Source organism: Miscanthus floridulus, chromosome 1 (genome assembly GCF_019320115.1).
Source record: "Miscanthus floridulus cultivar M001 chromosome 1, ASM1932011v1, whole genome shotgun sequence".
Lineage (NCBI taxonomy): Eukaryota > Viridiplantae > Streptophyta > Magnoliopsida > Poales > Poaceae > Miscanthus > Miscanthus floridulus.
The window spans coordinates 153181433-153251591 of record NC_089580.1 but is presented as its reverse complement, the minus strand read 5'-3'; the positions used below and the strand labels follow the sequence as shown (position 1 = coordinate 153251591).

The following is a 70159-nucleotide window of genomic DNA, read 5'->3' as shown; positions in this document are numbered from 1 at the left end:
ACTTATAGGATATCACTTGTGAGTTGATCTAGACATCACTTGTGAATTCTTGATGAAATACTTAGGTCTAGATACTATTTGAAACAAACGAACTAGATATCCATTTGCATTGTTGTCTTGTGCTTGTACTCTTATCACTATTATGAGCTTCTATGATTAACTTGAACTAAATTGATTTTCCTAAGCTTTCAAGTCCAGTTTGAACCAATGACAAGCTTCTTCACACCTCTTGCAAGGGTTATCTTGCCAATGTTGTACTTGTCACTTGTTAGCAATCCAAATTAGACCAAGTACTTGGGATCACTAGCTCATGTACAAATTCATATACTAACCACTAGATCAAGTAATAATTCAAGCAATAGTGGTAGGTTATGAATTTAAACATTTCATTTGTTATGCATGATCCTATGAAGCATGTACTATATGCAACAACCGCATGCTAGTAAGGGATGAAATGATCATGCACATTACAATGATACCTTTGCTATATTGGAGTAGAGGATAGTCACATAGATTCCAATTCATTACTCCAATAGCAATGTGAAGTCCAATTATAAGCTTGGTGAAGACCAATAGATACCATGTTGAATTCCATTCTTCACCCATATGAAATGAGTACCACTTGTGATCAAGTGCACTTTATTGTTGTGGTTGGCTTGCTTCATCTTTTGATCAATGCTTGTATGAGAGCATCAACGTGAGAATACCATTTGAAATATTATGACTAGCTCTCTTTTGGGTGTTGCTTGCTTTTCTTGATCAACCCTTTTGATTGCTTCAACTAAGCATCTCAAATGTTCCTCGGATCACCACTTCCATGTTAGCCTTCCAAGTACCACACTTGGTTCACCTACACATAGGCGGCAAGCCCCGACACTAGGGAGAAGTGACCTCTCTCCAAAAACCATCCTAGACACTCACTTGAAATAACTTGATTGATTGATCTAAGTGATGGACTTAACTTGATGAGTAACCTTGATTCCTTCTTTAAGTCCTTTTTTCTACCAAATGATCTCCAATCATATCTAGAACTTAAATTCCATCTTCAACTTGAGTTTGATCTTGATCTTCATCTTGAGTACCAAAAGTGTGCTAAGTACACTCCACAATAAAATGGCCTTGTAATCTTTGCTTGTCATGCTTCTAGATCTTCTCAAAACTAAACTTATATGCCTCAATTACTTATAAACATGTTTTCAATTTGAGGACCTTTCAATCAAAGTGACTCTAGATCAATCCAATATTTGTCACTTTTCTGGCAGATTCTGTACCCTTTAAAGAAATAAGCATATCTCCCAAAGTACAAATCCAGATATCACAAAATTTGGTGGAGATGTGCTTTACTAAGTTATCTAGCAGATGTAAAATCTTGAGCTTCATTTGACTCCTAGATTGCTACCAGATTTCAATTCTTCCACCACTGCTACATGCTAAAAACTACTGCACTATAGCTAACAAGATCCACTTCAAAACTGGAGCATTTCTTATCCAATTCTCATGAAAATTTTACAGCATCTTATACCATAAGTCTAGAGCATGTACACCAATTTTTATGTCAATCCAATAAGTTTGGTTACTCAAACATGGCAAGATCACAACTCGCATAGATTTTCAATATAGGACAGATTTCAATCACTTGAGCTATACTTCATCAAATATGAATCAAACTTGAAACTAACTCGTTTGAATACTTTCACAAGACATAAATCCATTCAATCCACTTACTAAATATCATCTTATGAACTTATCCAACACAAATCAATCCAAACTTGACTACTAATCAATTATCCATTCAATCATCTCATAGCAAGCAACATTGTATATTTATCCAATTCAATCAACTCATATGCACCCAAACGAAATGATCAACACGAGATATACCTTGGTTAGCTCATGATCATCCAACTAGCAAGCTTCAACTCAATTATTTGCAAGTCATCAAATATATCCAATGAATCACCAACAACTTGAATTATAGCACTTGGACTTTACTCAGTTAATCATGGCATTGGGATAGTGATCATCACTTATCAATACTTGGCTCAACTACATAATCAACAAGATGAATACCATTTGAACCAAGCCTCCAATGCCAATGGTACCTACAAACAAACATCCACTTTTTGATGGTACCCAAACTAGTTTGGGTCCTCTCAAGTTAGGAGCAACATACTTAGGCATAGCCTTAGTATGAATAGCGGGATATTTTGCAATAGCAACCATAGAGGTACCATTGCCATCCTTCATAAGCATAGAATCATCATCAATTGAAATAGCCTTAGGAGTGTTACCTAGGGGACATGAATATGCCATGTGTCCCCTTTTCCGGCATGAGTAGCACTTTCTTTTTGATTGAGCCTTCTCTTCCTTGCTCATGTGGTGCTTCTCATTGCCTTGTCTCTCGTGGATTGCTTGAGCCTTCTTCTCAAGCTTGGTAGGACACTTAGAGACAAAGTGTCCCATACTTCCACACCTGAAGCACTTGATGTGAGCATAATCTTTCTTCTCATCTTCATTCTTGCTCATCATCTTGGCATCTTGAGTTTGCATTGGATGCCTTGCCTTTTTACTCCTTGTTTTCTTCTTCTTTATCATCAAATCACCACCATCTTCATGGTTGATCTTGATTTGCTCTTGGGGTGTCTTCTCTTGCTCAACTTGTGGCTTTGGTTGAGGCTCTTTTAGTTGCTTCACCAATTGCTTGGTTGGGCACATTGAGATAAGGTAACCCCAAGTACGGCACTTGAAGCACTTCACATGCCTTAGCCTCTCTTCTTCTCTCTTCAACTTGAGCTTTTCTTCATTGGGGCAACCATTTGCAAGATGTCTCACTTCATGGCACTTGAAGCACATGAAATGAGAGAGCTTCTCTTGTTCTTGCTTCTTCATCTCTCTTTCATATCTTCTCTTGCCCCATCTTTTGCCCTTGATCTTGCTCTTGTTGAAGCCAATGCCACTTATGTCATTGTGGCTTTCTTGATGATTGACTTTGCTAGTCTTGAAGCCGACTCCACTCTTGTCACCAAAGTTTCTTTGAGTCTTCAATATATGCTCAAAGGTGACTTGAGAGTTATAGCACCTCTCTAACTTGTTGCTCAATTTCTTCACTTGTTCATTGAGCTCATTGTTCTCCTTCAAAAGGTTAGTCTCACAAGATATAGAAGTAGAACAAGTATCTATATGCGAAGAATATGGCATAGCTAATAAATCATCACAAGAGGTGGATACATGCTTCTTGCCTACATCACAAGGGTTAGCAACAATATGTGATTGATCAATTGACCCATGTGATGAGCTCTCACTATTTTTAAGTTTCTTTGTTAACACTTTAATTAGAGAAGCATGTTGTTCTAATAATTCATCATAAGATGCAAGTAGTGTCTCATGATTCAATTTTAGCTCATCATGTGAAGATTTGAAAGCATTAAGTAATTTCTTATGTTCTTCAAAGAGTTGTTTAGAAATGAGTTTTTGTTTTCCAATTTCAATGTTTTAGCTTTCTCATTTTCTAAAGACATGGTCATGCTAGCAAGTCTACTAACAAGCTCATCATATGAATCAACATGATCAACCACATTATCATTTGATACCTTGCTGTCACCTTGTGACATGAGACAATGTGGTGTAGTTAGAGAGATTGTAGTAGCATCATCATCATGGCTTGAGCATGAACCAACATCACCATCAAGTGTGCATGGGGTAGCATCATCATTTGCAACACTTGTGGCATCATCATCAACCTTGTTAAGTGAACTTGTAGTGAATCGAACATCATCATCATCACTTGACCATGAGGTGGAGCAATCTTTCTCAATCACCAAATTGTGATCATGCTCGACACACTCATGCGCCTCCTTCTTAGGCTCATCCTCCTTCTTGAATTTGCCATCATACCATGTGGAGGAATCACCGAAGGTGTCCTTGATGGACTCCCATATCTCATGAGCGGTTCTCGTGTAGTTTACTTGTTTCATCAAATCAAAACTCAATGCATCCATTAGAAAACAACAAGCATGTGCATCAAGTTTATAGAGAACTCTTTGAGCTTTGGGGAGATTTCTATGGTTCAAGACATGAGTGAGACCACTAGTGACAATCCACCAAAACTTAGGTCCCTTTGCATGAAAATGATCAAGCATGTGATTTTTCCAAAGTGCAAAGTTTGTGCCATCAAAAATGTGTGTCTCACAAACATCTAGCCCACTAGACGCCATCCTCTTAGGTCGGTGAAGACCACAAATGAGAGACCTAGCTTTGATACCACTTGTGAGGTCGAGATGGCGGACTAGAGGGGGTGAATAGTCTTTTCTAAAATTAATCACGATGGCTAACCGAAATAAGTATGGAATTAAAACTATTGGTCTAGCCAAGACTACACCAGTTTATCTATGTTCTCTAGCACCTTGCAAAGATCCTAATTAAGCAACAAAAGGTGTCGGGCTAACTAGAGCTCACCTAACTAATTCTAGGAGCAAGGTCACACAAACCTATGCCACTAGTACTTCAAGCAACAAGGGAGCTCATACACAAGCTAGTAAGCAAAAGCACAAAGCCACCTAAGCTTACTAGCAATGTTCAATAACAAGGCAACCAATGCCAAATTAGAGAGCACAATTACTTAGCTACACAAACTAAGTAATGTGACTAACAAGGTTATACAAACCAAATTAGCCACGCAAGGGAGCTACTTCTATGCTACACAAGCAAGAAGGTAATTAGTAAGCTATACAAGCTAACTAATTACAAGAGCAACTACACAAGCACAATGTATATGAAATATAAATACAAGCTTATGAAAGGGGATTGCAAACCAACGGGAAGAACAAGGTTGACATGGTGATTTTTCTCCCGAGGTTCACATGCTTGCCAACACGCTAGTTCCCGTTGTGTCGACCGCTCACTTGGTGGTTTGGTGGATAACTGGCATCACCCGCCAAGCCCACACATTGGGCACCACAAGAACCTACCCCGAAAGTGATGGTAGCTCAATGACATGCTTTACTAGAGTTGCTCTTCGTGGCTCCCATGGGGCAAGCACAATGCCCCTCACAAAGCTCTTCTCTAGAGCACTGTGCAAGCTTCTTGCGGGCTTCGATGGAGACCACCACCAAGCCATATAGAAGGTGGCAACCTCCAAGAGTAACAAGTACCACCAGCTTGCAACTCGATCACCTAGTGCCACTCAATGCAACCTCACGATGCAATTGCACTAGAATTGCTCTCTCACACAATCGGATGATCACTATCAAGCATATGTTAGATGGAGGGCTCCCAAGCACTCTCAAGCATGGACACAAAGTCCCTCGAGGTGCTCAGCACCAGCCATGGCCAAGACCCCCTTCTATTTATAGCCCCATGGGCTCAACTAGCCGTTACCCCTTCAGTGGGCAATTTTTGGGATGACCGAACGCTCTAGTCGTATCGACCGGACGCTCCAGTCGTATCGACCGGACGCTCCGGTCGTATCGACTAGACATAGGACCATAGCGTCCGGTCGCCCGATACCTACCACATGTCACCGGCTTCTAACGTTGTTTACCTAATCTCAACAGTCAAGAGATGACCAGACATAGCAACCCCAGCGTCTGGTCATTTCTAGTAAGGTACCAGTCACGATCGGACACATCCGGTTGGTCATGATCGGATGTAGCATCAGCATTTGGTCCTCCAACTTTTCTGTGTCACCTACATCACTGTACATCAGCCTAACCAGACACACACTGTCAACATCCAATCACTTCCAACGCTAGCGTCCGGTCAAAGACCAATGCCTGCACGCTCTCTACAGCCACTGACCGAGTGTAGGACCCCAGCGTCCGGTCACCATGTGACCAGCGTCCGGTCCACTCTGTGAGACCCTATCTTTTCTGTATAGGGTGTCGGTGGCACGTTGGACTATTTGCACTCTACGAGTAGACACTCCACCGGTGGAGTTCGAACCCTTGCCTCTGTTCCTTCACCGAGTTGATCCACATCAACTCCAACTTCATCTCCTTTGTAAATGTGCCAACACCAAATGTACGCCACCATGTGTATGTGTGTTAGCATTTTCGCAAACCTTTTTTCCAAAGGATTAGCCACTCAACTTGCCATGCCACTCAATCCTAGCAACAATGCAAAGTTAGATCACTCGAGTGGCACTTAGATGACCGATATGCAAACTAGTTTGCCCCTCTTGATAGTATGGCCATCTATCCTAAACCCGGTCATCAACTTCTCTACACACCTATGATCGGTGAAATGAAATGCCCTAGGTTATACCTAAAGATGGCAACAGGGCCCCGATACCCGACAGGTATTTGATCCATTAGGGGACGAGGATGGGATCATATCTTTACCCACGGGCATCTAAATGGGCAAGAATCCATCCCCAATGGGTATAGCGAGTACGGGAACGTTCCATGTTTACCCATCCCCATTACCCGTTGGGGAACCTGACTATTTGAGCTGTCATGCGAGTATTAGGCCCAAAGAAGCTCAACATAGGTATTTTAGCCCAAATCTGAACAATCATATATATAGTTTGTGTGCTCTAGGAACCTTAGCTCAATTTTTCCTCACCATCTCCGCTAGCAGCACAAGCACACCTGCCTCATGAGCGCTCATGCCCCTCACTTCCTCAGTTTGGTCTCTCTGACACCTTTGCTCGTCCTCCTTGCAACCTCGATCCTTCTCCTCGACATCTTCAAGACTCCAACACTTATACCCGGGTGAAGAAGAAACGTCTCCAATTGCAAAGATGTGACCCTAAGTGTCCTTGTTTATCGGGTATGCAATACCCATTGGGTACCTTTACCCGACCGATGCCTGATGGGTACGGGGATGGGCAAGAATCTATACCCAAGATAGTTAATGGGGATGGGATGAATTCTCCATAGTGGGGAAGAGAACGTTCTGACAATATCCAACGGGTATATCCCCGTTGCCATCCTTAGTTATACCTTTGCCTTATGCATTCCATTCTATCTCCTCCAATGTTGATGCAACACATGCACCAACATGATCAACAATGATATGATCCACGTCATTTCATCACATGATTATATTAGTTCATCGATCTTGACTTCACTTGCTTTTCACCGTTGCCTTCATCCATCGGCGCCAAGTCTTGCTCAAGCTTCACTGCCATGTGGTCCATCGCTCCAAAGCCTCCGACTTGCCCTTCACACTTGGAACCGGTCCATCAAGCCAAGTCTTGTCTTGATCTTCTCCACCATGATCATATGACTCAATGTCATGTCTCATGTGCAATGAGCTCCTTCATCATCACATGCGTGAGCTTTGCAACATCTCCAAGCCATTTTCACCTTCATGGCATATGTTGCTCACACATATGTACCTGTGGACTAATCACATGTGTATCTCACATAAACACAATTAGTCCACCTAGGTTGTCACTCAATTACCAAAACCACACAAGGACCTTTCAAGCAGTGGCCGCGTGGTAGTGGCGGTTGAAGCGTAGCACGACCAGAGATGCAGCACGACACGACACCGAGCATCAGCAGCACCACGCGATAGTAGCCTAGACTAGCCAAACCATAGGCCAGCCGAGGATGGCCACACATGCACGGTCCTAGATAGGCAAGCACGAGGTGATAGAGTGGCCAGGCGGACACGACGGCGGTGGCAGAGCGGCTAGGCTCGTCGGGCGCGGTGTGCGCGTGTGTGCATGCTTGGCGTGTCAGGGCACGGCAACGGCGGTGCGGCCTGCAATGCAGAGCCAGCAGGAGGACTGACCAGCACAGTAGCACGCATGCGGCCATGCATGTCAGCCAACCGGTGTGGCAACACCAAGTGCCGGGCATGATGACCACGCCTAGACGTTGCAACCGTCTGGAACGCGTCATGCACGCTTTTTAAAGCGTCCCAAAAATCCATCTCAATGATCCAATTGCTAAACCACCTATTTTACGCTCGAGATGATATATCAAGCTACTAAAACCAACCATAAAATTATACTACTTAATCCAATTCGCCTATAAAAATTCCCAAACTTAGCCTCGTCAACCCATTTTCTAACTTAAGAAATTTGACTACATCTTGATTGGTTTTGAGTCGAATGCGATTTCCAAACTATTAAGTAAGCTAGCTAGCAAATCCTGTTCTTGGCCATAAGTATTTCACCGCCACCTACGAAGCTTACACTACCAACTTTATTAAAGTGTTAGATATGTGTTCTATAGCATTTTCGTTCAATAATAATTCATTTAGAACTCTAAGCGATATAATGCGACATGAAATATAACATTCGTTTCGCATTTTCGATGAATATTTCGAGTCAGAGGAATTGATTTACACACTATAATTCATACATTATCAAATAAACATGATGCACATGCAGTGTTTTAGCAAAAGATTTATAGTGTAACACCAAGGTGTTACAAACCCACCGCTGGAAGTGCTCACGTGGATGTCTCCCTCTACATCAATCATCAAAAAGGAGGTACCTAGGGTCAAACTTGTCTACACCATTGATCCACTAAAAGAAAAAGCACCTCTCATGGACCTACACAACAAGATTCCAACAAAATATTAGTAGCCTACTTACACAAATGAAAAAAAAAAGATAGTGGAAACAATTACTTACATTAAAACGACTGTATGTGTAGAAGCAACGCGCCACTGTGTCTGGATGTCTCGATTGAAACACATCAGATAGGGAGGTCAGGAGGGACGGGGGCATCTTTGCTAGATGCGTTAGGGTATAATTCTCGAGGACGATCTCATTTTCGCCAAAAGTCCTTCCAATACATTTCTTGCATCTAACAAAATAGTTGTAATTTAACAAACAAAAATCAAAACATCACAAATTAATGTCAATGAGAACCATTTGCATTACAACAAATAAAATATAACCTACACTTTGGTGCAAACTCTATCGTAGACGCAAAAATGAAAACTATATAAAAACTATACTTTGGTCAGTAAAAAATAAAATTTGGTACATCAATAGTGTGTCCATATATTTATTCACATATAAAAGTTAAGATGCAAACTCAAACAAGCAAAATTCATATAAAAATTGACCTTAGAATACATGGTTATCATAATTCTAACTAACCAATTAACCTTAACATTGGCAATCCTAATCCTAATCCTTCAATCCAACGTTCTAGCGAACTCATATTTTCCTCCATACCCTAACTACTCATTCAAATCCTTCGATCCACCGTGGAGGTTGAGGAGGAGCTTCATTACCTTGACAAGGCTGAGGAGGAGCTTCGGGGAAGGTAGGGAGGGGGCCGGCTGTCGATGTTTCACCATCGATAGCCTACCATGGGGGTACCTAGGGCAGTATGTTCGAGCTTCAGCGTATGCAAAACTCGACGATAAATGCAAGAGATAGTTGATTTATCCTGGTTTGGGCCCTCGATCATGATCGAGTAATAGCCCTACGTCCAGTCAGCGTTAACCTTTGCGTTGGATTGATTGTAAAGTGTTGTGTTATGTTCTGTCTCTCTAGGAACTCTGCCCTCCTTTATATAGTCAGGAGGCCAAAGTCCTAGTCGGTTTATGATAAGAGTTCCTAGTAGGATTATAGAATACTACTACTACTACTAAGATTACATGGAAAGAATCCTAGTTAGGCTAGGTCTTCTCCCTTCTTGGTGGGGTATCCCGTGGGTCCCATATCGACAAGCCCCCAAGCACTTCATGGTTGAACTCTAAAAGCCTCATCTTGCTCCTTCAGGTCTTGCCGAGCAAGAACAAGCATCATTTGAGTACTTTCTTGAGTGAAACCATGTAGCTCTTCTTGGGATCTTCGAGTGGTGTGTGCTTTTTGAAGAAAAAAAGTACTCCCATCTGGGTGTAGCCCTCGAGCCTCTTGCTATTTGGAACAAGGAGCAGGAGGGTCTTGTCTTGAAATTGCTCTAATTCTTCGTCGAAGGGATTCCGAGCATATTCTTGAGTTCTTTATCAAAAAGAACTCGGATATAGCTCGGTTCGAGTTCTTTTTGTCTTGAGGCCTTGAAGTGGTTTGTCTTAAAGAAGTCTTCTTGGTGATGTGTGCTTTTTTCAAGGAAAAAAGTACACTCACTAAGTGTAGCCCCTGAGCCTCTTGCTATTTAGAACAAGGAGCTGGAGGGTCTTGAATCTTATGTTGTTCAAAAGGGCTAAAAAACCTCTTCTGTTGTAGCCACCGAGCGTATATCTGGGTTCTTTTACCTAACAAGAACTCGGGTGCAGGGTCTTGGCATATGCTCTGGTTGTCTACTATTGTCAGATGTGGTTGTATGGTAGTGGTTGAGTGTAAATGTCGTTTGCTCACGAGTTGTACAGTGTTGGTATATCCTTTCGAATATGCTTGTCCTTGAGTACTGTTCCTTCACGCCTGAGTCCTCTTCCATTGAATTCTATCTTTTCACAATGCCCTTTGTTAGGTTTGTTCCATTGGTGCTCCTGGTCCATGTGCGCTGCTTCTTTGGTCTATAAATACCCTCCTGGTGTGCTGTTTTGATTCATCGAGCATTTTGTTGCATGGTCTAAAATCTTTGTAGCCATGAATATGATAGTTTCTAAAGTAGAGCAGCCCCCGGGCGTATCTTGTAGTTCTTGTATATCTTGTCATAGCTGGAGGGAGTCTTGTGATAGAGATCAGAGGTAGACTAGTCTCGTAGCGGCATTGTACCAGGAGGTACATTGCGGTAGCTGGAGGAAGTCTTATGATGCGGGATACGTTCCTTCATCTAGTAGTTCTAGGTAAATCCCCTTGCCTGCCCTACGACTGTTCGGTGCAGATCAACGCCTGATCTGGTGTCATGTTAGACTTAGGTAGATAGATGCCTGCTGGGCTTCCTTGTTCCATGTTGTCCCGCTGTGCTGTTGACTTCCGCCTCAGATGTTCTGTGTCCGTCCTTTGAAGAAAACAATGTAGCCAAGTGTGGTTTGTTCTACCGAGTAGCGATTTGGAACATGTAGTCGTTCCAGAGCCTAGTTATGTCTGGGTTCCTTTTTGCTACCTTGCTCGTCATAGTACCGAGTTCATTGGGTCATGTAAGATGTGTAATCTTGTAATTTTTGAAGCCATTTATAATGGAAAGAATATTATTTTCTGGGTTGTCATTCTTTTTTCTGCTGATGTCCTGGTTGTTTGTGAGATTCCTGAGTTCTTTCTATAAGAACCAAGTTCTTGTGTTCCTTGTGTGTCGACCCTTCATTGCTTCATTGTTGATGAGTTCTTTTTGTAGCAATATGTTAACTCTGCCTTGGTGTTGGATGGATAAGTCTGAAATCTGCCCGTTGAACTGTACCATTGTGTAGAAGTGTGCTGTCCATCATTTCAGCTTTGTCAGTTGCGTTGGGAAATGAACCATTGCATTCATATGTTGTGTTAAAACAGGCCTAATGGGCCACATTTTTATTGCTATAAAAATCTATTTAAAGGCCTTCTTTCTTCTTTTTCTTTACTGCCCTCCTTTTGCCTTGAAACCCTAGTTCTTACTCCGCCATCACCATTGTCACCGTCTTCTGAGCACCGCCACCTGACCGTCGTCATTTCTCAGTTCCTTATTGCATTCGCTAGTATATGGGTAGGAAGAAATCCACGAGCAAGTCCCAGGCAACCTTTGTAGATGAGAAGGCATCACTTTCTGTGATTGAAAATCAAGAATTCATGGCCATGAGGGCTGCTCAGAAAGTCTAGCCAGCTCCGACTATGACTGAGGATTAGTTGTGTGAGCTGGTCAGTGATTGCCTAATCCAGGACAAGGAGATTGCTGAGTGGAGAGCTCCAGGCCAGCATCGGGTTCCAACCTTAGGCTCTGGTGAGATTGTTCTTTTTGTCTCCTTTATCCATGCTGGTCTTTGCCTTCCTACCTCTGCTTTTCTTCATCGCTTTCTCAATTATTTTGGGATTAGCCTAAACTGTCTTACTCCCAATGCTATCCTTCATCTTTCTATTTTTGTTCATCTTTGTGAAACTTTTCTTGGAATTCCTCCTTCTCTTTCTCTCTTTCGTTACTTCTTCCATCTGAAGCCCCAACCCTGTAGCGATGACACCCATGTTCTTGGTGGCTATAGGATTCAGTTTTGTCAGGGTTGTAAGGGTAGGTTCTTTGATTATGATTTGGTTGATTCTATGAGGGATTAGCGTGCCTACTAGTTTTATGCCGCCAATATGATCCCTCCTCTTGCCGTCCATTCTTCTTCTAGTCCCATGGTTAACGACCGATGGGAGAAGAATTCCATGATGATGGATGAGCTCTAGGCAATCAAGCCATTTTTGGAGAGGATATGTTTTCTAAAATAGCAAGGCTTGACTGACTTTGGTATCATCTCTAGATTTCTTCGCTGTCGTGTTCAACCTTTGAAGGAGCGAGAAAACTATGGTTTTGAATACTCTGGAGTGGAGGACCCTTCTCGTATGGTCCCTGCCCTTGAGTTGACTGGTGAGGAGGTGCTTGAGCGCTTTTAGAAGATGTTGAAGGGAGTGAGTGTCGTCCCACACACTATCCCTTAGTACTATGCTAACAACCCGCCTCCTGTTGTGAGTTGTTTTTCCTTATGCTGGAACTTTTCATATTTCCTTTGTTGTCCCCACTTTTTGCTTAATAGTTCTTGTCTGGTTGTTTTACTCTTTTATAGGAATTGGGGCGTAACTTTGTTGACCTGATCCCCCTTGACGACTGCCCCACCATTGTGGAGCTTGGGGAGAATCTTGCTGGGGCATCTTTAACCAGTAAGTTTCAAACCACTACGATATTTCTTAGTGTTTCTTCCGCAATTCTTGACACATATGTAGAGTATGTTCCTCGTCCAGTTCCTTGAGCCCCCCGCAGTGTCGGAAAAAGGGGGTGAGCAGATTGTTCTTCTTCCGGTTTGTCTGCCGCCAAGAAGTCTAGTCAATCGAGTACTCATCCAGGTACTCAAGTTATAGGTAGCGTGCTCCTAGGTGAGCATATTGATATGTTTTGTATTTTTGTTGTTTGCTTTTGCCGCTTAACCGAGTACTTTTCTTCTTTTTTAGATGGCATTGTGGCTGCCATGCTTGAGAGTGAGGAAGAGGAGGAGGATGATGCGGCCCTTGTTATGCGTCGGTGAGTTGTTTTCCTATTTTTCTGTTGTTGAACACTTCTTTTTGTTCTGACTTTGACCTTGCTCTATTGTAGTAAGCGGTCGTCGACCTCGAGTTCTTCTGGTGCTCTGGTTCCGACCATGCCACTCCCGTTGCAAGGTGGCGGCGATATTTTTGCTTCTATAGTTCCCCCTCTAAGGTCTTCTATTGGTCTTGGGGGTTTTATGAAGAAGAAGATAGCTAAGTGAGTGAATCCTGGTTATGTTTCTTTGCTTCTATTTTCCCCTTCTCTGATTCATATTCTTATTGTCGATTTTCTTTATCATCTTGCAGGCCTTCGCCTTCCCTCAACCCTTAGTTGACTTCTTTTTAGTCTTCTGGTACGCCCCTATGTTCTAAGTCTCTAGACTCGGAATGTGTGGTCGGTGAGGTGGCTGTGAGGGTGACAGGGTTCTCTGGTGATCCTGATTTGCTGTCTCCGGAGGTGACCGTGGCCGCGGCAGTGGAGCCATCTGGGGAGGTAGCCGGGGCTTCCTAGGGTACGGCTCTGGTCTTGTCTTCTTTGCCTCAGTCGGCTTCTCCTTCTGCTCCTCTTCCTATTGGCGTTCAGCGTCTAGATGATGATGTGGTGCAACAATTTGATGCCACTCATCGGTTGTCAGAGCTGACCGCTGCCTAGGGGGCCTTCATGACTTCTTTTGGTGAAAAACTTCAGGTAAGTCTTTTCTAAGTTCTTTCTTTGGATGGTCATCTTTCTTCTATTCTTATGTCTTGTTTTTCTCTTTCTCTTTTTGCTTAGTCTTTTTCTTGGGATCATACCAGCTTCTTTTTCTCGTCTGAAGCCGAGAAAAAGTTGTCTTCTGAGGTTAGTGCCTTAAAAACAAAGCTTGACCTTTGTTGGGCTGAGATGGAGACCAAGCATCAAACACATCAAAAGGAGGAGAAAGCTCTCCGTGCCTAGGTGGTTGAGGTAGGAAAGTAGAGGGATGCAGTTGTGGAGGCCATGAAGAATGAGTGCAATGGTATTGTGGGTTCTTTTTGTTTCCTCTTGTATTCGAATTTTCCTTTTTGATGACTTGTTTTTGGTGCCTGGTTTAGCTCTCTGAGTTGAAAAGCAGAAGCTTTTGGAGGGTATTGAGGAAATGAAGACACTTGCTCGCAATAGTCACAATAGAGCTGAAGAGGTAATTACTCGTGCTGAAGAAGAACTCGCACTTGCCAAGTTGATTAGGCATGGAGCTGATAGGGATCTTGTGCAGGCCCAAAAAATAATTGAAGTCTTGACTGGTAAGTTGACGACGGCTACTGAGAACTGGAATGCTTTGTGGAAATCATTTCGGTCAGTAGCCGATCTTCTCCAGACTCCATTGTATGATGGTCAATCTTGGGCTTAGTTTATTCCCCAAGTTCCGACCCGTTTTTAGGAGTTCGTGAAGAGATGCGCCCAACTATGTAACAGAAATGTTCTTGCCCAGGTCCGGGTTCTTGCTCTGGAGATGCCCCTGTCCAAGATTGTAGAGGAAGCCAAGAGTCAAGAATATCTTGATGCTGTTGAAAAGAAGGAGCCTGAGGTCAAAGATTTGGCTAGGAGGATTGTAGATAATCTTGATATTGATATTTCTTCTCCTGATGGCGATGCTTGATGTATTTTGACTTTAGTACTCTAGCCTCTGTAATAAGGAAATTATACTTCTTTTTGAACAAAGATCCATTATTTTTTGTTGATGTCTCCTTTGCCTGGATGTCTTTGATTTAGTCAAGTCTTTGTCATGCTTTTGACTGCGCTGTGTAAACAACTCAATATTTGTAGATCATTGTCTTGGCAAACTTTCTCGATTTGTTGAGTGCTTGTCTGGCTTCCATATGCGCCAAGTAAACAACTCAATTTTCATAGATCGTTGCCTTGACAAACTTTCTTGATTTGTCGAGTGCTTGTCTGGCTTTCATATGCACCGTGTAAACAACTTAGTTTTCGTAGATCGTTGTCTTGACTAATTTTCTCGATTTGTCGAGTGCTTGTCTAGCTTCCATATGCGCTAAGTAAACAACTCAGTTTTTGTAGATCATTGTCTTGACAAACTTTCTCGATTTGTCGAGTGCTTGTTTGGCTTTCTTCTGGTTGTAGAAACATCTTAGGATTGGTTCGGGTGTTAGCTTATTAGCTACCCTTATCGGCGGGCTCCATCATCTTTTTAGTTCTCTTGCTCTTGTCTAGTATGCTCATGCGTGTTTTCAGCCATTTTGCTTTTTGGATCGGGTGTTAGCTTATTAGCTACCCTCATCGGTGGGCTTAAGCATCTTTTCAGCTCTTTTGCTCTCAGCCGGTATGCTCAGGCGTGATTTTCAGCCATTTTGCTTTTTGGATTGGGTGTTAGCTTATTAGCTACCCTCATCGGCGGGCTCAAGCATCTTTTCAGCTCTTTTGCTCTTAGCCGGTATGCTCAGGCGTGATTTCAGCCATTTTGCTTTTTGGATCGGATGTTAGCTTACTAGCTACCCTCATCGGCGGGCTCAAGCATCTTTTTAGCTCTTTTGCTCTCAACCGATATGCTCAGGCGTGATTTCAGCCATTTTGCTTTTTGGATCGAGTGTTAGCTTATTAGCTACCCTCATCAGCAGGCTCAAGCGTCTTTTCAGCTCTTTTGCTCTCAGTCGGTATGCTCAGGCATGATTTCAGCTATTTTGCTTTTTGGATTGGGTGTCAGCTTATTAGCTACCCTCATCGGCGGGCTCAAGCATCTTTTTATCTCTTTTGCTCTCAGCTGGTATGCTCAGGCGTGATTTCAGCCATTTCACTTTTTGGATCGGGTGTCAGCTTATTAGCTACCCTCATCGGCGGGCTCAAGCATCTTTTCAGCTCTTTTGCTCTCAGCCGGTATGCTCAGTAAAAACAACTCGGGAAGATTTGTAATAAGACATCTATTGTCGAGGAGAACCATCTTTATTGATCATAATCGTTTACATGGTTATTGAAAACAACTAGGGGAAATCCATAGTAACACACGTATTGTCGTGGAACACCATCTTTATTGATCATGAACATTGATCTCTTGTAGCTAGTACGTGTATCCTTCCTTGATTTGTTTTTCATGCGTAGAATCTTCTTAGTTGGCTAATGTGCCATGTATTGTTGACTTCTTTTCCATCTTCATTTATCAACTTGTACGCGCCTGGTCTGATGACTTTTGTGACAATGAAAGGACCTTCCCATGGACTGAGTAGCTTGTGGCGTCCATCAGCTTTTTGTATTCTTCTTAGTACCAGATCTCCGATTTGGAGTGATCGAGGCTGGGTATTCTTATTGTAGTGGTATCTCAAACCTTGGAGGTATCTTGCTGATTGAAGGGTAGCATTTACTCTGACTTCTTCTGTACTGTCGAGTTCTAATCTTCAGGTGTGTTCTGCTTCTCCTTCGTCATACTGTTCTATTCTTGGCGACGTCCAGATCAAGTCGACAGGTAGTACAGCTTCTGATCCATAAACTAGGAAAAAAAGGTGAGTATCCGGTGGCTCTGCTTATTTGAGTTCGTAGCCCCCATACTACTTTGGGTAATTCTTTGATCCACTTGGATCCATAGTCCACTAGTTCTTCATACAACCTTGGTTTTAATCCAGCTAGTATGAGTCCATTAGCCCTTTCTACCTGTCCGTTGGCTTCTGGATGTGCGACCGATGCATAATCTATGTCGAAACCGCAATCCTGTGCCCAACTTTGGAATTCTGTAGCTGTAAAGGGAGAACCCAAATCTATGATGATTCGATTGGGCATGCCGAAGTAGTACATAATGTCATGAATGAACTCGACTGCTTTGGTTGCGCTGTATTTTGTGAGTGGTTTGTATTCAATCCACTTGGTGAACTTGTCGATTGCTACAAAGATGTACTCGAAACTGCCCTTTGCTTTCTTGAGAGGTCCTACTTGATCCAGCCCCTAGCAAGAGAAAGGCCAAGTGGGAGGGATGCAGATGAGATTGTGAACTGGTATATGAGCTTGTCTTGCGAACATTTGATAACCTTTGCATTTTCTAATGAGTTCTTCTACGTCTTTCAAAGCGGTTGGCCAATAGAATCCGGTGCGGAACGCTTTGCCGACTAATGTTCTTGAAGCGGCATGATTCCTACAGCACCCTGAGTGTATTTCAATTAAGATCTCTTTGTCTTCTTTGAACGAGACACATTTTAGGAGTACTCCTGATGATGCGGCTCTTCTGTACAACTTGTCCCCTACTAGGATGTAGTTCTTGCTTCTGCGAACAACTCTGGTAGCTTCTGCTTTATCTGCTGGTAACTTATTCTCTTTGATATAATCGATAAAAACATAGGTCCATGAGGTGGTGATTACCAAAATCTAGGTGCCTTTTGCTGGTAGTTCAGGGGTTATCTCACCAGGTTGTTTGATAGAGGGAGCTGATAACTCCTCTATAAAAACACCGGGTGGGACTTTTGCCCTGTCCGATCCGAGCTTGGCGAGTACATCTGCTACAATATTAGAATCACGCAGGACATGTAGAATTTCTAATCCTTGAAAATGTTTTTTGAGTTTTCGTATTTCAGCGCAGTAAGCGCCCATATTTTCTTTGGTGCAATCCCAATCTTTGTTGACTTGATTGACGACTACTGCCAAATCGCTGTATATGAGTATTCGCTTGATTCCGAGGGTAATTGCTATTCGGAGTCCGTGGGTGAGGGCTTCGTACTCTGCTTCATTGTTTGTAGCTTGCCATAATATCTAAAGGACATACTTGAGTTGTTTTCCGTCTGGAGAAATGAAGAGAACGCCTGCACCGGCTCCGCCTAGCTTAAGTGATCCATCAAAGTACATCTTCCAATGGTCGAGGATGGTATTTGACATAGGTTGTTGAATCTCTGTCTACTCAGCAACAAAATCAGCCAGGGCTTGAGATTTGATTGCCTTTCATGGGGTGAAATCGATATTAAGAGCACCAAGTTCAACTGCCCACTTAGATATGCGCCCTATTGTGTCTTTATTGTATAGGATGTCTTCGAGTGGGAAATCTGTCACCACGGTAATCTTGTGGCTTTCAAAATAGTGGCAAAGCTTTCGTGAAGTGATCAGGAGGGCGTAAAGTAGTTTTTGCATGTGCGGGTACTAGATTTTTGATTCTGATAGTACTTCGTTGATGTAGTATACGGGTCGTTGTACTTTATATACGCGCCCTTCTTCTTCTCTTTCTATGGCTATTGCTATGCTGATCACATTAGAAGTTGGCGCAATGTACAGCATCATGTCCTCGTATTTCTTTGGAGGTGTGAGAATGGGTGAGGTTGTGAGGTACGTCTTGAGTCTTTTGAAAGCTTCGTTGGCTTCTTCTATCCACTCGAACTTGTCTGTCTTCTTTAGTAGTTTAAAGAAAGGTAACCCTTTTTCACTGAGTCTTGATATGAAACGATTGAGGGCCACCATGCAGCCTGTTAGTTTCTGCACGCCCTTGATACTCCAAGGAGGGCCCATCACTGTTATGGCCCGAATTTGCTTGGCGCTAGCTTTGATTCCATGATGACTGACCAAGAATCCTAGTAGTTGTCCTGAGGGAACTTCGAATACACACTTGCTTGGGTTCAATTTCCACCTCCACCTCTTCAGGTTTTTGAAGGTTTGCTTTAAGTCTTCAATTAGTGTGTCCAGGTTCTTTGTTTTTACTACTACGTCATCCACATATGCTTCTACATTTTTGCCAATCTGATCATCAAGGCACGTTTGGATAGCTCTTTGGTATGTGGCACTAGCATTCTTGAGTCCAAATGACATGGTCTTATAGCAGTAGGCGCCGAATGGAGTGATGAAAGATGTCTTGCTCTGGTCTTGTTCTTTTAATGCAATCTGGTGATATCCTAAATAGCAATCAAGAAAGGATAATAGGGCAGATCCTGCTATCGAATCAACTATCTGATCAATGCGTGGTAGCTCGAATGGATCTTTCGGGCTATGTAGTCGACACACATGTGCCACTCATCCGTGTTCTTTTTTGTACTAGAACTGGGTTTGCTAGCCAATCTGGATGAAGAATTTCTCTGATAAATCCAGCTGCCATTAGCTTTGTGATTTCCTTTTAATTACTGCCTTTTTGTCGGGCGAGAATCATCTTAGCCATTGCTTTATAGGATTTGAGCCTTCATTGACATTGATTCTATGCTCAGCCAACTCTCTTGGGACACCTAGCATGTCGGCCGGCTTCCAAGTGAAGATATCTTTGTTGTCTCAAAGAAAGTTGGTGAGCGTAAGTTCCTATTTTGCCAAGAGGTGGGCGCTAATGGTTGCTGTTTTGGAGGGATCACCGGTGCCCAGGTCAATTTGCTTGACGTCGACTTCTTTTGGTGGTGCGAGGATACTGGTCTTTTTAGCCGATATCTCTAGTTCTTCTGAGCTCATTTCTACAGCAATAGTGGCTATTTCTTTTCTACCATCGGCGACTTGTGCCTTGGCTGCAATTTGAATTGCCTGAACATCGCAGTCAAAAACGCGCTTTAAATCACTTCAAAGGGAAAGAACACCATTAGGCCCTAGCATCTTAAGCAATAAGTATGGGTAATGTGGTATTGCCATGAATTTTGCTAGTGCTGGGCGCCCGAGGATTGCGTGATATGATGAATCGAAGTCTGCAACTTCAAACTTGATGAACTCTATTCGGTAGTTTGAGGGAGTGCCAAAAGTAACCGGTAGAGTGATTTGTCCAAGTGGCATAGCTGCCTTGCTAGGTACTATTCCATAAAAAGGGGTGCTCATTGGTGTAATCATCCCGGTGAGTTGTAGTCTCATCTTCCTTAGCGTCTCTGAAAAGATGATGTTGAGTCCGGCTCCCCCATCGATTAGTACTTTAGTGACAGTCATGCCCACGATAGTTGGATCTAGGACCAGTGGGTAATGGCTTGCGTTTCTTATGCTAGTCCATTGGTCTTCTCTTGAGAATTGGATTGGATACTGTGACCAATTGAGATATCTAGGAGTAGCCGGTTCTGCTGCCATGATGGTTCGTAGAGCTAGCTTTTGTTGATGTTTGCTTCTGGAATCTGACGTCCCAGCGAAGATCACTGCTACCATCCCCTGGATTTTTGGAATCCCTTGTCTTCGTGGTTGTCTTCTTCTTTTTTCTGATTGTCTTCTTTAGTGTTTACCTTATTATCTTTTCTTGTGTATCGCTCGTTGAATGTGTAGCAATTTCTAGTGGTGTGATTTCCTTTAGGATGCAAAATGCAACGCATGTTTTCAATGTCATCATACCCTCTGGGTTTGGAAAACTTCCTTGATTTATCAGTCATCGCCATGGTGTTGTCTGGTCCATGTTTTCTTTCCTGATGTCTGATGTTTTGATGATTTCGCTTGTTCGGGTTGTCTTGGTTGTTTTTGCTTGGGAACCTTTCTCGTGTCTTCTCCTTTGTAGTAATCATCTTTTCTACTGTGCGTCTGAATTCTTCATTGCTTCTTGGGTTTTCTTTGCAAAAGTCTTGAAATTACCACCTAGCCATAATTCCGTGAGAGAAAGCTTTGATTACTTCCCATTCTGTGATGTCATGTACTTGAGCACGTAGTTCACCAAATCATCGATAGTAATTTCTGAGAGTTTCGCCTCCTCTTTGCTTGAGTCTTTTTAATTCTACGTGCGTGATGGGGTGCGTAATGATACCCGCGAAATTTCCACAGAAAACTCTTTGCAAGTCTTCCCAACTTCTGATTGACCCTAGATTTAATTTGTCGAACCATTAGAGGGGTATGGTTTATAGTGCCATGGGAAAAAATAAGGTCTTGATATCATCGTCTCCTCCTTCTAGTTCAATCAACTACGAGTAAATTTTGAGCCACTACCTTAGTTTGGTCTTGCCATCATATTTAGAGTGGTTGGACGGTTTGAACTTGTGAGGCAGTCGTATTGAAGCGAGTCTGTTTGCAAAATAGGGGAATCTATCGTGCGTTCTGGCTTCCTTGTATTCTGATTCGGCACCTCCTTTCTGCCAACTGTCATTTTGGTGAGAGTAGTTCTGTGGGGATGTCTGGATAGGTATTTCGCTTCTGATCTTTCTTGGTTGTTTGATTCGGTAATTTTGACTGTGGTCCCTTCTACTTTCTCTGTTGTGACTTCCTCTTGGTCCAAGTCTCTCGAAAGCGGACTTCTTTTGATTTTGATCTTCCTTCCTATGAGATGTTGACCTAGCGGGTAGTCTTGAGCGGGCCCTTCCGTCGTGTGTTTTTAGGGCTCCTAATTGGAGGAGGTCTCGGAGCTGTTCCTATTTTTCCACTAAGAAGTGATGTCGCTCCGAGTTCTTCTAATGCTTCTCGGATCTTATTGTAGGGTGCATTCGCCGCACATCTTTCTTCGACTTCTTGTTCTGATTTTTTTCCTGTCGTACTCAGCCAGATCTAACTCATTTGATCCAAGCTTCCTTGCGCTGCCTAGCACGATGTTGGCGTCCTTATTTCAATTTGTTTCTTCTTTCTCTGGCTTGCCTCTGACTCTCGGTCTCGCCATCGTGCCCCTGGATAAAGGGTAATATGTTGGACTCAGATTTGTCCGATGATCTAATGTCGGGTGCTTCTGGGGGGGACTAGAGCTGATCGAGGATGGTGAACCATGAATACTTCTTGTGTGTGAATTGTTCTGTTATTGGTGCTGGTTTCCACACTGTCAGAGTTGTTGATGATTTTAGTAGAGGCTTCAAGGTCGCAGATCGAGTCTCCTTCTTGGTAGGGTAGAATTGTCGTCGTCGTCGTGCTGACTAGTTGGGTACCGCTGTCTTTAGAAACAGAACCTAGCTAGTGGACGATGCAGTCTTGAGATGTTATAGTCAGTACGAGGCCTTCTTGAGCTCCTTTTAGTGGCATTCTAAGCACCGAATTGAGGGATCCTTCGGGTCATGCCAGATAAGATTTTGCCATGTTGTGGAGTTCAAACAGAAAAGGATCTAACTTCTTGGAAAGATTCTGAGTGAATTCTGAGTTGTTTTCTTAATAGGCCGAGGCCGCGTACCGGAGCCCTGTCAAAAAAGAACTCGGTTTCTCGAAAGAACTCGGTAGAGATTACATCTTGGATGCGGAGCCTAGGTTTGAGTCGGATGCGGAAATCCGCGAAATCTGAGTTGGATCAGATATCACGAGCTGCGCGAATCATTTGGCGATTTGATGGTGAACCGAATCTTTGAGGAGATGGCCTTGAAGCTTGTCGTTGTCGTCCGCCTCGTAGATCCATGAATCGAAGATGAAGGTTGATCCCATCAAGAAAATCATGTTGTTGATGTCCGTCAAACTCTCGGATGCAAATTCGTCGAAAGCCCCTACCTGGCGTGCCAGCTGTCGATGTTTACACACCACTCGAAGATCCCAAGAAGCGCTACATGGTTTCACTCAAGAAAGTACTCGAATGACGCTTGTTCCTGCTCGGCATGACCTAAAGGAGCAAGATGAGGCTTCCAGAGTTCAACCATGAAGTGCTCGGAGGCTTGTCGATACGGGACCCACGGGATACCCCACAAAGAAGGGAGAAGACCTAGCCCAACTAGGATTCTTTTTATGTAATCTCAGTAGTAGTAGTAGTATTCTGTAATCCTACTAGAAACTCTCATCATAAACCGACTAGGACGCTAGCTTCCTGGCTATATAAAGGAGGGCGGAGTTCCTAGAGAGACAGAATATAACACAACACTTTACAATCAATCTAACGCAAAGGCTAACGCCGACTGGACATAGGGCTATTACTCGATCACGGTCAAGGGCCCAAACTAGGATAAATCGACTGTCTCTTGCGTTTACCGTCGAGTTCTGCATACGCTGAAGCCCGAACATACTACCCTAGGTACCCCCAAGGTAGGCTATCGATGGTGAAACATTGACAGCCTACCACGGGGGTACCCGAGGCAGTATGTTTGGGCTTTAGCGTATGCAGAACTCGATAGTAAAGGCAAGAGACAATCGATTTATCCTGGTTCGGGCCCTCGACCGTGATTGAATAATAGCCCTACGTCTAGTCGGCATTAGCCTTTGCGTTGGATTGATTGTAAAGTGTTGTGTTATGTTCTATCTCTCTAGGAACTCTACCCTCCTTTATATAGTCAGGAGGCCAGAGTTCTAGTCGGTTTATGATGAGAGTTCCTAGTAGGATTACAGAATAATACTACTACTACTGAGATTACATGGAAAGAATCCTAGTTGGGCTAGGTCTTCTCCCTTCTTTGTGGGGTATCCCGTGGGTCCCGTATCGACACCGGCAAAGGAGAGAAATTCAGTGGCTGGTCACGGGGGAGCCAGGAGGCAATGGCACAGTGATGCGGGCTAGGAGGTGCGGCGGCGGGGGCTAGGTGGCATAGAGGCGGCTGCTGTGCAGTGCGGAGTGAAACAAAGAGGGAGGAAAGGGACTGGGTCGTGTGCCTCTATTTGGCTCTACCGTGCCGTGACGGGTGGCGCGTCACAGCCGCGCCTTGATCGGTGGCGCGGCAAGGCCTGCCACATCAGCGACCAGCGAGGCAGGACGTTGCCACGTATGCACCCCTGTTGCGCCGCCATGCATGGCGCGACAGAGTTGTTTCGCCACGCCCTAATAGGCGCGGCCAAAAGTGTTACTTTTGAAAAAAAACAGTGTTCGAAATAAGAATAGTTTAAAAAAGTGTTAAAAATAAAAAAAAATCACCAACGGCCTAGGCATGGCCTGCTGGGCCGTTTTTTGGGTCGGGCCGACCCGAGAAGCATGGGCCATCCAACGTGCCAAGTTGGCTCGAGGCCCATAGAGAGAGGGAAGGGGAGAGCAGGAGGTAGGGCGCCCGTTGCTGACGCACTCGCCGCTCGCCCGATCCAGCCACCGACATGCTCGTCGCTCGCCCTCAAGGCAGCTTCGGCCATCGATGCGCTCGCCGCTCGCTCCCGAGGCAGATCCGACCGTCGACGCGCTTGCTCTGGAGGTGGGGCCGCGTGGGGAGGCATGGAGGATGCGGACGCCGTGCGCGGGAGGGAGTCTGGAGACGACGACCGTGCGCTTGAATCTGGCCGTGGACACCGCGTGAGGGAGGGAGACGGTGGCCACGCGAGAGGGAAGCACCGCCGCGCGCGGGGGAGAGGCGAGCGAGAGGGAAGTGCGACCAAAGCTTTATTGTGCCAAAAGTACTAGTGGGGAAGGGGGGCATAAAAGGATTGACAGTGCTTGTGTCTACATCGGTTGAAGTAATTGTGTGTGATAGCTTCTTGAATGCTTTTGTCTAAGACAAGTAATTTTGTACGCTTGCGTTAGGATTGCCCTAGAAATAAATGACGACGTCAATTTAGAGACAAGATGACAAGGCCATGAGAATCATACAGAATTAGTGTTATATTTTGTGGCTTACTAGCATCAATTTCGATGGTTTTAGTATTCATATGCTATACCATTGGAAAAATATATGAGTCTAATTTCCAAAGCAATAAATGGTGTATCTTTTGGACTTCCGAGCGAGGAGTTATGGCTATTTTAGTGAAGGCTGCACAGACTGTTAGTGGCTACGCGAGAATGAAAGAAGACTCTTCAATTTCTCCACCAAGATGATATTTCACTTGCTTTTATTTATGCTTAATTATGTTCGCACCCAATTGGGAGGGATGTTTCTAGTATAAATAAACCATGTAATTCATCATTTGAGGGGAGTTGATATTGATATGATGTGAGAATTGAGCATGGATCTTGTTGAGTGATTCTAGTTTCTACCCACCACCACGTACCCTTCCACGAGTCGATCCTTATCACAAGAGTTTAAGTCAACATTAAATAAGAAAATTCAACCTTGTGAAGGCCATAGAAGAAACCCATATAGGAGTTAAAATCTGCTTGTTCTTTGAGCATGAGTTTACCGTTTACTCTCTCTTTTTTCTTTTTTATGTTTCATTGAGGGATTGCAATTTACCGAAAATAGCTACTAGAAAGAAGAAACCGAAATGACCTTATTACTGGGTCAAAGGTTAGAGCTGACTTTTTCGGTTCGTGGACGAGATGGAATAGTTATATTATATCTCTGAGTGTTTGAGGATGATTTTGCTCTACTTCGTATTTGTTATAGACTGTTTATATCTTTGTTTGGTTGAAGGTTTTGATTAATAGGATAAAACACGGGCCCACATGCCAACTATCATGCTCTTCTCTTTTACCACACATCCATGGAGACAACGGGCCCACTTTCAGCATCATCATCTCTCTAAGCCTATATTTCTCACATGCAAATGTGCTTACACTAAAGTATGCTTACATCTAGAGGGAATATTTGGTTCCTTTTTACGGATGAAACCAAGCCTTGCAGCCTCTCAAACCAAAGGTAGTAAAATTGGGTTCGATTCAATCTAGTTACCCTAAAACCATACACTTTGTTCTTGCGAAAAAAAATATACACTTTGTTGGATAACCTCACACCTATTTATGATAACCAGAACAAATAGCTAGAGGAGAGAAAATAAAGAGCAAAATAGCGAAACTTACAAAGATGTTACAGGTTAACCTAATCCCCTAGGTCGCTCTTAACCATGTGTATATATTCACTCTGAGACACCGAGTGCTAAGATAATAAATTAGGGTTTTGCCTATGGTGTGTTTTTCAAATCAAAGTAATAATAAAACTAAACTAGAAATGAGAAACTGTACCACCGGAGGACCGTGAGGATAACCAGCCCAGGCCAACGCAAAAAGGCCCACAAAGGTTGGCCCATATAACCTTAAGCGCTAGGGTTAGGTTTTAGCGCCTCCTCTATAAGAACGCCGCCTCCACGGTCTCCCTCGCCTTCCCCCTCACAAGTTGCACACCTCGCGGCGGCGGCGACCGAGACCGTCGGCGGGCGGCGGAGGCAGCGTCAGCCATGGTGCACGTGAGCTTCTATCGCAACTGTAAGCGACCAGCTGCTTGCCTCCCTATTGTCATGATCCGTTTGATCTCATAGTAGCGTAATGGTGGTAGGATCTGATGTTGAGGACTAACTATGTTCTGGCGGTAGGTTCTAATGTCGAGGACTATCTTTGTTCTTTGTTATTTGAATCTGGAAGATAGCGTCTGAAATACCTCACTGTATTTCTACTCTGGAAACGAATGTTTCATGCCCACTAAGAGACTTACAGTCAAATATAGTTTGGTGGTCTGAGTGCTTAACAGTGTCTGGTTAGTCTGTTAGGCTGTTATTTATCATCATCAATATAGAAACTTTAAAAGCAAAAGCTTCGTTATAGTGATTTCATTTTAGAATGCTCGCCAAGTTGTTTGGATTCAGGAATTATTTCTAAATCTATTTAACTTATTTATTTCATGTATGTATTCTTTGCTGAGCCTGAGCTTCATCATAAACAGACAAACATTAGTGTTGGATAAATGAATCGATAGATTGTGATTGCCGTACTGTTACTTTAGAGCTGCTGTGTTTTGCTGAATGCTGATGCTCAGAATCTCATCATTATGTATTTTGTTCATTCCAACAATGCCATCATTATTTATTTTGCTCATTCCAACAATGTGTGTCTTACACAGATGGTAAGACTTTCAAGAAGCCAAGGCGTCCGTATGAGAAGGAGCGCCTTGATGCTGAGCTGAAATTGGTGGGTGAGTATGGCTTGAGGTGCAAGCGTGAGCTGTGGCGTGTGCAGTATGCCCTCAGCCGCATCCGAAATGCTGCAAGGGAGCTGCTCACCCTCGATGAGAAGAATCCCCGCCGTATCTTTGAGGGCGAGGCACTCCTGCGCCGCATGAACCGCTATGGTCTTCTTGGCGAGGGCCAGAACAAGCTTGATTATGTGCTTGCGCTCACTGTTGAGAACTTCCTGCAGCGCCGCCTTCAGACCATTGTCTTCAAGAATGGCATGGCGAAGTCCATTCATCATGCTCGTGTGCTCATCAGGCAACGCCACATTAGGTACAAACAATAACATTTCTTCCCCTGGAGATTATGTTTTTGTCATATTACGATTAACTAGTAACACATTTACTTGAACAGGCTTATGTCATGGAATGTGTAGTGTTTACATCTATATTTTACTGGATAACTTCTCTTACAATGTTGGGGGTGTATATCAATTTGTGTTATCACACTGGTTATAAGTATTGTGAATTAAACTATCTTCCTGTTTGTGTTTTGGGCCATATGAAGAGAAACTTTATGCAACTCACGACGGTCGTCTGAGACACTTTGTGTGTAATGTTGCAGTCATGTTTTCTCTGATGCTCCCTTTGTCTTCGTTTCTGAGGCATTTTTGTGTTTCTTTCTTGTGAGGTGCATTTGGTATATTATAGGTGGCACAGTGAGGAACTAATTTTGCTAATGTATCTATGAGGTCAAAAGGCCAGTGAATCAAATGTCCTTTTCATTCTGAGTGCCAATATTTTTGTTTTTTTTTTGCTTTTGCTGCATACAGCTCCTGATGTGAGAACTACGCAAACTGACTTAGTGACTCTGTCAACCTGGTTTACTGCTGATTAGTTTATTTCTTATTTTTACCAAATATTGCTATAATGCACACAACCTTGTATTTTCATCTGGGCTACTTTCAAGCTATTGTTACCTGAGTCTTGCTGCTTAACTAGTTTGGATGTATGATGCATTTAAGTTTTCTTGGTTTTAATGCAAATACATCAACAGGATTGATTTTTGTGTACTCTTTGGAATCCACACCAATGGTGCCCATTTCATTGAATCATACCTGTTGGGATTATGATATTTTTTTCAGCTCTTCTGTATGCATTGTTTTCCCAATTGCTTGTTCAATAGCATACATTATTTTTCGGCAGCATTTTTACTTAAATGTAACTCAAATCTATTTCTGCAGAGTTGGGAGGCAACTTGTCAACATTCCCTCATTCATGGTGAGAGTTGACTCAGAGAAGCACATTGACTTCTCCCTTACCAGCCCACTTGGTGGTGGTGAACCTGGAAGGGTGAAGAGAAAGAACTCAAAGAAGGCTTCTGGTGGAGGCGGTGATGATGAGGAGGAAGAGTGATCATAGCTCCCTGTTTTGTTAGGGCCTAATTTTGCTGGCTTTGTTAGGACCTAATTTTGTTACATGAAAACAAAAGTTGGCTGCCGAGGGTTGTCTGAAATTGCAATTTAAATTCGTGAGAAGTGTAATTGCTGAGACTCTTCATTGCCGAAGTTGTTTATCGATGAACATGTTAATTCAGTGAGAATTCAAAGGAATGTTTGCACTGTTTCTTAAACGAGGTCCATTCACTTCGCGTCAGGAAGATATTAGTGTGTACTCCTGTGTATGAATCTGGGCGATGTTGTTTCAAAGTTTTTTTTTATTGATATATAGCAATGGACTTAGGGCCTGTTTTGTTTGGTTGGACCCGAGTCTATTTTAGGCTGTGAGCCAAATAGACCCTTGTTCCATTGTCATTTCGAATTCTACTGTGATTTCAAACGAACTCGTTACACAAATTTTATTGTCAAACGCTAATTTTTAACCACAATTAATCTGATAGTAGTAGTGATGTTGGTGTAGGTGATACATAAATATTGAAACGACCTTTTTATTTTCTGCTATGGTTTGTTAGCGTAGCACAGTATATAACTATATACCGTCAGTAGTCAAACTTTGTGTTCTAAGATCATGTCGAATGGATAATTTTGCGTTAAATTCAAAACATTCCGCTTTGATGACAGTGTATATACATATGGTAACTAAATTGTTTTTTTTGTTGTGTAAAGGAACTAAATTTGTTAGGAGGACATACGTTTTTGTTTTCTTAATCTGTATTAAAATCTCTAGGACAGGTTGAGTATTCATCACACATTGCACCCTAACGAGTTGTTCGGCTGATGGTTTCTGTGGCTGATAAGTCAGCTGAAACTGATTTGTTGTGAGAGAAAAACATTGTTTCATGGCTGATAAGTTTGCATCGTTGATTGGCCTGCTTTCCTGGTAAATAAATCACACAAAAAGAGCAGCTTGAAATTTCGCCATTTCTTTTGTTTTTGCAATTTCACCATTTCCTTTGTTTTTCGTAGTGATGTAATCATGAAACGGAAACAAGTTTGGATATGAAGTTGTCATTTGAAAGTGGTATTCATATAAGACATCATTCAATGGCAGAAATGTTAACTAGATAAACTTTGGATGAAATGCAGGGCAACCATACATTTTTGTTGCAATTTCTAAGCTAAAAGAGATGGGAAGCCTGCTTTTCCTTGTAAATAAGTCACACGAAAAGAGCTACTTGAATTTTTGCCATTTCTCTTGTTTTTGCAATTCTGCCATTTCCTTTTGTTTTCGGTGATGTAATCATGAAAATGAGACATTTTGGATATGAAATGGAATTGTCATTTGAAAGTGGTACTACTATTTATGGGTTCATCTAAAGAAATCATTCATTGGCAGAAATGTTAACTAGAAACTTTGGATGAAATCCAACCATACATTTTTGTTGCAACTTCTAAGCTAAAAGAGAGGCGAAGCTTGCTCAATTACACAAGATTCTGAACCCTTATTACTACTTGCAACAAGCTATCATCAGTCTAGCACTCACCTCCATGAGGCATCAGGCACGAGAGCTACTAGTAGTTTCTACTTCTTGATGGAGAACTTGTAGAGCATGTAGTGCTTGTAGAGCTGGCCAAGGCGGTACACCTCTGCCGGGAAGCCCGGCTCGTGCACGGCGTCCGGGTAGTCCTGCGTCTCCAGGCACATCCCGCCGTGCTTGGCGTAGACGGCGCCGTCCTTGCCCTGGTCGCCCTTGAGGAAGTTGCCCGTGTAGAACTGCAGGCCCGGCTGGTTCCCCCACAGCTCCATGACGCGGCCGGAGTGGGCCTCGCTGACCACGGCCACCTTGCGCACGCCCTGCCCGTCCGTCTCGCCGTCCAGCACGTAGTTGATGTCGTACCCACCGCCCTCGACCTGCGCGATGCGCGCGCCGAGCGCCGCCGGGGCGCGGAAGTCGAAGGGCGTGCCGGCGACGGGGGTGACGGCGCCCGTCGGGATGAGGTCCGCGCCCACGGGCGTGACCGCGTTCGCGAAGATCTGGACGGCGTGGCCCAGGACGTCGCCGCTGCCGTGGCCGCGGAGGTTCCAGTACGTGTGCTGCGCCAGGTTCACCGGCGTGGGCTTGTCCAGCGGCCGCGCGTACATGGTGACGCTGTACGAGTAGTCGCCGTCGATCTTGTAGGTGACGAGCACGTCGAGGTTCCCCGGGAACCCCTGCTCGCCATCGTAGCTGCGGTAGGCGAAGATGATGTGGGGAAATTCCCCCGTGACGCGCTCCCGCACGGACCAGAACACCTGGTTGAACCCGCGGTGGCCGCCGTGCAGCGTGTTGTTGCCGTCGTTCCGGTACGTGTGGTAGGCGCGGTCCCTGATGGTGAACCGCCCGCCGGCGATCCGGTTCGCCACGCGCCCCACCAGCGCGCCGAAGTAGGTCGTGTCGTTCTGTTTCGGTTTCAGTTTGCCAACAATACAATACAGTGATCATTAAACAAACACGACAAACAGCTGATCACATTTCCCATTAAAATCCCAAGGAAGAAGGAGAAAAAGATGACATGCATGCATGGGATTCAGTTTAGTATTCTCACCACGTAAGATCCGATGTCCTTGTAGCCAAGAACGACGTCGTCGATGTGCCCTGCAGCAGCCAGAAATTAAACAGATCGAATCACACGCAAAGATCAGGCACAAGAATCTATGGAGACGACGGGATCATCGAGCCATGCATGCATTGCTCACCGTTCTTGTCGGGGAGTCTGACGGCGAGGATGGTGGCGCCCCAGTTGGTGACGACCATGGAGAACTCGCCCCGCCGCAGCTCGTAGAACCCCAGGGACTGCTTCCCTCGCTTCCTCGCCTCCACGCCGCCACTCCCGAGCACCACCAACACGACGGCCACGCACAGGCACAGCAGCAGGACTCTCTTCGCTCCGGCCATTCTTGACCGATCGCGTCGACGATGCCTCAGCTAACAATCTACTCCTCTGATCTAATTGACCCAACTCTCTACACACCGCAGTATCTATCTGCACTGCAGCTCTGGATGCTCTCCCACCGAGATGTGATTGCCTATTTATATTTATAGAGGACGATGGACGACGACGATCTAGCTGAGCCACTAGGATTCCGGAGGAGTGTGATTGTCCTAGTCAACACTCAACAGGATCTATCTCATCGCCTCTTTCCCGTTCGCCGCCAAATCAGATAACGGGCGCCGATATAATCTGCAGGTAGTTCTAACCGCTGCAAATTGACCAGTCAAATCCCCGGCGCACTCGCGGACCCGATCCGCCTCCTCGGTCCTTAACGGGTCATGTTTTACGGACAGGCGGGCCTCCTCCTAACCTAACCCGACCCGCAGACCGGCCACGGCTAGCGAAGAAGGAGAAAATTGAAAATTTGCCCTCATCGGAGGTGGGCTTCGCCCAAATGCCATAAGTTTGTGGGCTTCGCTGAAATGCTCTTATGAAACGAGTCCAACACGTTATAATGCTATTTTAAGATTTAAAGTCCACTTTTAATATTTTTCACCCAAAATTTTAGCCTCAACTGACCATTTTACTCCCGAGCTCATTGACCCTTGCCCTCTCATCTCTCCCCCTCTCGTTCTCTCGCTCGTGGTAACGGCAGAGTGCTGTCGCCCCAAGCCACCCCCACCCCCGCGCTGTGCCCCTGGGCCGAGCCTCGCCGCCGCCATCCGCCCCCAAGACGGCTCCCTGCCCCAGGCGAAGGCGGCCCCAGCCAAGCCGCCCGTCCGCGCCAGGCCGCCGTCGCCCGATCGCACGTCACGCCTCCCTACGTCCCGCAGTCCAAGACGCGCGCCCGCCTTCGAAGCCTCAGCCACCGCGCCAACTCCAGGCAGGCACCGCCACCGCCCCGACACGTCTACGCTAGCCCGCCGGCGCCGCCACGAGCAAGTCCCCGCTCTCCTCGTCGTTGGATCTACGGCCGCTGGTCCTGCCCGTCCGGGTGCTCTTCCCCAGTCCACCGCCGCACACGCCAGGCTATGGGTGAGGGTTCGTCTAGTTCGTCGTTCATCCCAACAGCTGTCGTTTCTTTGTATCCACTTGGCCCTAGTGGGATCCCCTAATTCCATACCCAGAATGTGGTGATAAAGTAGTGGAATGCAAATCCTGGAAGAACAATGGTAGAATTTTCTTCAAATGCGTAAACTACAGTGAATTTGTGAGTATATATTGCCCTGTTGTTTATTGTCATATACAACCTATGTATGTGGACATGTATTTCGATCATGAAATTGTAATGCCGACTGTTGTAACGTAAATGGTACCTACGTGTTGTGTGAACCTTTATGAAATCTACTATATTTCTGGAATGTTATTGTGATCATAAAATTGTTTCAAAATTTCTGGAATTGCGGCAAGTGGTCTGATGCATGCAAGTCATTTTTGCAGATAGAGATTTTGATGCCTGCAAGTGTTTTCTGTAGTATGATACGAATTTGGTGCGCCTGCATATAAATTTCTGTCAGAAAAGCAATATGTAGAAGCCATCATGCAACCAACGAGCATCCATTTATGCAAGTCTACAGATTTAAGGATCATCCTGATCTGAACCGCTGGTTTGACAATCATTTTGATATGCACAGGTTCTAAATTTTGTGTGAATTTCAGGTTCAACAGCAACAGCAACTTCATGTCTACAGCAGTAGTCGCTGCTTTTGTTCAGCGGCATGATGTGCACCAGGCTTGAGATAGATTCAGTTCAAACACAGCTTGCCGATTTTCCCCATTTCTGTGTTCCAGCGCCCAGCTTTTCTGTCCTTTTTTCAATTCAGTTCCAGCACAGCTGAACGTGAAACTGAAGTGATCACATATGAATGCTGTGTTTTTTATGTGTATAAACTGACGCTGCAAAAGGCTGCATAGTTTGTTTTTTTGCGAGGAAAAAAGCAACAAGATCAACAGAAAGTTGCAAGCTGAGCTAGGTTGACAGAACATGTGTAGATTCAGTACCATGGTTAACTCAGATAACAAGGCCAGACAACGGCAAAAAAAAAATGTGACAATAGCAAACACCTATTTAACATATATTTCAGTTTCTTGTTTACAATCAGCCAATCACTAATTGCAATAATCAAACTAGTGCCACGAGCTGAAACTAGTGTTGCCAATTGATCACAGATGAATAGGCAGTTCACAAAATCATCTGTGCATATTGGCATCCAACTAGCAGCAAAAGCTAACTAATCAGTACTAATACAACACAGTTCTAGAACATAATCTTTGCTTCACTTGCTAATAAGCACTACCATACCTAAAAGAACTATGACAGTCATGACTAAACAGAGCACCACCACCAACTGGACCAGATCGATAAGCTTGTCCATCTTGATATAGATCCTATCTTCATAAAAAATCTTGCTTTTAAGCTTCGTTTCTTCTTGACATTTAGTTTCACCATGACCTTCTAATGGCACTGCAACTAGCAAATCTTCTTTAAGCTTCTTTACGACTACATTCTTGTACTCTTCCAACCACCTAAAGAATGGACATTTCTTCACTGTCTGTGAAAATGACAATACATAACATAGTTTATTAATCACTGTATGTGGAAATGACAATACATAACATAGTTTATTAATCCAAACCTTGACACAGTACCTAGTTTATCTAGTTGTATATGACAATAAATAATAGAGCAATATATACTCACAAATTCATTATAGTTTACGCATTTCAAGAAAATTCTGTCGTTGTTCTTCCAGGATTTGCATTCCACTACTTTATCACCACATTCTGGCATGGAATCAGAGGGATCCCACTAGGGCCAAGTGGATACAGAGAAACGACAGCCGTTGGGATGAACAACGAACTAGACGAACCCTCACCCATAGCCTGGCGTGTGCGGCGGTGGCCTAGGGAAGAGCACCCGACGGGTAGGACCAGCGGCTGCAGATCCAGCGATGGGGAGAGCGGGGACCTGCTCGTGGCGGCGCCAGCAGGCTAGCGTAGACGTGTCGGGGCGGCGGCGGCTCCTACCTGGAGTTGGCGCGGTGGCTGAGGCTTCGGAGGCGGGCGCACATCTTGGACTATGGGACGCAGGGAGGCGCGGTGCGCCTGGTGACGTGCGGTCGGGGGACGGCGGCCTGGCGCGGACGAGCGGCTTGGCTGGGGCCGCCTTCGCCTGGGGCAGGGAGCTGTCTTGGGGGCAGATGGCGGCGGCGAGGCTCGGCCTGGGGGTGGGGGCGGCCTAGGGCGGCGGTGCTCAGCCGTTACCGCGAGCGAGAGAACGAGAGAGAGAGAGATGAGAGGGCAGAGGTCAATGAGCTCAGGGGCAAAATGATAAGTTCAGACTAAAATTTTGAATGAAAAATATTAAAAGTGAATTTAAATCTTAAAATTACGTTACCTTAAGGCCATTTCAGCGAAGCCATTTGGGCGGAGGTCACCTCCACGAGGGCAAATTTCCAATTTTCTCGCGAAGAAGGGTTCCTCTGACCGGGCGAGGCTACCATGGCGGCGCCTGACCCCGAGACGGCGGCGGCGCTGCGGGCGGAGGTCGCCACGCTGCGGATGCGCGTACAGGTGTGGAACCCTAGCTGCAGTTGGGATTTCTGCTTGCTATATATGTGTCTTCGACTTCGCCTAATTGTTGCCATGCATGAGTTCCGTACGTTTTTCTCCTCCTAAATTGTGGGTTGGGTGTGGCTAGGAGCTGGAGGCAGAGAACCAGAGGCTGGCCAGGATTGCTTCGAGCTGTACCTGCGGATTCAAGGTGACGCTCTTCACTCTCTTACGGCTGCAAAGATATGCTAGAGGGGTTTTGTTCCTTAAGCCTTATAGACACAAGGGATCTGACAATCGGATTAGTTGTTTCCTTACGATCTTATGCCATTTTAACCTTTTGGAGGGCAATAACTAATATAGTGTGAGGTATCGGTACAATTTGCAATAACTATTCCATGCGATTACTTGTTGGCTGGAAAATGAAAGCTAAAAGAAAGTTTCTGTTCCATGGGATATCTGTACAATTTGACAACCGGATTAGTTGTTTCCTTACATGCTAATAGAAAGTTTCTGTTCTTTTATCATTATGTTAGATTATTGTCCTTAATATTGGCTGTTACCATGACTATCTGAAAACGAATTTCGATATATCTTTATGGCAATCCTCAGCACTGTTATATGCATACTCATATGAATGCGTGGAACTCAAAAGCGTGATTCATCATCCGCACAAGATTCAACACTGTTATAAGCAAGTCAATGTACTGCATATCTTGTACCATGAGGTTCTTGTTGTTGATACTTTGCCTAACTTTATTCTTCTATAGGAGGACAGTGTTGGATCCATTACTACACAGCATAATGGGAAATTTCATCAAAGTGGCCCTTTGGAGAAAGATTTGAGCTTTCCATTTGATCACACAGTAATATCCACTGCAAATGAAGTACATGTACATATTATCGAAGAAATTCTTATCTGATCTAGTTCATCTTGTTGTGAGCATTATATTATATGATTAATGTGTTTGCCTTTGACCTTCAGTGCAACAGAAATGCAGAGGGCAATGGTTTGCCTGATGATTCAGGCAAAAGTAATAAAAGAAGAGGTACTACTGTGCTAAATACACCTATTTTAGGGAAAAAAATTATTATGAGAAATGATGTTTGCTTTCATGATGTTCAGTATGTGCGTACCGTGGTTCGCCTCTAGTTTTCCTTTTCCCCTTGACTATTGGAAACATTAACTACATTACAACTGTTCTGTAGAATTTTACTGATTTTTTATTTATTTAATGCACAGGTCGCAATGTGGGGATTTTAAGTCACTGCCCAAAGCGACTAGTTGCTCTAAAAGTCATGTACTTTGGCCAGAGGTGTGTTATCCTCTGAATAGAGCATGCATACTTCATTTAGCCTGCCTATGAATTCTTCTTTTCAAAATTTTTGAATTGATAAACGTTTCTTTAGGGCCTGTTTGGATCACCTAATGGATTGTTGGAATCTGGATTGTGAATGGGATTATAATAATCTGGGTTGTTTGGATCCTTGGATTATAGGTGCTTGATTATAGGATTTGGTCTTTTGAGCACTCATAATCTCCTCAGGTTTGCGATAGATTATAGGATTCCAGTAGTCTGTTGATTGGATTATTATAACCCAACCCATAATCTAGGGTGTTTGGATCACCTAGAGATTTATTTTATCTTATTACTATAATCCAAAAAAGGTGATCCAAACAGGCCCAGTGGTTTATGGTGAATTCTTTCATTAGAATCCTACTACTCTCTGATCCAGTGGAAACAAACTACTATAATGCTGCATGTCAAGAGTTTTTTTCCCCTTAAACTGACTGTCTTTGTTGATCAAGTCATGTACTCATGTCAGTACTAAAAGCAATTGTTGTTATTCAATGTATTTACTACACTTCTTACATTTGATCCCAAACAAATAAAATATTTTAAAAAACCAATGTCCTTCTCTAATTTTAACATGTTTTAATTTTTCCTTAAAATATTTGACCTTCTCTTGGCATCTGCTCAGTTCTTAGCTGGTTCTTGTTCAAACTGTATTACTTGTGATCTGTCTTTTCTCCCTGTTCATATGACTCTGCTTGCTCTTGTGCAGATTCTATGGTTTTTCTTCTGAAGGTAACATTGAGCCAACAGTTGAGGTGATATCCCTGTTGAGCTGTTTGCTTTGCTATTTTCAAAGTCATTTCCTCAAGAAGCTCCATCTTCTTGTTTTGTCAGTCTGAGATATTTAAAGCACTGGAAAGAGCAAACCTTATGGTTGGCAGTAGGAAAGAAGCATGCTATTCGAGGTGTGGAAGAACTGACAAAGGAGTTTCTGCTACTGGACAGGTAGCTGCAGAATCCCTGTTATTCTGGCGAGTAACTCAAATGCCAGAGTCTAATGAAGCCTGTTTGATTATATGCTTCTTTATACTTGTAAATCATGGTCTTAGCTTTTATGTATTTTGGAGTAATACTTGGTACTGACTTTAATGCTATATAAAGAACACTTTTCAAAACTCCCAGGTATTCTGGAGCAATCCTTTGTCTCTGGTTTTCATGCTATTGGGAGCACCTGTCAGGGCTTATATGTGTTCTGATTTCTGAAGTAATGCTTGTGTCTGTTTTTAGTGCTAAAAATACAACTTTCGAGTGTTGACAACATGGTCACAAGAATCATGCCTATTGAACCAATACTTGTTGCTACTGATTATAGAAGTGATCACTATGTAACTTGGTAAATCCAGATAAAAAAACTTTCCCTTTTTTTATTTTCCCCTTCACATGGGTAGTCTTTAACAGGTTTCAAACTTGTATGAAACATTTTTATGTACCACATTGTAGAAGCTTTTTTTTATAAAGAATATAATTAGTATGGGATTTACAGAATGTTGACTGTATGCACTCTGCTGGAAATTGTTTCATTTTGTATTCTATAATTTTTTATTTGGTGGTGTGCTGAAATGGTTTAGGTTTTTCGCCGATGGTTTCCCTTATAAACTGGGTCAATTCTGTTTCTTCTAAATTGAAAGGCAGAGCTCCTGCCATAGCGTTAAAAAAAAAAGTGCTGAAATGGAGTTATCTGGATTCTGGAGTGGGCATTGTGCATTAAAGAGATATTTTACCTCTTTTCCAACATGCAGGTGATTTCCTTATATCTGCGATCGAACATAAAGGATGTTGGAGGGGACATGTTAGATGAAAGATCTGGTATGCTTCTGCCTTGTATTCCCTTAGTGGTGTTGTAGACACCAAGGAGTGACATGAGTAATGATATGATTTGTTTCTTAAACAACTTGCTATCTTGCTAAGGGGAAAACCTCGATCTTCCCCTATCAAATGCATTTTGTTTGCTCCTGTCCTAGTATCATATTTTCCTAGCAGATGTCTCAATTGCATCTTAGCTTCACTTGCAATTATTTTCTGTCACACTAAGATTTTTGTCCACAGAAATTGATTATGTGAAGGTATTGAATAGAATTCTTCCAAGAGATATACGTGTACTAGGTTGGTGTCCTGTTCCAGCAGGTTTTGATGCAAGGTTAGCTATGTTCCATGTTTTATATTGTTCTTTCTTCTTGCAAGGATAAATGTACTGTTTTGCAAACAAGCATATATGATATATCTATTTACAAGTGTTAATCCTAAGGAGATAAAGTGCTCCATCTTTTTGTGATCAGGTTATCATGTCCAGTTATATGATGTTACTCTGTGGTTGCTGATTGGCACTTGATTTTTTCTCCCACTGCTATTTTGCAGATTCACCTGTTTGAGCCGAGAATATAAATACTTATTTTGGAAGGGGGACTTGGATATATTGGTACTTACACTACCCTTGATATTTATACTTGCCCAATGAGTTAAGACTTGTCCATGTCTACTGAGCTACTTTCATTTGCAAGCAGGAAATGCAAAAAGCTGCATCCAAATTTATTGGAGAGCATGACTTCAGGAATTTTTGTAAGATGGATGCAGCAAATGTGAGTAAATACAGGCGGCGCATTACAGAATTTACTATTTCTGCATGTGACAGAAGGTTAAATTTACATTGTACTTGAACACTCATTTCATTTTGCATTTTAATATCCTCTAATGCCCAGTAAAAATGCTTCATATCTTCTAGGTCCAACAATCATGAGCTGTGCTCCATGATGATCAAGGGTACTGCTTTCCTGTGGCATCAAGTTCGCTGCATGGTAGCTGTGCTATTTCTAATAGGTCAAGGCCTTGAGTCACCATCTGTAAGTAAAATTTCCTCTTAAACTTCGTTTTGTCGAAGAGTCAATCACATGTTCCCTCAGGTCCATGCACTGTCGATACCCCATGCAAGAACTGGGTGTGATGTAGTTTTGGTGAAACCATGCTTGTACATGGCTTGGTAAGGATTTCTTACCTCTTTTAATTTTCTTATTTTACCGCAGGTAGTTGATTCACTATTGGATATTACGAAAACTCCTAGGAAACCTCAATATAAAATGGCGCCAGAGCTTCCATTGATTTTGCGATATTGTCTATTTGATAAAGCCAATTTTATGTGTTCATCAGGTTCGTCTTGTTAGACTTTTGGAGATCACTTTCAGAGATCATTCTTTAGCCATTGAGTATTATTTGATATGTTAATGTGTCCTCAAAACAAGATGTGTCACTTACTTGCTCACATGATCATATAATTTTACTTCGATGCGGACCAGTGACTGGACTCCTAGTAATTCCAAGGAAGGCCTTGACTCCCTAGTCACACTGGATGCTTGGATCCTTTGGAAACACTGTAATGAGTGTGTGTTCAATGGAGTCCTCCGATGTGTGCAACGAGTCCTTAGTCTAATCCTTGAAGAGGGGCATTATGGTGTTTAGCGGGTGCTAAAGGGTTTGGCGCGTCTTGATGCTTCTGGTTGAGCCTTGTAGTGTTTACTTCGATTTGGTTGGGGTCGCTCTTTCTTGTTTCCTCTATGGCTGGTCTCGCTCAGGACCTGAGTTGAGTTGTCTTAGTGTGTAGCTGTGTTGCATGTGTGTTGTAAACTTGTAACTATCATGTTTTCTTCTTCTTAATGCAATGATATGCAGCTATCCTGCATATTCGGGAAAAAATCCGTATAATTTACTTCCAGTTCTTGATTTAACTGAAAATGCTAGGTCTAGGCAATCCATTTCTTTTTTCTGCTTATGCTTTAAATGGGATCAACAGAATATAATTGTATCAGAAAACTTTTAACCATGGCATGATATTTTCAGCAAATTTAAGCAAGAAATTTGGAAAAAAGTATTCTCAGTTCAGTTCTCTTGTGTATAAAGCTAGACTCTCTGTTGTATTTTCTTCATTATTTGTTCACTGTATTTTTTGTCTTTTGTATGGGTATCAATTGTGATGGACTATCATTTGACTTCAGATGCCAGCCGGTCTCTGACTGAGCACTTAAACGATGAATATCATCATCATATGCTCCAAGCTGAAATATTTCACATAGCGTCCTCATGTTTACCTTTTCTAGGTACATAGAATCAAATATTTTCTTTGTTTTATTTGATACCCTAAAAATCTAAAAGTGAGATGCCACTGCAGAACCAAATTCATCAGAAACGCTTCAGAAGAAGAGGAACCATATTCCTGTCCTGTCACGACAAACAGAGCGTAAGTTTGTGATCTTTTTATGGGCTGAATATGCAGAATATTTCTCTTGTCATTTTGTTTCTATATGGAGAAACCAATGCTTTATGTGGGACCATCAGTTTCCACTATCATCTTGAATATTCTGACAGTATATTTGACTGTTGGTGGCCAATACTAACCATAAATTTAGCCCATTGTGCATGTGCACCTAATGTCCATCCCTATATAAGGACACTACAATACATTTTCAGTCTTCCAATGCAACGCTTAGTTTTAACATTTTCTCTTGGTACATCTGAAACAAATGTTTCCTGATTTTCTTATTTCAGCTTCTTATGAGGAACGTATATCAAAAGTCAAAACGAAGCTGGCTGATAATCTCAAGTAGAGCATCTGTTTTGAATTGTTACACCAATACTTTGAAGAGAACTGATGGAACTGTAGAAGATTTGTGCTTCTTAGTGCAAATTCTGCCACAACCAAAAGCCTACATGTATGCTCTGATAATTTTACTATTTTATTCACTCTGGAGCCATGCATTTGTTTTTCCATAAATACTTTGCTATTTTAGGAGGCAATCTCTTTATGCCAGTCTTCGCTTCTTAAGCTTGGCAGGTTTATGATGTGCATGGTTTGATGGCAGAATTGGATCTGTTAACATGTGGAGATGGAAACTATCAGGAAACGTGAGCTGATTGGATTTCACCATTTTGTGAGGTGCTAGAGCGTGCTGCCTATCTTAGATTATTAGCTGTTCTAGACGTCAGCAATTAGAATGTAGAACATATATACAGACTAAAACATATGAAGCCCCACATTTCGCGTATTGTCATGTTGTGCAATTCTCTTTCAAAATAGTGCAAGTGCGTTGTGCTTTTTCCTGAGTTCTTTGTAAAATAGTCTAGGAACCATGTAATTTTGTTCTCACATGCTGGTGTACCAAAACTGTACTAAGCATCCCTTGCAAAGAGGGGGCGGCAAAGCCCTCTTAAGTTTTAGTAAATGAGAAGCTATATAAGAAACATTTCATGTGAGTTCTGTATTTCCAGCTGGATTATTTAGGTTACTTGCATTCGCATTTAAGCAGCGTTCCTTATGTTACAACGAATGCACGTTACTTTGAGCCAGAATCATTTGGTTTCCCAAGTGGCCATCCATCCTTTCCTTGCTTCCAGGGCATCCCATTCATTGTGGTGACTGTCGTTGCTACAAGATGATGGCAAAGCTTTATTTTGCGCTGGTAGGTGTCATGTGGTTGTTGATGCTATCTGTTGGTACTCGTGCTCCGGGATTGCTGAGCCTTGCATTTTTCTTGTTCCCACGGGCAGCAAATCAAATGGGACAAGTGCTGTAGTGTAGTAACGCCTATGTACTCTGCAGAGTTTTACAGCAAATCAAATGACAGGAGAGTACCCGGTTTTAGGGGGTTTCTGCAATAAAGCTATGTGTCACTTATGCTGTCCAGTCTGACTACATTGTCCTAGTATTTCTATGATATCATCAAAGTACTGTATGATTTGTTTTTCTTTTGGGTTACGATACTGAGCTTATACATGTCTATATCAGCACATCGCTCAAATTTGGACTCTTCTTGACGTGAATTTGTAGCTCTTTTTTTTTTTTTAAATAGAGAAATGGTTGATGGTAGGCCGTAGTGGGGCTTGGCTACCATGTCCTGTAGTCCTATCTTAAACCGTAAAAAAAACGCAGTTTGGTGACATGAGCAGCAAACAGAGATTAGAGAGGGATCCAAGAAAGATAACAAAAGAGACTGAAATGGAAAGACCATCGGAGAGCCACAGGAGCAGCTGGTTGAGGGACGACCAAGGGCGTGATTGGGGCGTGATTGGTCGTAAACCAAACCATGAGCCAGGATGCAGGATGGTCAGACTATGCAGGACTAAAGAAGGTAGGCTGACCTTGTGTAAGATGCAGGACCAAAGAAGCTAGGTTGACCTTGTGTAAGTGGTCGTGTTTGGTTGTCTTTATTATTAGTGGTCTAGTACTAGACGAGATTGTGCATGCATATATTAGTTTTTTTTTTTGTCTGTATCCTGGTTGAATCTAAGTCATCCTGTACCATGAGGGAAGGAGAAATCCAGAAGATAAAGACATACGGGTTGAAGAAGGGTAAACGAATGAAAAGATGCATGTAAAAGGTGTGAGCCGGACAACCAGGACGCAAGTATACGGAGGGATGCAGGATGCCCCTTCCGACGCCCTGTTCCGGCAACCAATCACCGAAACCGAAGCGAGTGGGGAGGAAGACGACGACGTCGTAGCAGCAGGAGGAGCAGGAGGAGAAGGGAAGAAATTAACGAGGGATCTACGAGAGGAGGGTGGTGGGCAGGAAGAAGAATAAGGCGAGCAGAGAGCCGTTCGCATGGAGGCGGCGATGGATCTGATGCGGCGGATGCCGCCACGGAGCGCGGAGACGGCGCTCAACGCGCTGCTCTCCCTCCTTCCCGATCACTCCCTCGACCTCCTCTCCCAGGTCGACCTCCCGCTCCAGGTATTCCTCCACCGCCGTCCCGGTGCGTCCTCTGGTTCGGATAGGGATTAAACTGCTCCAACGCATTTGCTTCCTTCGTCTCGAATCGCTCGCGGGAATCGGACCCTCCGCCGTGCCCGTGAGTGGGTTTCTTGGTAAATGCGCGTTTCTTGCCTTTGCACCTGTACTTGGCATGGGTTCGTCTGAATCGAGGTCACAGGTCAGGTAGAATCGCGCTGGTCCAAACCCATTTTTACACGTTTCAGTGGCACCGAATCCGAATTATGCTGCCCGCCGAATGAGCTTCCCTATCGCGTGCAGTTAGATTCTTCAATTATGTTTGCTTCTCTCTCATCTATGTGCTTCCATCCCCTTACTGATACACAAGGTCAATTGGTTTATTGTTTTTCAGGTTTGCATGGATAAGGAGAGCCTGAAGGAATACATTCTATGCGAATATAACCGTGACGCTGACTCCTACAGGTCAGAATCAAGATTCCCCCCATGATTACATTTACATTTTATTCATGTTCTTGTTCTCCATTAGCATTCGAAGGTTGGGGGGCATTAGTTAGACTGGACTATCTTTATTTTGTAGCACATGTCGCAAAAAGGCTCATTGCAGTGCCTGATCTGAATGAGTAAACATGACCCCACGACAGAACTTCAAATCCTTTTTGAAGGATCCCTTATTTCAGAACTAAAGCTGTCGGGAATTCCCAATCAATTAAATTTGTGCAGAGAGCCAGATCCATGGATGCTTTAATGAGTCTGATTCAGTATTTATATCAACATAAAAACGACGACTCTGATTCAGTTGGCTAGTAGGGCAGACTTCAAATCTTGTGGGTCTCTTTTGTTTTGCCATTTTCTGATTGTGTGGTCGGTTTGCAGATCTCCTTGGTCAAACAAATATGATCCCCCTTTGGAAGACGGGACAGTTCCTTCTCAAGAGATGAGGAATCTTGAGGTTGAGGCAAATGAAGTTTTCTCAGTGTATCGTGACCAGTAAGATTCGTGTTACATGTTGCTGTCTCCTTAAAGCAGCAGTGCTGAGTAAATGCAATATGAAAGAAGGCTATGATCAGCATGATCCTTAGTTTAGTATCTATTGATGATATCTATCATGTGGATGTAAAACAAGTAACAAGGTCTCCCGTTAACTATTAGGTACTATGAAGGTGGCATCTCATCTGTTTACATTTGGGAGGATGAAGATAATGGGTTTATCGCATGCTTCTTAATTAAGAAAGGTCTACACAAATGCCTGAAGTGATATAGTTTTCAAATTAGGTTAAACCTCATTTTACTTGAATTTCTTATTGGTTGTTTCAGACGGACAAGGAAAAAGAGGGTACATGCAGATTGGTTCATGGGATGCTATTCATATTATTCAGGTAACTCATGGAAGCCTTGCTTATAAATAACCAATTATTAGACTATCTGTTTTCCTCGTGTGAACCTTTGCTGGCAAATAGTTATTTTTTTTTGGCTCATTTCCTGTCTCCTGGTGTTGCTGTTTTGTTAGGTTTTGGTGTAAGAGTTAAACACTTGTTTGATGTTAATAGGTTGGTCCTGAAGAAGAAGGAGCGGCACATTACTGCTTGAACAGCACTGTGATGCTCTCATTGACAACAGACAGCAAGCAGTCTGGAACCTTCAACTTGTCTGGATCGATTAGACGACAGGTTCTGTCTCCCACTTTTGTTCTCTTCTTAGTCCATCTAGTGTTAAATGTTTTCCATACCATGGGCACCGTTTTAATTAAGGTGTCTTACTTCTAATTAGGTGCACAACTAACTGGCATCCCTATTTTCCACTGCTCTTGTTTATTTAATAGGTCTGAGACTTTGTGCACTTAACAATGCGCACTGATTTTTTTGAATTTGTAGGCTAGCTATTATGAACTAACAAAGAAATGTATACTTCGAAGTTCAAACAAATGAACTGCTAAGTTACTTGCAGTTTAGTAAAGCCTAGAAGGCCAGTAGAAACAAGATAGCATGTGCTAAGCAAAAATAATTAGCAACTTTTCAATTGTTTAGGAACTACCAAACTAGGATATGATAATCTGTTTCTGAACTAAATAAGCATTATGTAGGGCATTACTTCTTTGATTAGAAACCTTACCGAGGTCTATAGACAATTGGAAGAAGCTAATGTGACAACTATCTGTTTCTATTTGCAGATGAGTATGACCCTTGCTGTAGCTGATGGACACCTTGTTAATATGGGGAAAATGATAGAAGAAATGGAGGGGAAGCTGAGAAATTCACTGGACCAGGTAACAGTTTCGCATTGACAATGATTATGGCGAATATTGAGATCTTCCAAAGTTGCCGGCGTCATTTGCAACTTGCCAATTCCTTAGCTGCATGCAATATCATTCTGTTGGCAGGTTTATTTCGGGAAGACCAGAGAAATGGTTTGCACTCTTAGGCCACCACCAGAAGTGCTTAATATGAGACTACCTGACAGCTGAGCCAGTGCATAGAAGTGTCAATCTTCACTCTAGGCGTGGTCTGTCTGTGCTTCATAGTTAGTTGTCTGTGCATCTGTATCGACATTTGTTGAGGTATCTATCATAGGAGCTGTTGTGATTAAATGGGAAACATTGAGTGAACCATGGTCAGCTGTATCCGCGAAGTGTTTTGACAGGAGCAAGTGTTTGCAGCAGAACTGAGTTACCAACAAATGAATCTCCATACAAAATTCTGTTGTTGGCGTTCTTTATCTTCTGAAGATCTGATGGTGTTGTGTCTGGCCTTGCAATCTGTCAAAGCATTAAATATGGTGTTTAGTTTGAGGAGCCAACTCATACCGGATAAGGTGGTGCATCGTGAGTCCAATTTTAAATTTGGTGGTCCAAATGCTTAGGAAATGAAGTGGTGCTGGATGAACTTATTCTGTTTCACAAATCAAATAAAAAAAAGAGGTGTAGGACTACCATATTTCTCAAATCAAACACCTCCTAATTTCTTGGACTGGAGAACAAAGCTGGGCTCAGAATGAGTTCTTGCGGACTTTCAGTTCCGGTACTGGTCCCAAGGTTTCACAAGTACTATGTCGATCAAAGCTCGAACAGCTGGCTGCACTGCTTGGGCATGCTTATGCCCAGGCTGCACACAAGTTGGGGTTGCCGGCACAGCTTTCCGACGGGCGACGGGCGACGGGCTTTGGATTTCAGAAGAAACAGCAAGCATATCGGCCGATCGATCTGCCTCGGCCTACCTGGGAACAGTTAGAATCCGCCTTGACCTTTCCATTTGTCCATAACGAAGATGCCTCTTTCCGGTTGTGCCATTCTTATGCCAACCATGTCCAACGTCAGCGATCAAGTAGCCAAGTAGGGGGTGTCAGCGCCAACAGTTTCCCAACGGTGTCTTCTAGTGTTATCGGTACTTTGCAACGAAACCAATATGTTTTAAAATCGGACTTCGTATCATTGTGGGATATGAGTTGTTCTGACTTGTATGACTATGGTCTCTGAGTTCGGGTCACATACAGAACAGACGGCGAGGCGCCTTTGGGAAGTAAAAAAGCTGGTCTGGAAGAATCAATTCACTCTTTAATATTACTCCCTCAATTTTAAAATAAGTGTTCACTTCGATGAGTAATTAATTCTAAATTTGACCCAAAAAATATATAAAAATATATTAATGTTTACGATACTAAATAGACATTATTTGTTAACCACGTCATATATTTTTATGATAAATTTATTTAGAGATACAAATACTGATACCATTTTTTTTTATAAATTTAGTCAAACTTGATATTGGTTGACTCCTCAAATCGTGAGAGGTGCATTTATTTTAGAACGAAGGGAGCATCTATCTATATCTATATCTTTATCTACCTCCTTTGTCTTCTTCTCGATAAGAACATGTATATCATTTTTGGAGAAATTAGGTATAGATATAGATACAGATAGATATTATATCCGTTGTCTTCGTCTCGATAAGAACATGCATATCGTTTTTGGAGAATTAAATATAGATATATACTCCCTCCTCTGTCTTCGCCTCAATAATAACGCCCACCGGAGAAATTAGATAGATAGATAGATACTCCCTCCTCTGTATTCGTCTCTATAAGAATGCACATATTGTTTTTGAAGAGAATCAATTTCCAATTGAACTAGATTTATAAAAAAGCAGTACGAATATTTATATCTCTATATATGTTTACCATCAAAATATATTACATTATTTAAAAAAAATATTTGGTCAAATTTATTTTAAAATTGGTTGACTTCTCAGGAGATGAGATATACACCTTTTTTAGGCGAAGGTTGTCACATAGTTTTTACTATATATATTTAAATATAACATATATCTAAGTGTATAACAAAAGCTACTAATTATCTATAAAAAGATAAAATAGGGTATAGTTTAAATGGAGGGAGTAGTTACTATATTTTTCTTAGAAACTTGTTAGTCTCTAACTTTACCCAAATCAAATCAAATAATTTTAAATTTAACTAAATTTTTACAAAAAAAAATACTAATGACATCAAATAAGCATCATCAGCTATATTTTAGTAACACAATAGTGTCGTAGAATTAATAATATTCTCTATAAACTTATGAACTTAACAGTTTTCTTTGACATGAAGATAAATGTCGATGTCTGAAGGCCCCGTTCGGCTTATCTTATATCTGGCTTGTTCGGTTTATTTTTTCAACCGGAACAGTGTTTTTCTCTCACAACATTTCAGCCAGAACAGTGTTTTTCAGCCAAATTTCAGCAAACCGAACGGAGCCATTTAACTATTTAGGTGACATGCCACTCCTACTCCTTAAAATTAATTAGGTGGCATGCCACTCCTTAAAATTTCCTGGCCGACCTAGGTTGATTTTTGAGTCGAGCTGGGAGGTCGACATAGTGATATGGTAACTTGCATCCAGTTTTACGGAGTGTCGGTTCATCTAGTCTCATTACACTATCAGCATCACACTTGTTCAAGCAGTATCACATGTTCTGACTTCTAACGAGCGGCATCAAGAGTCACGTTCCATGATGGATGCAAATAAGCTCTGACCAAATATCATATCAGCAGTTCACAAGGTTCAGCCAAAAACTAAAACAGCACAACTGTTTTGTATTCTTTACTTCATAGGCAGTGAGTGATTCATCCTCCAGATTTTACACCAAAAATCTAAGGGAACATCTAGCCTAGCTAGATACCGCAGACACCTATGGCATGGAGCAAACTCAAATGCTTCTTCATGGCTTCACTTCCTCTGCGGCTGCTGCTGCGGGAGCTGCTGCGTCCTCCCCCTTGCTCTCCTCTATCTTACCACCTTCTTCATCTGCATTTTATCCGCAAAACAAGATTAGTACCAGAGTAGAATGTCTTCAAAACGCAAAGAAATGGAACCAGTGAAGGCTGAAATGGTCTTCAGGAGCAAAACAATTTGGACTTCTAATATGACTCCCCACATCAGTTTAGTAAACAAGTCAACACTTGACCACTACACTTATACTTAGACCATACATCACTGTGCAGAAATCAACACATAAGACTAGCACAGTCTTGCCTAAGAAGCAACATGCGTCAAATGACTGGGTCTAGCAGCTTGAAATGTGGTGTCCACGACAGTCAACAGAACATTTAAGGATATCGTTGTCAAAAATTTTAGCAGCCAAACATCAAGATGTAGCAACAACCTAAGAAAATTGAAATTCTAGAAACCGTCATTGTTTTCTGACAGGGTGATACTGATGTGAGCTATTGAGCTATTGTATGCTACTGTTGATGTCACTTGAAAAGAGTCATGAACCATACTGAGGTTGCAAGAGCTTCTACTACTATGTCAATACACCCTCAGAAATATTCTGGATTACAAGTTAACTATCAACAAGAGATTATTCAAGTATCCAAACCACCCAAATATGTAGTAGAATGTTTGTACCCCCATGATAGTGTAAATCCATGGCTAAATCTAGGAACAGCTGCCCTTAAGTAAATAAACAATTGGGATGACAAGGAGAATGATGTACCTTTGTTAGCACTTTCAACCACATCATCTTCATCATCCTCAATATCGTCATCATCAGCACCTCCCATGTCCAGTTTCTACAATGACAAGGCACCATGAAACTTTGCTCCCATCTTAATCATCAAAAAAACTTTCACTAGACACTTACCGAGAAGTCCATATCACCACCAAAGTCATTAACTGCAATGTTACGAATAATATGTCACTTCAAGCTAAACTAAATAGTAGCAAGGAAACAAAAACAGAATCAACCAAAACTGAAATACTAACATCCAACATCCTCATCATCCTCATCCTGCCATTTGTCCCAGTCAACCTTCAAGAACACAGGTGGCTTGCCCTCCTTTTTCAGCAGCCTTGGCCACCACTTGCTCTCAGCTTTCTTGATCAGGTAGCATATGGTCCTTGGGGCAACAGCTGCTTTGCTCTCCTGCAAACAGCAAGACCGATAGAATTAGAACCTTGAAAAATGCTACATCCACAAGAGAAAGCATGTGTTAAATAGTAAACCAACCTCCACATTCACAGCATCAAACAGCTCAAGGTCAAACTCATAGGGCAAGTCATCTGAGCCCTTTGCCGAGAAGTTGAAATGGCCTTCAGGCTTCAAGTTCAGCTTCACATCCTTGGCGTCGGGCAGCTCTATCGTCAAGAACACCCTGTCGGACCTCTGTGCCCACTTAGTGATTGGGTGGCGACTGCAAAGCAAAATCGGACCCATGAAATTCCTCAAAACCATACTCAAACGTCAACATATATATCTCATCCTCTAAGCAGGTACTGCATAACCAAGAGATGCTACCACAGAATATTCGAATCTCCCAACACCAGCAACTTGCAGGTTACTGGCCGTTTGACGCAATCATCTCATATTTCACCCCAATTAAGGAAGCAGTATTAAGCACAAACATAAGCGCTAGATGTAGGATTACGGAAAGCATCAAGAGCATGGCAATTTCAGATTTCGTAGCGACCACGCTAAACAAGTCAGTAACAACAGATTTCTGAGGCGCATCCGTGTCTTCAAGTCAATTTTACCCAACAAACTAGAACAGGCGATCCTCTGAAAGCATCAAGAGCATGGATATTTCAGATTTCCTAGCGACCACGCTAAACAAGTCAGTAACAACAGATTTCTGAGGCGCATCCGTGTCTCCAAGTCAATTTTACCCAACAAACTAGAACAGGCTACCCTCTGAGAACCTATGAGCAAAATAGCGCCATGTTATTCGCACACAATCACACGTCCCACACACACCGCAACCAGAAGAGCACCAAAAACAACCACACCACGTCTCATGAATCCAAGAACAAGAACTACGGAAAGATCGCAACGAGCCGTACCTCATGCTTCCTCCTCGTGAACGCAGGTGCGCGGGGTCTGCGTCGGGGATTTGGGGATTAGGGTTTAGACGACTTGGGAGAAGACCGCCGATGGGGGAGAGGATGCGCTGGGCAGGGGCAGTCAGCAGGAGGGTATAACTATAAGAAGACGAAGCGGCGGACCGGGACAGAATTGAGGGCAAACTTGTCAAACTGCGGGATCGCGCGAGGAGTGCTGCTGCTTCCAAAAGGCTCTAGATGGTTCCATTTCTTTCCAGTCCAGAGCCACTTGCGTAATTTTTGCATTTTGGTCTCTTTTGAAAATATTTTTTTATAAAAAGACCCATGTCAAAATGTTTGCTAAAAATAGACCATTTTTAGGCGTCTTAGAACACGACGCCAAGGTATGAGGGTCGGCGTCGACTGACACGACGCCGAGGTCTTGCCACGTCACGGACGACCCCGGTCGACGGCGACACGGTGGCGCATGGGGTCCGACACGTCGGCGTTGTGTCAGCCAACGCCACAGGCCCAACCTCGGCGCAGTGGGACTACACGCCGAGCTATTGGCACCATCCGGCGCGCGGCCCAGGCGGTCCAACAACGCTTCGTGGCCCAATAGCTCGGCGCGGGGTCACTTAACGCCGAGCCACCAGACTCGGCGCGGCCCGACTCAACGCCGAGGTCTGGACTCTTGAAGCCGCGCCGCGGCCCCCTTCTTCTTCCTCCCTCCATTCTGAAAGCGCCGGCTCTCTGTCTCCCTTCTCCCCCCACGGCCCCCACGAAACCCTAGCCCCCAAATGCGCCCCTAGGTGCTCGGATCTCGTCTCCCAAAGCTTCCTCGAGGTAATGGTTCCTCCCCTCCTCTAATCTATCCGCGTAGATGTGCTTGCATTGTCTCTAATCATATGGAATCATGGGTGTATGGTGTTTTGGTATATGTGTATTTGCATTTGCAAAATGTATGGCTTAGGTTAATTGAGTGCATTGTTGTTTAACTGTTTTATATGCTGAACATGTTAGGTTAGTTTGGTTTCTAGTTATTTTGGTCATTAGGGTTCTTTGTTTATTGTAGGTGTCATTAGGGTTAGTTATTTGTTGGTCATTAGGGTTAGTATGTATTTTAGTTATTTGTTGGTCATTAGATTTCAATTTTTTATGACTTGAACGTTTTGCCAAGGTACTCCTCTTTCCTCTCTTTCATTTCATCCATTTAGATTCGGTTGTTTGTGTTTTTTTTAACTTGGCATTATAGGTTTGGTTCATGTTCATGTCATTCGTGCAATGTATGGTGGTTCAAATGATTGAATGACCCAAATGTATGGTTGTTGTTGTTGTATATGTTCTAGTTTATAATCATTGAGTTAAATTTTGTGTTTGTTGGGATTCAAATTTGCTTAGGGTTTGTAATGAAAAGCTTATTTAGGAGGTATGGTGATTTAGTGTTAGTAACTTTACATTCGTTGCAAGGTACTTTGGATTGATTTTTTTTCTATGTAATGTTAGGATGCCAAGGCATGGTAAAGCTCGTATTCCAAGGTAATCCCAATATTTATTCATTATTTGTGCAACAAATAGAAAACCCTAGGTTTAGGTTTGGTTCTCCGTTAATATGACTAAATTCTTTCAATTGTAGCTATGGTCGCCAGAGGGCAAATCCCTATGACCTAAAGCCTCTCCCTGAAGGTGTTTCTCGACCCATGTGCTTTTGTGGTGATCCTTGCAAGGTAGACATCTCTGAAGATGAGGAAACATATAGACAGAGGTACTGGATGTGTCCCAATTATACATGGAAACCTACAAAGCAACAGCGCCGTGCATCGATTGTGAGGAATTTTTATTATGTGTTAATTAATTTTCTTGTGATATTAAGTATTGCTTATTTATTTATTTTGTAACAATTTGTTTTTCTTGCAGACCGTTCCACCACTATGTGACTTTGAGCAGTGGATTGACACTGAGATCAAGGAGTCGAACAAGCAGCATCTAGAAGGCCTGAAGGAGTAGGATGTAGAGGTTAAGGAGAGGTTTGAGCAGAGATGCAGACAGGAGGCTATAGAAAAGGAGCATAAGAAAGAGGAGGAAAGGAGGCGTGTTGCTGTGTACAGGGCGGAGAGGGAGAAGAAGCTTGAGCGTGTGCGCCGAGTGAAGGTAGCGATGGAGGAGAATCCCGATGCCCAGAGGAAGGGAAAGTGGTCTCATTGCACTCAGTAGGTATTTGGTTTATTTATGAGCGATGTCGTGTAGCCCTGGACTTTTTTTACTATGTTGTAATGCACTCTGCTTTTATTTCAGATGAACTTATTCCCTGGACTTTTTTTTATTATGTTGTAATGCACTATGCTTTTATTTCAGATGGTCTTATGCCCTGTACTTCGTTAACTATCCTAGGACTGTAGTGCTACTGTTTGTATCACTGAAAAGGCTACTTGTGCTGTTGCAGTCACTGAAAGGGCTACAAGTACTGTTGCAGTCAATGAAAAGTCTATTTGAAAACTCACTGAAAAGCCTAGATTCATTTACTGTTGTATCCGTATACGCAATGAATTAATATCAGAGTGATGTACTGCATTTAGATGAAGTGACAAAACACAGGTGTAGCCTTTTTAGATGAAATGACCAGTCATGGTTGTAGGCTTTTCAGATGAAGCATCTAGCCTTTGCAGATTCAATAAATGAGTACACACAAGTTTTTTGTCAAATAGCATTCATGGTGAACCTGCATTCATCTCTATATATAGTGCTCCATGCTTGCTCCATATCCACACAACTTGTTTTCTGGTTTAGTTTTAGCAAATGTCGAGCGGAGGTTCCTCGAGTGGAAAGGGTTTCGGCGGAGGGAGAGGAAAGGGGGTGAGGAAGGGACCTCTGATTGTGTGGGAGGGTTCTCTGGGTCCTGATTCTTTTGAAGAACCAATAGAGGAATTTCCTTTAGAGAAGAAGAGTGACTTCACCTATGAGAGACCTCTTAGATCATACGACAAGCGCATTGAAGATTGGCCAAAATGCCGCCACGATTTGGATTGCGTTGTGCAGATGTACAACGACTATGATGATGGAGGCCGTCGTTTTTTCAGATGCCCGCGAGGATTTGTATTTCCTTTGAACTCTCTCCTTTTTTAGATTTGCATTTGGTTTGTAGTAGTACTTATTGGTAGATGGGTTTTCAGGATTCAAGCTGTCTAGATAACTGTGGCTTCACTAGATGGGTCGACCCTCCTCCTATCTATCCCCATCAACAGTACATCACATATCTATAGGGATGCATCTTTGACCTAGAGTATGGCCCTAGAAGTGGTAACAGGGACAAGTCAGACGACGACAACAACAATGATGCAGAGGAGGCACTATGCAATAATCCGTACTACCAGTGCCCGTACCATAAGAAGCACGGGCCTCCTTCTCCACCGCCACTGCCACCGCCACCATCAACTGGAGGATACTATAGGGAAGGCGCAACTCAGTTCAATATGTGGGTGCATTATTAGGACCAACCTTTGTTAGTCAATCCGAATGTGGAATGCTTGTATGAGTTGTTCTTTTCAATCTCCTAAGGCATGCTAGGTTTAGTTTGCAACATGCCATTGTTAGTTTTCATGTGAGTGTGTAATCGTAGTATCTTTGCAATGTCTGTATCACTTGTTTCTTTCAATCCCCTAAGGCATGCTAGGTTTAGTTTGCGACATACCATTGTTAGTTTTGATGTGAGTGTAATCGTTGTGCATTCGCTATTTCATAAATTGTAGTTTACCATGTACTATGGTTGATTCCCAAACTGAAAAAAAGATTTGACTCTCTCTAAAAATAGGGGATTGAAATCGAACCAACCTTCAGTTTTTCCTGCAGGAACAAACATAAATATAGCATGTCTACTCTTATTAGTATAACTCGTGTTAGTAGAAGAGGAATCGTTGAGAACGATTTTTCATTTGAATCATGCAAATATGATTTCAACCTATACCAAAGGTTTATAAGACCTCTATCTTTAATACTTTATTCTTTCTTTTTTATGATTTATAGGCTCAGCATCAAGTCGGACGACGCTGAGGTAGATGACCATGGCGTTGATTCGGCCCACGCCAACCCTAGGGTTTGGCTCGGCCGTTTATGTGAAGTGTTGGGCTGAGGCTCGGCGTCGAGTCAACCCACGCCAACCCTAGGGTTTGGATCACCACGGCCCACGCCAGGTTTGGGCCAAACCTCGGCGCTAAGTCAGCCCACGCCGAGATCAGATAGCTAGGCGCCGAGTCGAGCCACGCTGACGTTTGGGCCACTGGCGTCGTCGGGTCAGCCCACACACCTACCTCGACGTTTAATATTTTCACACTGAGATTAACGGCTCGGCGTCAATTTATGGAACGCCAAGCTTGGGCACCTCGTCGCTTCGAGGCAAAGGATTCTAGTATGCACCAGGGGTCGGCGTCAATTGACTAAACACCGAGGTGCCCACCCTCGGCGTGTGTTCAATTGACGCCAAGCTCCTAGGTTCACCAAAAAACAATGAACTGAGCATACACATAACACATAATACACAGAATACATGACAGAATACATGATCATACATAATTTCACATAACAAATGACCTCACCGACATACACATTCATTCAACATCCATACATACATAAGGTCCAACACATTCAACATCCAACATAGTTCAACACATTCAACATCCATACATAGTCCATACATATGCTTCATCAATCATCCAACATAGTCCAAACATAGTACAAGGTCCATACATAGTGCATTACATAAGGTCCAATGCATACATAGTCCATGCACAAAATATAGCATATGAAGTCTTTGGATCTTTTAGCTTGCTCCTTGTCTAATGCTCCATCATTTTCTCCTTGTCTCTCTTTTTTCCTACAGTAGTCCATTTTCACAACTTTTAGCGGATATTGAGCTAAGTTAGAAACCATTAATGAGACTACCTTCACGTAGCTATTTGGTGTTTGCTAAAATCTGAGCCAAGTATCATGATTACCATATCAAAAGATGTACCTTAATGTGGATGGCGAGCGTAACGCTTTCCCCTCCCAAATGGATAGGTACCTGGAGTGTACCTGTGCACTGGTCTGAGCGTCCTCTGTGGACGTCCAGAACCAGAGGGGCCTTGAGTTCCTTGGGGTGCATCTTCAAGCTGGGACATGCCAATCTTATCATACTCATGCTCATAGTACTCTCCCTGTCCTTCATCATCTTCTCCCTAGTGTTCTCCTTCATCATCATAAGGACCATGTCCTTGACCACCCTCTGCACTAGTTGCTGCACCATGTGAAGAAAAAGTCCCGCCAACATGTGCACCATGTGAAGATGAAGTCCCTCCAACATGTGCAGTAGAAGGTCCAGCACCAAGCTGTTGTGGGACTGCCACATCCGGGGCACGTCTACATCCAAGGCGTGCAGCTACCTTTCGGAGGCGATGCATGGCACGCTGCATTTTGAAAGCACTATTAGTAAGTGGGGTTGGTCGCAAAACTATATAAAGATGTAACATCAACTAAATGACAGGAGACTACCTGAATGCACTGTCGTAACATGGAGGCCTCATCAGTATCGCCCACAGGAATCATCAATGCCCTTCCTTACTCGGCCACTGTCCTCATTATCTCCATGCTCTATGCAACAAAAACAAGAATTTAAGTCTCCATCACAGTAAAGACCTCAGAGATGGAAATAGTTGTATCACTTACAACTCTGGCTAATGTAGGGGTGATCTCAACTTGCCCGCCTTCTCGGGTAGCTTGGTCATATGGGTTGTTGCCCTCATCCTCGCTCGCAATGTCAGCAATGTCTTGCTCCGTCCAAGCGGGCCTCAATTGAAGCCTTGTTCGTTGACCAAGCCAAACAAGGTAATCATCGAATGGCTTGTCAGGATGGACGGTGTGGATGCCCATGTTGTTCTGCTCCATCAACATCCACTCATCAATGTAGCGCTAGTGCTCTAGCTGCCAGTTGGTGATCTTCTTCTTTTTTTGTCTGCTGAACCTGCAAATTTTACACCATAGCGGCAATATGAAGGCCTACTCAATGATTCATTCATGTGAAACGAACAAAATATTGCATGTTACGTACTTGTGGAGCTATCAACCGGTGGAGAAATCCTCGGGCGGAGAAGGCTGCAGCCTACCAAACTGCCGTGCTACACGGTGAGGGAGATGGTACTCCACTGCATAGAAACAAATAAGGGGGCCCTCATCATCTAGATGTCCTCGTCTGTCATGCACAAGGAGCTCAAGTTGAGATCCGTGACTTGCCTCCACCGATATGGGCGCCATTCAACCTATACACAATGTCGTCATCAACTAGTCGATGCTCAATTTGTGCACATATCCTCGTTTAGGCCAAAAGGGTGGAAAACTTACATGCTGTGGCAAAAGGGTGTCCAGCTCGTTGGTGAAGCTGATGTACGCATGGCGTGACACGTGGTAGGTTCCGTGGGCTCGCTCGTAGAGGTGTGCCACAGTAGGGGCGACAACTGCGTCTCCTTGAGGAAACCAAGGTTGTGGGGGATCAAGCTGATGCGATCTCCCAACTGGAAGCCTCTCCCACATCCAAATCTGCAAAAAAGAGTGGAAACTTGCATGTTAATCACTTTTGTTAAGAAAAAACATTGAATTGTAGTGGAAACTTGTACAACTTTGCTTTATTACCTGCAACAGTGTGATGCACCCTGACATTGTAGTGTGCGCACCTCCAGGACGGCGGCAAGCCTCGCAAAGCTGACGGTACAGGAAGGCAAGTACAGGACGGCGGCAAGCTTTCAGAATGGAGGGAGGAAGAAGAAGGGGGCCGCGGCGCGGCTTCAAGAGTCTAGACCTCGGCATTGAGTCAGGCCGCGCCGAGTCTGGTGGCTCGGCGTTAAGTGACCCCGCGCCGAGCTATTGGGCCACGAAGCGTTGTTGGGCCGCCTGGGCCGCGCGCCGGATGGTGCCAATAGCTCGGTGTGTAGTCCCACCGCGCCGAGGTTGGGCCTGTGGCGTTGGCTGACACAACGCCGACGTGTCGGACCCCATGCGCCACCGTGTCGCCGTCGACCGGGGTTGTCCGTGACGTGGCAAGACCTCGGCGTCGTGTCAGTCGACGCCGACCCTCATACCTTGGCGTCATGTTCTAAGACGCCTAAAAATAGTCTATTTTCAGCAAACGTTTTGGCATAGATCTTTTTGTAAAAAATGTTTTCAAAAGAGACCAAAATGCAAAAATTACACGAGCCACTTTGGATTAAAAAAGAGCCACTTCCGATTAAAAAAAAGAGCCACATGGATTTGTGCTCCTTTTTATTTTTGTTTTATATAAATTCATCGTACACTGCACTAGTTGAGATACTCCCTCCTCCCAGTTTTGTTGTTATATAAGAAATATCGATATTATGATAAAAAATAATTATTATTAAATTAATAGTGAATATATTTTATAGTAAATATATTTATATAGAGACATAAATATGGATTCTCTTTCTTGTTTTGCTAAGAAACGATACGTGCATGCTTTGAGAGGAGGTTTTTTATTATTATTGAGGACCATTATAATTTTCGAAGCTGAAAGAAACGCCGTCACTATTTGCCTATTTTAAAACATATAGTTATAATTTTTCGTTTCCTACAAGTATACCAAAGAATACATATAGAGATGACTTGGGCCTAGCTGTAGACGTATACGATGACGTATATTTCATTGAAGCCCCCCCCCCCTTTATCACTGACACCCGAGCCCCACATGTCATCTTCTTCCTCTTCCTCCTCCACTCATCTTCCCTTGCTGAGCAGCATCCGCCATTGTCGATGGCGAGCAACAGCAGCACGCGGGCGAGCGGTCGACGGTCGGGCGAAGCTCGCGGCCCAGACTGACATATTGCTGCATCTTCTACTCACCCGCGTGGTCGTGTGACCGTCGCGGCGGTGGCTCGCCAGCTCACCACCGACGGCTGCGGATGCTGCTTAGCAAGGGACGATGAGAAGAGGAGGAAGAAAATGATGACATGTGGCCCAATGCATCAGTGATAGGGGAGAAGGGTTGCAATGAAATATACGTCATCGTATATGCCTGCAGGTGGGTCCAAGACGTCTCAAAACATATTATGTGGCATTCTTGTGGGAAACGAAGAATTATAATGGTACGCTTCAAAATAGGCAAAGAATAATGGTATTTCTCCAAACTTCAAAAATTACAATGGTATGAATCATAAAAACCTTTGAGAGAAAGGGTTACATACTACAGTATTTATCCACGGCACACCAAATCACAAATTGGGCAAATCACAAATTGGGTATAGCACCTGCCCCAAGAGAAATTAATATAGATATTTCTCTCTATCAGAGCATTTACTCAAGGTAAGAAGTAGAAGTACTCTGATAAGGTCATGGACAAGTATTATAGAATGAGTAGATTATAATCTCTATTGCAAACACACTGCGTAAAAATTAATAGAATGGGTAGATTATAATCTCTATTCCAAACACACTACCTAAAAATATAAATTACTAGCGAATTGATGCGGGAATTGCGATCGATTTGGAATGAAATTCAACTACATATAATTACTTATGTAAAGGAATAAACTATTTTAATGTTAGTGGATGGTGTGGCATGCTGATGTGGACAACTGTATCCTTATTAGTGGATGATGTGTCTTCCTGATGTGTATATCATAGTGGGCCGTAATTGAATCTGACAATGGACTTGCTTAATTAGTTTAATTCTTTAGTTGCAAAGCCTTTTAATACGTAAACCCCACTAGAGTTCTAGTGCCACTAAGTGTGAGTGTTATTTGCATATGCATTGCGCTTAGTTACATGGTGAGGTGCAAGAGAAAATCCTTAAAAAATGTTTGTAAAAGGCTAACCCATGCGCGCAAGTTGTTGGAACACTTGAAGAGTTAGCAAATTTGAAAAAGGAAAAAAAAAACTAGTGCTTCGAGGGTTCTGGTGAGCACCGGATTGTTCCGGTGGTACCCCCACCAGAGCACCGGACTTTGCGCTACACATAAGGATGTACACAGAGCCTATGGTTAGTCACCGGACTGATCCTGTGCTAAACCCTAGGGGGCATCGGATGATGCGCATGCACTGTTCACTGCGCGGGAGTTTCAAAGGTGGTCACTAGATTGACGGTGCTAGGTGAAAGGTCCTAAATGGCTAGAGGGAAGTGAATAGCGTAATAAAAATTTCTACAAAAACACGAGCACTTGGATAACTAAATGGCGAAAAGCAAGTTTTGCTCTAGCTCCAACAGGGTTGCAACCACCTACCAAACAATCTAGTGACTATGATCTCTATGTCAAGCAATTCACTAAGTCACTACGTAGCTAAACTAGTGAGCTAGCTAGAACAAGGTAAACGACTAATTACTTCTAGCTAAACCACTAACTAGCTACTACAATATCACTACACAAGTATCAACTAACAAATATAATACAAGTGATAGAGAGATATACCAATCGTGGCAAGAGACAATAAATGAATACCAAGTGAAATCCAAAGAGTCAATTGACATATAATTTTTATTCCGAGGTTTACTTGCTTGCCGGCAAGCTAGTCCCCGTTGTGAAGGCCGGTTCACTTGGTGGTTCGTGAGCTAAAAGGTGTCGTAAGCCTAGCCTTACACAAAGGCGCCGCAAAGAATCTGATGTAGACTAGGCCCGATCTTCTGAAAGGTATGATAGCGTCGATTGGTGGAGACTCGACGTTCATGATCTAGGCTTCGAACCAAGATTGATTCGGACCCCCGCAACCGTTACACCACTGCTCCGTTGGTTATCAACCACGCGAATGCGATTGACCTCGCCGAGAAGGCTTTCCTGCAAGCGAATCGAGAACACAAGTAAGAACAAGATGAACGCAATCTGAAATTGCAAATAAATATGAGGCTTATGATAATGAGAAGGGGTTCAAGTCTTTATTCGAAAGGACTAATCGCCACAGGCGAACAAGATCAAGAACTGGGGCCCTGGTTCACAGCAAGCGGCCTTGGCGGAGACAGTTGCAACAAAACGGTGTCTGTTTTGCGAGGAAATCAAGAACTAAACAAAACCCAAACCCTAAGGAGAGTGACGGCTGGTATTTATAGAGTCTTGGGCGTCACCCCCCCTGGACGTGGCCCCTAATGGGTCCAAACACGATACACGGTCCAACGGACCAAAAGACGGTGTCGCAGCACCCTGATAGATTCTGGACGCTGACTTGTTTTGACGATTCCTATTAATTCCGAAGGCCTTTTGACGTGAAACCAATTGGGTTGGTTTCCTTATCCAATTAGCTTTCCATCCATATGTGGATTGTCGAAAATGGAGTCCGAATGCATCCTGGGTGACTAGTTTAAGGCATACTGGTCCTAGAGCTCGAACCGGACTCGAACTTGAGTTGGACTCGGCTTCCACCACGAAAAAGATGAATTGGACGCCCATGCTGGACCTCCTCCTCTACTTGGCTTGTATGCGATGAAGTAGTGATGTCCTCATCAGAATCTACATAAGATGAGGGCACTCAACTTCATGAGCAACCCACTAGAGGTGCTTTTGACACTCCACCAGGGAAGAAGCCCAAGAACCCCTTACAATTACGATCGGTGTGGCCATGAACAATCACCAACTCATGCCAACACGTCTCAAGCTGCTCCAAGTCATCTCGGTGGTGGCAACCACCAAAAGTAACAAGAAAACCGCAGCTAGAATGATCCCCAAGTGCCACTAGATGCAATCATTCAAGCAAATGCACTTTGAATCACTCGCAACTCACTTGGATGATGAATCAATCAAGAGAATGAGTGGAAAGGCTTAGCTCACAAGGATGTATGGATGATCAAAATGTCCAAGAGGGTGAGCTAGAGCCGACCACAAGCTATTTATAGAGCCCCAAGACTTTCCCAACCATTACTATCCTCGGGGGCATCCGGACCGAGCTTCGGACCATGGTCCGGACCATGAACAGTAGGGTCTAGATGCTCCCAACTTCAAATCCTGTGTCGCCATGTGTCCAAGTGACTGTTGGCAAAGCCAACGGCTACTGCGATCAACTGGACCGGACTCACGCGCCTGAGTCCGGACCAGCGCGAGTCCGGTCGACTCTAGAGAGCTCTCTGAGCACTCAAACTGCTCCGGTGAAAGGTCCTAATGGCTAGAGGGGGGTGAATAGCCTATTAAAAATTTGTCATGTCGAGGAAGGAGCCAATCAATCACAAGAATGAATATCAATGAAGACCAATCACCTTGGAATCAAATGATGACACAATGATTTTTTTACCGAGGTTCACTTGCTTGCCTGCAAGCTAGTCCTCATTGTGGTGATTTACTCACTTAGAGGTTCATGCGCTAATTGTCATCACATGCCAAACCCTCAATAGGGTGCCGCACAACCAACACAAGATGAGGATCACACAAGCCACGAGCTGTCGATGAAATATGGTTGGCAGTCCACCGAGGGGGGTGCCCGTGGTGGTAGATTATCGGTAGACGGTGCGTGTAATCAGGAACCAGATGGTGACACAAGGCGCAGAGACAGCGATTTAGATAGGTTCGGGCCATCTGATCGACGTAATACCCTACGTCCTGTGTCTTTGGTGTATTGTATTGAGATGTATACATATTAACCTATTGTCTAGGGGACCCTTGTCTCTCCTTATATACTCCAAAGAGACAAGGTTACAAGTAAAGTATCCAATTTGGTACTATTACAATATCTAGTACAGCTTGTAATCTTGATGTGTACGCCTTGATCTTACAGGCCTAGCCACCTCGGATGGTGCGGCCCATGTACCATCTTGTGGTACCCGGGGGTATATCCCCCACAGCTAGTCCCTGAGCACCATGTATTCTGATGCGACACGCCATTTTAACCTTCTCTAAACAGTGAGACTTGAGTTCTTGACATCTCCGACCACCGTTGTCTCCGGAGAAATAGGTTGTCCAAAGAATGTATGGTGCTCTTAAGAAGAAAGAAAAAGATTTCCGTCCTGGGAAGTGTGCCCACTTGTATTTCTGAAAAGAAATGTAAGTGCGTCTTGAAGCGTAGCGTCTTCGATCATCAGAGGCATAGGGGTCGAAAAACAAACACATTCACCGCAAGGTGAAGTGTGCCCACTTAGTCCCCGAGCCTGGTAGTAGGTGACGTAGGCACGTGGTGCCAGGGTCTAAAAAGAATTCCTAGTTAAGTTAAGAATCCAATCGTCGTACAGGCGATACGAGATGCACCGGCAGGTGCATCATACCGATGTAGTCCCCAAGCTTGCTGGAAGGCGAGGTATGAGCCTTGTAGCAAGGTCTAAAGGAGAAAAAATATCCCAACTGTATGCGAGTTGCCAGTCACATGTAGTCAAGATGCAAAGTCCCCGAGCCATGGTCGGAGAGTGGTCGAAGCAGTCCCCAAGCATAGGTCGAGGGGCGAGCGACAAAGTCCCCGAGCTGTGGTCGGAGAGTGATCGAGGCAGTCCCTGAGCGTAGGTCGAGAAGCGAGCGATGAAGTCCCCGAGCATAGCTCGAAATTCCTGCAATATAAATATGTAGAATGGTAGTACATGATATATAAAATAATAAATTATGGAGAAAAATCAGCGGTGAAGAAATAGCGTATGACGCTCAGCAGTCATGAGCATGATGTGATAAAGCAGTTGGTGCTTTGTAAACATCAGTGTTAATATGAAGTTTGTGTTTATACTTAATATAAACCGCCCGACCAGTTAGTATGTAGCTGAGCCTCTAGCCCTAGTTAGCCTGTTAACCATAACGCGGGGCGCAGAGCCCGTGCACGTGTAGGAAGAACAAAGCATTGCTAAGGAGCCGTTGCCGACCACCCATAACGCAGAGAGCAGACGCTCGTGCATGTGTAGGGAGGAGCCGGAGACAGGGCCTTTTCTGGAGACATCGAGCGTCAACATGACTGGTCGAGGATTTGCATTAAGTATAGCTGTATGTTATATTTAAGATTGTATACATGGACAAACATTATTTGAAGAATAACCATGATGAGGACGTTGTGGAGAAACGTCGTGATGAAAATTATATTAAATATAAATATTAGAAGTGTACTTATCTTTGGATAGAAATCTGGTCGGCGGTGATGAAGTCGTCCGGTCCTCGAGCTTTTCGGCCTGTTGTGACGGTGGTCATGGTTGTCATAGCGCCATTCTTCGTGGCAATCATCATTGCGACATGGTCTGATGGTCTGGTGGTCGGAGCTTGGTGGAGCCGCTCAGGACATGGTCGACGTGGTCTGGTGGTCGGAGCTCGGGATGTGGTCGACATGGTCTGGTGGTCGGAGCTTGGGACATGGTCGACGTGGTCTACTTGTGGCTCGACATGACTCAATTGGCTCGATGTAGCTTGCTCAGCGGCTCGACACGGCTGACCAGACGGCTCAGTGCGGCTCACCGACAGCTCGGCGTGGCTCGCTAGACAGCTCGGCGTGGCTCGCTTGATGCCTCGACGCGGCTAACCAGATGGCTTGGCGCGGCTCGCCGACAGCTTAGCGTGACTCGCTTGATGGCTCGAACGGCTCGCTGAACGGCTCGCATGCCTATCGGAATCGGAGTCGGACGGCTTGACTTGACGATTAGAAGAATTGATCTTGAATTGGTTTGGCAGCCGCTGCATCATCAATGTTGATCGGCATCAAGTAGTAGCTCATGCGCGCGATCGTGAAGGCAGTGATGCATGTACATGCAAGTCCATCCCCTTGCATGTCTGAGCTACATCCTTGTTTTCTTGTGAAGATGCCATGCCCGCGTCTCTGTAACAACGACAGAGCTATAGATTGATTGATCCACCGGCTTCTACGCGAGGCTTCTTAGATTGGATCTATCATCATGATGGTGGTCGCGATTGTCATAGCGCCGTTCTTCACGGCGATCATTATCGCGACGTAGTCCGTGGTCGACGTGGTTGGAGCTCGGCAGAGCCGCTCGGGACGTGATCGATGTGGTCACGGTCGACGTGGTCGGAGCTTGGTGGAGCTGCTCAGCGGCTTGGTTGATGGCTCGACGTGGCTCGCTCAGCGGCTCATGTGGTTCACTGGTTGGCTCGGCGTGGCTCGCCTACGGTTTGGCCGGCTCACTTGATGGCTCGACATGGCTAATTTAAACAGCTCGGACGCTTCTTTTGGTAGCTCGTGCGGCTCAGTTAACAACTTGATTCGGATGGCTCCATGTATTTGGACTTGGACGTATTTCATTGTATGTATTAGTATTGTATGGATGCCGCCGATGGATGCCTTAGTACGACATGCAAGCAAGTGGATCCGCTCCCAATGCATATATGTGCTTGTAGATGCACACATACTCCTCTATTTGCTTGTGCGTAGACCTTTGTGTGTTTCTATTGGCTTGCATGTCTGGCCCATGTAGAACTAGGAGTCCATTGCCCGCACGCGTTGAGTTGTCGAGGCCCGATTACTTGGTAGAAATCAATGAAAATTCCCATCTGGCTCATCGAAAGATCAGCGCGCACAACCCCTAAAGGGGACCCCTACCTGGTGCGCCACTGTCGATGAAATATGGTCGGCAGTCCACCAAGGGGGGGTGCCCGTGGTGGTAGATTATCGGTAGATGGTGCGTGTAATCAGGAACCAGATGGTGACACAAGGTGCAAAGACAGCGATTTAGATAGGTTCGGGCCATCTAATCGATGTAATACCCTACGTCCTGTGTCTTTGGTGTATTGTATTGAGATGTATACATATTAACCTATTGTCTAGGGGACCCTTGTCTCTCCTTATATACTCCGAGGAGACAAGGTTACAAGTAAAGTATCCAATTTGGTACTATTACAATATCTAGTACAACTTGTAATCTTAATGTGTACGCCTTGATCTTACGGGCCAGGCCACCTCGAATGGTGCAGCTCATGTACCATCTTATGGTACCCAGGGGTATAACGCCCACATGAGCAATCCACTAGAGTACCTTTTGGCTCTCCGCCGGGGAAAGGTCAAGAACCACTGATAATCACCATGATTGGAGTCGGAGACAATCACCAACCTCCGCTCAATGATCCTCGCTGCTCCAAGCCATCTAGGTGGTGGCAACCACTAAGAGTAACAAGCGAATCCCATAGCGAAACACAAACACCAAGTGCATCTAGATGCAAACACTCAAGCAATGCACTTGGATTCACTCCCAATCTCATAAAGATGTTGAACCTATGATGGAGATGAGTGGGAGGGCTTTGGCTAAGCTCACAAGGTTGTTATGTCAATGTAAAATGGCCAAGAGAGTGAGCTAGACCCGGTCATGGGGCTTAAATAGAAGCCCCCACGAAATAGAGCCGTTGTACCACTTTACTGGGCACAACATGGGGTGACCAGATGCTTCGGTCAGATCGACCGAACACAGGACCCCAACGTCCAGTCATCCAATGCTTGCCATGTGTCATCGGCTTCAAACGCTGTTCACCCGATCTCAACGGTCAAGTGATAACCTTACGCGCTGCTCAAAGTGACTGGATGCTCCAACACCAGCATCCAGTCATTTCTAGTAAGGTACCGAAGCGAGAAATCACGACCGAACACGTCTGGTCAAGCCTGACCGGACTCACCCAGCGTCCGGCCACTCAACGTCTCTTCTGTGTGCGCCACACCAGTGCGACCGGACGCACCCAGCCAGCGTCCGGTCACTTTCAACGCCAATGTCCAATCGAAGACTGATGCCTATGCGTTCTCTACTGCCACTGACCGGACACACCGGTCCTACCGAGACTAGCGTTCGGTCACTGCGTGACCAACATGACTAACTCCTTTTCAACTCTATCTTCTTCACCCTTGCTCAAATGTGCCAACCACCAAGTGTATCACCTTGTGCACATGTGTTAGCATATTTTCACAAACATTTTCAAGGGTGTTAGCACTCCACTAGATCCTAAATGCATATGCAATGAGTTAAGGCATCTAGTGGCACTTTGATAACCGCATTTCGATATGAATTTCACCCCTCTTAATAGTATGGCTATCAATCCTAAATGTGATCACACTCACTAAGTGTCTTGATCACTAAAACAAAATGGCTCTTACCATTTATACCTTTGCCTTGAGCCTTTTGTTTTTCTCTTTCTTCTTTTCAAGTCCAAGCACTTGATCATCACCATGGCATCACCATCATCATGTCATGATCTTCATTTGCTTCATCACTTGGAATGTGCTACCTTTATGATCACTTGATAAACTAGGTTAGCACTTAGGGTTGCATCAATTCACCAAAACCAAACTAGAGTTTTCAATCTCCCCCTTTTTGGTAATTGATGACAACCCTTACACAAAGATATGAATTAAAATTCAATTGAATCCATGTTGCTTGCCCAAGCATGTTTACCATGTGTAAAAGGATATGGACAAGTTTCATGAACCCCAAATGGTAGCAATTGCTCCCCCTACATATGTGGTAAGAGTTTGGATTGTAGCTTGTACATATACTTAGATAGGAAATATAGGAGACAATGTATACCAAATGATGCTAAGGTATAAAAGATGGACCTTTGAAGTGTGATACTAATCGAAGTGCACCAATATACCATCCTTAGCACCATGGTTAGCTCGATATGACATGGAAATGAAATCACTAGATAACCTATGCATGCTAGATTTTCATTTCATCATTCAAACCTACAACTAGCATACACCACATAAGCATGGATATTGAAATTTAAAACTTGTGCCATGCAAGCAAACATATGAAATTCACAATCAAATGCACCATACAAGTTCATGAGCTTGCTCCCCCTACTTGTGTGCTCAAAATTTTAATTGATCCCCTTCCTTTGTCATATCTCTCCCCCTATGTCAAATTCTCCCCCTTTGTTGTCTTTTCACTATCTTTGTACACTATTTCTCCTCCTTTGTCATCAATGACCACAAAGGCTTAAATTATAGATAGGTTAGGATTATCAATGTTAATCAATGGGGTAAGGATAATTTTCCTAAATTTGGTCCAATCTAGATCATTTGTCAAAGATATTTAACTCGGTTTGATCCAAGGATAAGCTTCTTCACATCTCCAAATAAGGGTTATCTTGTACCATATTGAGTTAAACACTTAGAGCTCATTTTCTAGATCAAACACTAGGTTTACAAGCCCACACACATGTCATATGCTACCACTAGATTAAAATAAGCGTAGAAGCAATAGTGGTACCATATAATCATCAAATTCATTTGATTTTCATGAATGAGCCTATTAAATGTGAAAGTTGTCTAGATGCACTAAACATGTCCTTAGCAAGGATGTATGCCACGCCAATCAACTTTTACCTTAGATTGCTCGAAGGAGAGGCATGTCATATGAGTGGTGGATGCATCAACACATATTTGAGAAATCTAATATGTTCAACTCATTCTTTAGCTTGCAAAACCTTTTCTCATCCAATGGCTTGGTGAATATATCGGCAAGTTGATCTTTGGTGCCTACACTCTCAATGCAAATGTCCCCTTTTTGTTGGTGATCTCTTATGAAATGGTGGCGGACATCAATGTGCTTTGTTCTTGCATATTGAATCGGATTGTTGGTTAACTTGATTGCACTCTTATTGTCACATAGCAATGGCACTCTCTTGAACTTGATTCCAAAATCACTCAAAGTGGCCTTTATCCAAAGAATTTGTGCACAACAACTACCGGCGGATATGTATTCGGCTTCAGCGGTTGATAATGCAACACTATTTTGCTTCTTGATGACCATGAAACAAGTGATCTTCCCAACAATTGACATGTGCCTGAGGTGCTCTTTCTTTCAACCTTGCATCCCGCATAATCCGAGTCGGAGTAACCAACTAGCTCAAACTTTGCTCCTTTGGGATACCATAAACTAACATTTTATGTATACTTCAAGTACCTCAATATTCTCTTTGTGGCCTTCAAATGACTTTCTCTTGGTGAGGCTTGAAATCTTGTACACATGCATACACTAAACATGATATCCGGCCTTGATGCGGTCACATAGAGTAGGCTTCCAATCATAGACCGATACAATTTTTGATCCACCATATTTCCACTTGTATCACTATCCAAGTTGTTATTTATTCCCATTGGTGTGCTAATGACTTTGCTATCACTTATACTAAACATCTTGATCATGTCCTTGATATACTTGCATTGACTCACAAATGTACCACTCTTCAATTGCTTGATTTCAAGACCAAGGAAGTAACTTAACTCTCTAATCATGGACATCTCAAACTCATTAGCCATCATCTGTCCAAATTCATCACAAAAGTCTTGATTGGTTGATCCAAATATGATGTCATCAACATAGATTTGCAACACAAATAGATCTTTTCCAATCTTTTTAATGAAAAGAGTGGTGTCAACCTTACCCATCATGAACCTTTAGAGAGTAGGAAGTCCATCAATCTCTCATACCATGCTCTAGGTGCTTGCTTCAAGCCATACAATGCCTTCTTCAACTTGTAGACATGGTCGGGCTTCTTGTCATCTTTAAAACCAGGAGGTTGCTCAACATATACTTCTTCATTGATGTAACCATTGAGAAATGCACTCTTAACATCCATTTGATAGAGTTTGATGTTGTGGGCACAAGCATAATCTAACAAGATCCTAATTGCTTCCAATCTAGCAACCGAGGCATATGTTTATCCAAAGTCAAGACCTTCAACTTGTGTATATCCTTGTGCTACCAATCTTGCTTTGTTCCTTACTACTATCCCATCTTGATCTTGCTTGTTTCTAAAGATTCATTTGGTTCCAATCACATTGTGTCCCTTTGGTCTCTCTACTAATTCCCATACTTGATTTCTTGTGAAGTTATTTAATTCTTCATGCATAGATTCACCCAATCAACATCCTTCAATGCTTCATCTATCTTCTTTGGTTCAATGGATGACACAAATGAGAAATGCTCACAAAATGAAGCCAATCTTGATCTTGTTTGTACACCTCTATAAATATCACCAATGATAGTGTCTAATAGATGATCCCTTGCAATATTGGTTGGTTGGAGGATTGGAACTTGATCGCTTTCACTTGCTTGATCATTGGGTTGAGATGATGTACTAACCACTTGATTTTATTCATTGTCATGAGAGCCACTTGTACTAGCTTGATTTGTTTCATCTTGCACATTTGAGTTAGAGAGCACTTGCACTTGATCATCTCCATCATCATTTGCTTGCCTAGACCTCAATTCACCAACATCCATGTTTTCCATGGCATTTGAAAGTTGAATGCCTCTAACATCTTCTAAGTTCTCATTCTCTTCTTGTGAACCCTTAGTTTCATCTAATTCAACATCATGAACTTCCTCAAGAGTACCACTATCCAAATTCCAAACTATATATGCTTTGCTTGTAGTAGAGTAACCTAGTACAAATCCTTCATCACATTTCTTGTCAAACTTGCCTAATCTAGTGCCTTTCTTCAAGATATAGCATTTGCAACCAAAAACCTGAAAATATGCAATGTTGGGCTTTCTACCATTCAAGAGCTCATATGGTGTCTTCTCTTTCAATGGGTGATAATAGAGACGGTTGCTACAATAGCATGCTGTGTTGATAGCTTTGGCCTAAAAAGATTGACTCACATTGTACTCACTAAGCATAGACCTTGCTATATCAATGAGTGTTCTATTCTTCCTCTCAACAAGGCCATTTGATTGTGGAGTGTACTTAGCCAAGAATTGATGTCTAATTCCAAATTCATCACACAACTCATCAATTCTAGTGTTCTTGAACTCACTACCATTGTTACTTCTAACTCTCTTGATGGTTGTTTCAAACTCATTGTGAATGCCCTTAACAAATGATTTGAATGTTGCAAACACATCACTTTTGTCCACTAGAAAGAATACCCATGTGTATCTAGTATAATCATCCACTATCACAAAGCCATATTTGTTTCTACCGATGCTAGTGTATTGTGTTGGCCCAAACAAATCCATGTGCAATAACTCAAATGCTTTACTAGTGCGCATCATGCTTTTCTTAAGATGGGTGTTTCCAACTTGTTTGCCGGCTTGACAAGAGATACAAAGTTTGTCCTTCTCAAATACAACATCTTTCAAGCCTCTAACCAAGTCATGCTTAACCAATCCATTCAATTGTTTCATTCCAACATGACCAAGCCTTCTATGCCATAACCAACCCATGCTAGACTTAGTGAACAAGCATATAGACAATTTAGCTTCACTAGCATTGAAATCAACCAAGTATAGATTATCATATCTAAAGCCTTTGTAGATTAAGTTAGAGCCATCTACACTTATGATCTCTACATCATCTACCCCAAATATGCATTTGAATCCAAGATCACACAATTGAGCCACAGATAGCAAATTAAAGTTTAAGCTCTCAACTAGCAATACATTGGATATTCTCATGTC

General features: G+C 43.4%; 5 protein-coding genes and 2 non-coding genes across 14 annotated transcripts; 5 read left to right on the top strand and 2 right to left on the bottom strand.

The window, feature by feature from the left end:
- The first annotated feature begins 25724 nt into the window (after positions 1 to 25724).
- LOC136498273 (small ribosomal subunit protein uS4y) lies at positions 25725 to 28172 on the top strand. The gene is made up of 3 exons (XM_066494222.1): positions 25725 to 25860; positions 26492 to 26873; positions 27784 to 28172. Exons 1-3 carry the CDS (start codon positions 25833 to 25835, stop codon positions 27953 to 27955), a joined length of 582 nt encoding a protein of 193 aa, XP_066350319.1. The 5' UTR covers positions 25725 to 25832; the 3' UTR covers positions 27956 to 28172.
- LOC136512271 (small nucleolar RNA Z161/Z228) lies at positions 27095 to 27184 on the top strand. The gene has a single exon (XR_010773020.1). It is a non-coding gene; the product is annotated as a small nucleolar RNA Z161/Z228 (small nucleolar RNA).
- Positions 27250 to 27337, top strand: LOC136512285 (small nucleolar RNA Z162). Its single transcript, XR_010773023.1, has one exon. It is a non-coding gene; the product is annotated as a small nucleolar RNA Z162 (small nucleolar RNA).
- A 1135-nt stretch (positions 28173 to 29307) lies between the features above and the next one.
- On the bottom strand, positions 29308 to 30987 carry LOC136498263 (uncharacterized). Its single transcript, XM_066494211.1, has 3 exons — positions 30677 to 30987; positions 30526 to 30575; positions 29308 to 30379 (listed from the first exon to the last, which is right to left on the bottom strand). Exons 1-3 carry the CDS (start codon positions 30873 to 30875, stop codon positions 29522 to 29524), a joined length of 1107 nt encoding a protein of 368 aa, XP_066350308.1. The 5' UTR covers positions 30876 to 30987; the 3' UTR covers positions 29308 to 29521.
- Positions 30988 to 34315: 3328 nt separating this feature from the next.
- LOC136498221 (uncharacterized) lies at positions 34316 to 41060 on the top strand. 8 transcript variants are annotated; one of them, XM_066494191.1, is made up of 17 exons: positions 34316 to 34485; positions 34613 to 34675; positions 35235 to 35330; positions 35450 to 35513; positions 35708 to 35780; positions 36532 to 36577; positions 36657 to 36767; positions 37562 to 37628; positions 37869 to 37959; positions 38178 to 38238; positions 38324 to 38454; positions 38542 to 38659; positions 38840 to 38963; positions 39806 to 39907; positions 39979 to 40047; positions 40356 to 40519; positions 40634 to 41060. In XM_066494191.1, exons 1-16 carry the CDS (start codon positions 34414 to 34416, stop codon positions 40412 to 40414), a joined length of 1347 nt encoding a protein of 448 aa, XP_066350288.1. In that variant the 5' UTR covers positions 34316 to 34413; the 3' UTR covers positions 40415 to 40519; positions 40634 to 41060. The 8 variants fall into 8 exon arrangements, with proteins under 8 accessions (XP_066350288.1, XP_066350286.1, XP_066350280.1 ...); XM_066494189.1 differs by having other exon boundaries at positions 35235 to 35351; XM_066494183.1 differs by having other exon boundaries at positions 34318 to 34485; positions 35235 to 35357; positions 40670 to 41060.
- Positions 41061 to 42161: 1101 nt separating this feature from the next.
- LOC136498211 (probable F-actin-capping protein subunit beta) lies at positions 42162 to 46050 on the top strand. The gene is made up of 8 exons (XM_066494163.1): positions 42162 to 42538; positions 42930 to 43000; positions 43412 to 43525; positions 43688 to 43770; positions 43853 to 43914; positions 44086 to 44205; positions 44706 to 44801; positions 44916 to 46050. Exons 1-8 carry the CDS (start codon positions 42410 to 42412, stop codon positions 44997 to 44999), a joined length of 759 nt encoding a protein of 252 aa, XP_066350260.1. The 5' UTR covers positions 42162 to 42409; the 3' UTR covers positions 45000 to 46050.
- A 1487-nt stretch (positions 46051 to 47537) lies between these two features.
- Positions 47538 to 50070, bottom strand: LOC136498199 (co-chaperone protein p23-1-like). The gene is made up of 6 exons (XM_066494156.1): positions 49867 to 50070; positions 49037 to 49220; positions 48793 to 48952; positions 48671 to 48702; positions 48524 to 48599; positions 47538 to 47832 (listed from the first exon to the last, which is right to left on the bottom strand). Exons 1-6 carry the CDS (start codon positions 49869 to 49871, stop codon positions 47747 to 47749), a joined length of 543 nt encoding a protein of 180 aa, XP_066350253.1. The 5' UTR covers positions 49872 to 50070; the 3' UTR covers positions 47538 to 47746.
- Positions 50071 to 70159: the final 20089 nt, after the last annotated feature.

Bases quoted from the DNA above. Each gene is read 5' to 3' on its own strand.
- LOC136498273 (XM_066494222.1), top strand. From the start codon at position 25,833: ATGGTGCACGTGAGCTTCTATCGCAACT. The intron at 25,861-26,491 runs GTAAGCGACCAG...TGTCTTACACAG, and splicing joins CGTGAGCTTCTATCGCAACT to ATGGTAAGACTTTCAAGAAG. The intron at 26,874-27,783 runs GTACAAACAATA...CTATTTCTGCAG, and splicing joins ATCAGGCAACGCCACATTAG to AGTTGGGAGGCAACTTGTCA.
- LOC136498263 (XM_066494211.1), bottom strand. From the start codon at position 30,875: ATGGCCGGAGCGAAGAGAGTCCTGCTGCTGTGCCTGTGCGTGGCCGTC. The intron at 30,576-30,676 runs GTGAGCAATGCA...TGGCTGCTGCAG, and splicing joins CAGACTCCCCGACAAGAACG to GGCACATCGACGACGTCGTT. The intron at 30,380-30,525 runs GTGAGAATACTA...AAACCGAAACAG, and splicing joins AGGACATCGGATCTTACGTG to AACGACACGACCTACTTCGG.
- LOC136498221 (XM_066494183.1), top strand. From the start codon at position 34,414: ATGGCGGCGCCTGACCCCGAGACGGCGGCGGCGCTGCGGGCGGAGGTC. The intron at 35,781-36,531 runs GTGTGTTATCCT...GCTCTTGTGCAG, and splicing joins GTCATGTACTTTGGCCAGAG to ATTCTATGGTTTTTCTTCTG. The intron at 36,768-37,561 runs GTAGCTGCAGAA...TCCAACATGCAG, and splicing joins GAGTTTCTGCTACTGGACAG to GTGATTTCCTTATATCTGCG.
- LOC136498211 (XM_066494163.1), top strand. From the start codon at position 42,410: ATGGAGGCGGCGATGGATCTGATGCGGCGGATGCCGCCACGGAGCGCG. The intron at 43,915-44,085 runs GTAACTCATGGA...TGATGTTAATAG, and splicing joins ATGCTATTCATATTATTCAG to GTTGGTCCTGAAGAAGAAGG. The intron at 44,206-44,705 runs GTTCTGTCTCCC...TTCTATTTGCAG, and splicing joins CTGGATCGATTAGACGACAG to ATGAGTATGACCCTTGCTGT.
- LOC136498199 (XM_066494156.1), bottom strand. The intron at 48,703-48,792 runs GTTAGTATTTCA...GTAACATTGCAG, and splicing joins GGATGATGAGGATGTTGGAT to TTAATGACTTTGGTGGTGAT. The intron at 47,833-48,523 runs GTACATCATTCT...GATAAAATGCAG, and splicing joins GGTTGAAAGTGCTAACAAAG to ATGAAGAAGGTGGTAAGATA.